The sequence below is a fragment of the Lissotriton vulgaris genome, chromosome 2_1, assembly GCF_964263255.1.
Source record: "Lissotriton vulgaris chromosome 2_1, aLisVul1.2, whole genome shotgun sequence".
In the NCBI taxonomy this organism is placed as follows: Eukaryota; Metazoa; Chordata; class Amphibia; order Caudata; family Salamandridae; genus Lissotriton; species Lissotriton vulgaris.
This window is the reverse complement of record NC_141687.1, coordinates 413,343,923-413,416,011: the sequence shown is the minus strand read 5'-3', so window position 1 is coordinate 413,416,011 and position 72,089 is coordinate 413,343,923.

Below are 72,089 nucleotides of genomic sequence, written 5' to 3'. Positions count from 1 at the left end.
CATCCATCTTTACAAGCTGTTATTTTACAGTAGCATTCAGTCTGGTTTCCTACAAGTAAACATTTTCATGATATATTGTTGCTTACTTTTCTGTCTTCTAAGGCTAGAACCATGTCAGAATTCTCCTCAAAACCCTAGAAATCTCCCTTCTTCACGGAAAGAAGAATCGTTTAAGAAAGTCTGTGTCATTGTCTTCCTGCCCAGATAGCACACTGTCGAATCTATTAAATTGGATAATCATATTACATACATTTTCAATTTGGAAATTTACCGAATCTCAGACTTCAGATAAACATCCACTAATACTAGACCCACTAAGACGGAAGTAGAAATGTATGACCCTGAATGTAGAACATTGACTCAGGAAACATGTTGTGAACTCACGAGACGCTAGGCTACTACTTTCATAGCTACTACTTTCATAGCCACATTAATTTATATTTTTGGTGAAACTCCAGTACTGACTAAGGATGTGCAAAATTGCAACATAGGATTTGAAGGAGAGAAATCAGAGCAACTGATCGCAAAATATTTTTTTGAAAGATACACAGTAACATTTCAATAGTGTTGTTGACCTTCGATGAGAGATTATCCTCAATGTTATATTTGTTTTATACATTCCAAAATTACCTGTGATAAGGATGCATGCTGCTTACTAAGCCTGGCTATAACAGTGTAATCATACAGCCAGTTCCTCTGATCATTTCAAAAAAATCTTGGGGCCTCATTTATGACTTTTTGCCGTAGGGAAGCGCAGCAGGCCTTCCTGTTGCGCTTCCCTACGGCAAAAGAAAAGGGCAGAAATGCGCCGTATCTATAAGATACGGCGCATTCCTGTCCTTTTCCCCTGCGCCGGCGCACGAGGGCTGCCTGCGCCAGCGCAGGCACCCTTGCACAATGGTGCAAGGGTGCCTGCGTTGCGGGGAAGATTATTTTTGTACAGGAAGGGAAACCTTTCTGTACAAAAATAATCACAAGAGGCTTTTCCTCTTTCTATGTGTGCTGTAGAATGCAGCACACATAGAAAAAGGAAATACGAGGAGAAATAAAGACATTTCTCCCTGTTGCGCCTCCCTTACGCCTCCCCTGGGGAGGCGTAAGCTTTTGGCACTGCTTCAGAGTTACGATTTCTCGTAAATCTGGGGCAGTGTCAAAAGGCCATGGATGTTGCTGGGAACGCCCCCAGAAACACCCATTGCACGCCCCTTTAATGCAGAACACTGCGTTAAAGGGACTGATATTTATCAGGCAGCAGTACGCCACAAAAACTGGCGTACTGCTGCCTGATAAATACCACGCAGGCTTCTGCGCCACGGAACTTCATGAAAAGTGAAGTTCCGATGGCGCAAGGGGCCTCATAAATGAGGCCCCAGGTTTAGGGTCAGATCTGTTTGACACCTTAGATTTTCACCATGCCAAAGGACCTGCTCTACCTTCTCTGCACAAGACTGAAAATTAATTATGAAGTCCAAGTGTGGTTAAGAAGAGCCATGTCAGAAGCTTGTGCCGGGCTGGGTCAAACAAGCTGAAGTGGGTTCCTTCCTAGGTTAAAATAAGCATTGACAAAGCCAATGGGTCTTGCTATAGCTAGCTTTGGCGATGTGTTTTTTGCAATGTTGTACACCTGTGTGCCTGCTGGTCAGCATGGCTAAAAGTGAATGGTGTGGAGTTTCCTAGTGTGGAGTGGATGGAGTTGTATGCTGTGCACTGGATTTGTTGGAGTAGTGTGCCGTGGAATGGAGTGGAGTGGGGGGATTGAGTGTCATAGAGTTGAGTAGGGGGGAGTAGAATACAATCAATCAGCAAAATTTGTATAGAGCGCTGCTCACCCGTAAGGGTCTCAAGGCGCTGAGGGGGGGGGGGTCGCTACTGCTTGAACAGCCAGGTCTTGAGTTGTTTCCTGAAGGAGAGATGGTCCAGGGTCAGCCATAGGTGAGTGGGGAGTGAGTTCCATGTCTTGGCTGCCAGGTAGGAGAAGGATCTTCCCCCGACGGTGGATTTGGGAATACGTGGGACGAGGGCGAGGCTGGTGGATCGGAGCTGGCGGGTGGGTGTGTAGAATGTGAGGCGGCTGTTGAGGTACTTTGGGCCCGTGTCCTGGAGAGCCTTGTGTGCGTGGGTGAGGAGTCTGAACGTGATCCTCTTGTTGACGGGGAGCCAGTGCAGGTCTTTCAGGTGGGCTGAGATGTTGTTGTGGCGAGGGATGTCCAGGAAGAGTCGTGCTGAGGCGTTCTGAATGAGCTGGAGTCTTTTCTGGAGTTTGGCTCTGGTTCCAGCGTAGAGGGTGTTCCCGTAATCCAGACGGCTGGTGACGAGGGCCTGGGTGACCGACTTCCTGGTTTCGGTGGGGATCCATCGGAAGATCTTTCGGAGCATGCGCAGGTTGTTGAAGCAGGATGACGAGACAGCGTTGACTTGCTTGGTCATCGTGAGGGAGGAGTCCAGGATGAAGCCCAGGTTGTGTGCGTCGTCCGTTGGCTTGGGGGCGGTGCCCAGGGCAGGGGGCCACCAGGAAACGTCCCAGGCAGAGGGAGATGGTCCGAGGATGAGGTCTTCCGTCTTGTCTGAGTTCAGTTTCAGACGGCTGATCTTCATCCATTCTGCAACGTCTTTCATTCCCTCCAGGAGGTTGGCTCTGGCGGTGGCGGGGTCGTTGGTGAGGGAGAGGATCAGCTGGGTGTCGTCGGCGTAGGAGATGATGTTGAGGTTGTGTTGGCGAGCGATGGCTGCGAGAGGGCTCATGTAGACGTTGAAGAGGGTGGGGCTGAGTGAGGATCCTTGTGGAACGCCGCAGATTACTTTGGTGGCCGCGGAATGGGGGGAGGCGGACTCTCTTGGTTCTTCCGGTGAGGAATGAGATGATCCACTCAAAGGCCGCTCCTTGGCTTCCGGTATTGCTGAGGTGCTGTATCAGGGTGTGGTGGCATACGGTGTCGAAGGCTGCCGAGAGGTCAAGGAGGATGAGGGCAGCCGTTTCCCCGTTGTCGAGCAGGGACCTAATGTCGTTGGTGGCTGCAATGGGGGCGGTCTCGGTGCAGTGGTTAGCTCGGAAACCGGATTGTGAGGGGTCGAGGGATCCGTTGGTCTCGAGGAAGGCGGAGAGTTGTCTGTTGACGGTCTTCTCGATGACTTTGGCTGGAAAGGGGAGGAGCGAGATGGGGCGGAAGTTCTTGAGGTCCGTGGGGTCCGCGGTGGGTTTCTTCAGGAGGCCGCTGAGCTTGGCATGTTTCCAGCTCTCCGAGAAGGCGGCGCATGCGCAGGAGCTGTTGATGATGTTCCGGAGTTGGGGTGCGATGATGGAGTCGGCTTTGTTGAAAATGGGATGTGGGCAGGGGTCGGTAGGGGAGCCGGAGTGGATGGTGTTCATCAGGCGGGTGGTGTCTTCGTTGCTGACAGGGGTCCAGGTGTAAAGGGTGGTGGTGGGAGGCTCTGGTTTGGTGGTTGTGTGCGTGGTCAGCGCGCCGAAGCTGTTGTGTATGTCGGCGATCTTGCGGTGGAAGAACTAGGCGAGTGAGTCGCAGAGGTCTTGCGAGGGTGTGATGTCGTTGTTGCAGGCGCTGGGGTTGGAGAGCTCTTTGACGATGCTGAAGAGTTCTTTGCTGTTGTGGGTGTTGTTGTCCAGTCGTTCTTCGAATGTTGTCTTCTTGGTGGTGCGGATCAGATGGTGGTGTTTGCGTGTGGCGTTCTTGAGGGCTGTCATGTTTTCTGCTGTCTGGTTGTGGCGCCAGGCTTTCTCGAGGGTGCGGCAGGTGTTCTTTGAGTTTTTGAGGTCATTGGTAAACCACGAGGCTTTGCTGTTGCCGGGTCTGCTGGGAGGAATCTTTAGTTGTGCGAGTTCGTCGGCACAGTTGGTGAGCCACTGTGTGAGGTTGCGGGCTGCTTCGTTGGGGTCCGTCATGTTGGTGGGCGGGTTTTGGCTGAGGGCGGTGGTGAGCTGGTCGGTGGTGATCTTGCTCCAGCTTCTGCGGGGAACCTGTTGCGGGTGGTGGTGGGTCGTGGTTCTCCTGAAGTTGAAGTGGACGCAGCTGTGATCTGTCCAGTGTAGTCCGGTGGAGTGGCTGAAGGAGATGTGCTTGCTGGAGGAGAAGATGGGGTCAAGCTTGTGTCCGGCGTAATGGGTGGGGGTGTTCACAGTTGCTTGAGTCCGAGGTTGGCGAGGTTATCCAGCAGGGCGGCGGTGTTGCAGTCCTTGTTGTTCTCCAGGTGGAAGTTGAGGTCCCCTAGGAGGATGTAGTCTGCGGAGATGAGGGCGTGCGGACTGACGAAGTCTGCGATGGCTTTGCTGAATTGTGTGCGTGGTCCCGGGGGTCTGTAGATGAGCGTGCCTCTGAGGGTGGTCTTGGGGTCGGTGTGAATCTGGAAGTGAAGGTGCTCGGCGGCGGTCAGGGTGTCGTCGGAGTCGGTATTGATGCGGATGGTGTTTCTGTGGACGATGGCGATGCCTCCTCCGGTTTGGCTAAAGCGGTCCCTCCGGGTGATCTTGTAGCCTTCCGGGATGGCTATGGTGATGTCGGGGGCTGAGGAGGCGTTCATCCATGTTTCTGTGAGGAAGGTGAAGTCTGGTGATGTTGTGTCGAGGAGGTTCCAGAGTTCGACGGCGTGCCTGTGGACGGAGCGGGTGTTGAACAGGATGCACTTGAGGTGGTTGTTGCTGGAGCTCGGCTTGGTGGGTGCGGTGCAGGTTCGGAGGCAGGTGTATTGGCAGGCTTGGCAGGTGAAGGGTCCTTGGGTGCGTTTCAGGGTGGCTCGGTAGCAGGCGGGGTTCTGGTCGGCGTTGAGTGCGTGGAGGGTGGCGGCGTCGTAAGTTCGTCGGGTGCGCTGCCATCCTCGAGGATCAGGGTTCCTGGCACTGGGCGCCGTCCAGGTGCGGACGGGCATAGACGGGCTTGCCTTTGGCATGCCTTCGGAGCGCAATCGGCACGTCCGCTGCGCTTCCGTGCGGCGACCTCCATAAATGGCGAAGTGGGAGGGAGGAGCAGCTTGGAGGCGGGAGCGGGGAGGCCAATGGGCGGGATACAGAAGAAAAAGGGGCGGGCCGCAGGGGAGCAGCGGCGGGGAGGGGGAGAAGCGGCGGGAAACAGACACCGGTACACGGGGACGGCAAAATTGCAGGGGCACGCTGCACAGCTAAGACAAGAAAACAAGAGACTGGCAAAAATACAGGGGCACAAGCTAAGGCAGTACAAAGAAACTGGCACAAGTCATTACGCAAACAATGCAGGCACTCAGCTGGAGCAGGCAGCAGCAGAGGGGTCAGGGGTCCTGCCACTCACGGGGGGCGGGAGCCACGCTGTGTGTGAAGCGACCGGCCCTGCAAGCAGGGACAAAGGTCACCTGAGTTCAGTGGCAGAGAGTGACATAGAGTGCAGTGTCATGGAGTGCAGCATCATGGAGTGGTGTACAGTGGAGTGGAGTGGGGTGGAATAGGGTACAGTGGGTTGGAGTGTGTGGAGGAAGTGCGGTGGATTGGATTGGAGTAGGTTGGGGTGGATTGGATTGAGGTAGAGTGGGTTGGATTGAGTGGGGTGGATTGGAGTGGGTGGACTTGATGAGTTGGCTTGATTGGAGTGTGGTGGATTGCAATGAGGTGAGGTGAATAAGATTGGGGAGGATTGGAGTGGGGTGGATTGCAATGAGGTGAGGTGGATAAGATTGGGGAGGATTGGAGTGGGGTGGATTAGATTGTTATGGTTTGGGTGGGGTGGATTGGATTAGAGTCGGGTGGTTTGGAGTGGGGTGAATTAGAGTTGAGTGGGGAGGATTTAATGGATTGGAGTGGGGGGATTGGAGTGGGTGGATTGGATTGGAATGGATTGAGGTGGATTGGAGTGGGCTGGATTACACTGTAGTGGGTTGGATGGATTGGAATGAGTGAGGTGGGCTGAACTGTGCTGGGGTAGGGTGGGTTGGATTTGGGTAGAGTAGGCTGGATTGGAGTAGAGTGGGGGTGGATTGGCCTGCTGTGGAGTGGGGTGAACTGGATAGGGTGGGTTATATTGGAGTGGGGTGTATTGAAATGGATTTGGGTGGACTGGAATGGATTGGATTGGGGTAAAGAGGACTGGAATGGGGTGGGTTGGATTGGTGTTGTGTAGAGTGGAGTGGATTGGATTGGGGTAGGGTAGATTTAATTTTAGTGGGATGGACTGGAGTGAGGTGAAATAAAGTGGGATGAATATGAGTGGGGTGAATTGGAATTGTGTGGTGTGGACTGGAGTGGATTTGATTGGATTGCATGCATAAAGGGATCGGTAGTGGTGTATCCAAAATTGGAAAAAACCTCACATACACTAATAATAGTATAATGGACAACAATGCTGGAAAAATCAACACAATCTTTTAGATGTTAAAGACGGAGTGCTCCATAGACCACTATCCCCCACTACCAAGAGGGATCAAAATGTCAAACCAAAGATTGACAAGTATACAACTAGACAAAAGAGGTCAAAGAGAGCACAATCCTAAAATACATGTACATATGAAACTAATAGGTTATATAGTCATAACAGTATTAGAACTGAGTATAACTTGTAGCTTGTAGTGTCAGGACAGAACAGATCAGTAGATAGGATTCATGTTTGTATCATCATTTTCTTTATTAGGAGATCCATAAAATGTTTCAGTTGATAAAAAGACAGCTGACACGTGTTTCGTCCGTACTAACAATAAGTACTCAGACTTTTTCAAGGCTAATGAAGATGAAATGTCACGGCGCATGTGCCATCAGGTCATACGATTGTGACCATAACCATAAGACTCCAAAGTGGATAACAAGGATCCAAAATATCCAATGGAATCAAGCGCAGTAAAATGATGTAGTAGGTGGCAAAGCAAAGTTTTCAGTTCGAACTCAGCACAGGCTAAACATATTTCTCATTTGAATAAAGAATTATCAATGAAAGTGCACAGTTCATGATCCCAGTAAGCAATGGCCAATAAAATTCCACAATCGTTATATCGGCCCAATCTTGAGTCGAGTGGTGTATAACAAGTGAGCTATTGCACTAGCGTACTATAGTGTGGCCTCGGTTGGTTGAGAGGCGATAAAGTTATGTCTGGCACCACCTGATACTGGCACCCTGCGAGAGAAACTGGATTGGGGTGGCGTGGATTGGATTTAGGTGCATTGGATTAGAGTACATTGGAGAGAGGTGAGATGGGGTGGAATGGAGTTGGGTACCTTGGATTTGACTGGAATAAATTGGTGTGGGGTGGATTGGATCGAAGTAGGGTGGATTGGAGTGAGGTGACGTGGATTGGATTGGGATGCAGTGGATTGGATTATAGTGGGCGGATTGGAGTGGAGCGGATTGTTTTGGATTGGAGAGGGCATATTGGAGTGGAACAGATTGTTTTTGGGTGGAGAAGGGCAGATTAGAGTCAGGCAGATTGTTTTGAATTGGAGTGGGGCGGATTGTTTGACATTGTGTTTTGAATTGAGTGGGGCAACGACCTTAAACTGGCTACACAATCCTTGGTTCTGTCCAGATTGGACTACGGGAACGCAACTCTCACAAGAACCGAAAATTTCACTTAGCTCTCCTCCGAATAACTCTAAATGCAGCTGCCAGGATGATCACTGGAGCAAAGAAATACAACCACATTTCTCTCTCTCTAAGAGAACTAAAATGGTTCCCAATGAAAATGCGTGGCAACTTCAGAACTGTCTGTCTCACACATGAAGCTCTTTACACCGGTAAACCGGCCTACCTGGCTTCCAAACTCAAAAAGTCAGGACAAACGAGGAACCTCAGGAGCATCAACACTCTTCTTCTCATTCCAGCAAAAACTCGCAAACAAAAAACCCTGTCTCACTCCTTCCCGGGAAATGCACCCAAAATTTGGAACTCCAAACCAGTCGACATCGGGACTAATCCCTCCTTCGTAAACTTCAAAAGCAAGCTCAAAGACTTCTTCCTCAACCACTCATCTGAAGTGAGAGATACCTCGCAATATGACAGAGACCCTCCACCAAAGGAATCCTGTCCAGCGCAGAACTTAGACACTTCAATAACAAGGCTTTCCATCGTCTGTTTTTTGTTTGACTCGTTCACAAGACAGCCGGAACAAGATTCGACACATGACAATGCTGCTTATTGTAATACTGTATAACTGATTGCATCACAATATATGTTGGAAAGCGCTCTGATACCTCGGGTCTGTCTAGAGCTATATAAAACTCTTAAATAAATAAATAAATTGTTTTGGAGTGGAGTGAATGGTGGTAGATTGGAGTGGGGTGGATTGGGGAGGGAGTGGGGTGGATTGAATTGTGGTGAAGTGAATTGGTTTGAAGTGGAGTAGATTGGATTGGGCTGGATTTGATTGTGTGATATGAATTGGATTGGAGTGAGGTGCATTGTGGTGGATTGGAGTGGGGTGAATTGGGAAGGAGTCGGTGTATTAGGGTGAGGTGGATTGGAGTTCGGCAAATTGAAGTGGGGTGGACAGGAGTGGGGCAGATTGGAGTGGTTTGGGTTAAGAGGATTGGAGTGTGCTGGATTGTTTTGGATTGGAGTGAGGCAGAGTGGAGTGGGCAGATTGTTTTGGATTGGAGTGGGGCAGATTGGAGTGAGGCAGATTGGTGTGGGGCGGCTTGTTTTAGATTTGCAGAGGCTGATTGTTTTGGATTGGAATGAGATGGATTTGATTAGGACAGATTGGAGTGGACAGACTGTTGTGGGTTGGAGTGGGTCAGATTAGTGTGGAGCAGATTAGAATGGGCAGATTGGAGTGGGCAGATTGTTTTGGGTTGGAGTGAGGCATATTGAGTGGAGTGAGGAGGGGCAGATTGGAGTGGGGTAGATTGTTTTGGATTGGAGTGGGCAGATTGTTTTAGATTGAAGTGGGGCAACTTGGATTGAGGCAGATTGCTTTGGAATGGAGTGGGGTAGATTGTTTTGGATTGAGTGGGGCAGATAGTTTTGGACTGAGTGGGGCAGATTGTTTTGGACTGAGTGGGGCAGATTGTTTTGGATTGGCTTGGGTGTAAAGTGGTGGATTGGATTGGGGTGGGTTGAATTGGGTAGAGAACGGGGTGGATTGAGTTGGGGTGAGGTAAATTGGAATGAAGTGGGGTAGATTTGATTCCGGTAGATTGGATTGGTGTGGGATGGTTTGGATTGGAGTAGGGTAGAGTGTGGTGGATTGGAGTGGGGAGAATTGGGAAGGGGTAGGCGGATTGGGGTGAGGTGGATTTGATTGGAGTGAGGTGAACTGAAGTGGGGCGAACAGTAGTGGGGTGGGTTGGAGTGGATCAGATTGTTTTGGATTGGTTGGAGTGGGGCGAACAGGAGTGAGGCAGATGGGAGTGGTTTGGGATGGGTGGGTTGAAGTGTGTTGGTTTGTTGTGGATTGAAGTGGGGCGGATTGGAGTGGGTGGATTGGAGTGGCAGAGTGGAGTGGGCAGAGTGTTTCCGACTGGAGTGGGGCTGATTGGAGTGGGGTGGATTAGAGTGAGACAGATTGTTTTGGATTGGAGTGGGATGGCTTAGAGTGGGGCAGGTAGGAGTAGGGCAGATTAGAGTGGGGCAGATTGAAGTGGGGTGGATTAGAGTGGGGCAGATTGTTTTGAATTGTAGTGGGATGGATTGTAATGGGGCAGATTGAGTGGACAGATTGTTATGGATTGTTTGGGGCAGATTGGAGAGGATTGGAGAGGGGCAGATTGGAGTGGGGTAGATTGTTTTGGATTGGAGTAGGGCAGATTGTTTTGGATTGAGTGAGGAAATTGTATTTGTATTGGAGTGGGGCAGATAGAGTCAAGTAGATTGTTTTGGATTGGAGTGAGGCAGATTGGAGTGGGGCAGATTGTACCGGGCAGACTGTTTTGGATTGTAGTGGGGCAGATTGCTTTAAATTGGAGTCGGACAGATTGTTTTGAATTGAAGTGGGGCAGATTGTTGTGAAGTGGGGCAGATTGTTTTGGATTGGAATGGGGCAGATTGTTTCGATTGGAGGGAGTCAGATTGTTTTGGATTGGAGCTGGGTGCATTGTTTTTAGGCATGGGCGGAAAATCCGTTCCGCTCGCGGATTTTGCGGATTTTCGGGAAATCCGCAATCCGCGAGATTTGCGAATTTCCTGCAAAATCCGCAAATCCGCGAGCAGCGGATTTTGCTCGCACTGCTCGCACTGTTTGCGTGAGTTCGCGCCCCGCGAATAAGTGCGAAATTGCAGAAATACGATTTAAGCAAAACTGAAAGTAACTACTTACCAGGTTCAAAAGTTCAGGCACATCATTAGTAGCCATTTCCTGTAGTGCTTCCTGAGGGGCCCCTCCAGAGTTCAGTTGCCAGTTGAAACTATTATGTGACCCTGCTCTGAACCTCAGAATAGTTACACATATGCCACAAAGGTCATGAATTACAGCTAAGGGAGACAAGCAGGAGCCAGGCTGGAAGTTAAAATCCATTAATCAGCCCCTAATTCATTATTGTCAGTTGGGGCAGGGCAGGTGTTGTAACTAATTTTGCAACAATGAAAGCACTTAGCAAGTGCAAAAGATCACTAATCAGGGCGCACTAAGGAAGCAGGTGCCAGCTAAAAAAATATTCTGTGACACATTAATCAGCCCCAAATTAATTCAGGTCACTTGAGGCAGGGAAGGTGTGCTTTGCTTTGCCGAAAATAATGTACACTGGACAACCAGAGGGTGTGGTGATGAAACAGAGGGTGGCATGGGTGGGCCAGAGGGTGGCATGAGTAGTCAGAGAGTGGCAGTGGTGACAGAGAGTGCAGCAGTGATGAAGAAGAGTGTCCCAAACAGGTTGGACACGTAGAAACAACAAGTTCGCAAAACTTGCGACCCGACAGGTAAGTTCGCAAATTGCGAAATTGTAAAAACCCTCGCGAACTGGCAGAAACACGGGCGAACACAAAAAAAAAAAAAAATCCGCAAATTCGCGGGAATTCGCGGATTTTGCGGATTGCGAGTTCGCAAATCCGCAAATTCGCGGATTGCCAATCCGCAAAATCCGCTCATGCTTAATTGTTTTAGTGTGGAGAGCAGCAGATTGTGGAATGGGGCAGATTGCTTTGGATTGAAAACGTGAGTGCAAAGTGAGAAAAGACTTGGCAAAATAAAAGAAAGTTAACTGAAGAAAATAAATCTTTGCAATTTTCTTTGTCCTGCTATGTACGTTTTTGCCAGTCACACACTTCTGGTTGCAGGGCACTAAAAGTAAAAAAAAAGAAATTGTACCTCAATCACGTCGGGAGCAGCCAACAGGCACTGATTAGGATGAACCAATCAGTGCTTGATCCCTGCTCCACAGAGAGAAACCAAAATGATATTAGGCCTGCCTTGACGAATTACGAGGCTATAAAAAAGAGGGTCAGGTAAGCCAGGAAATGGTAAGCAACGGGTGGGCTTCAAGTCCTCTTTGTTTAAAACAGTGTCTCACAACTGAGACACACGCGCTAGCAGAAGTCCCCCCAAACACCATTACTACGGCCCGCAACCTTGGGATTAGGTATGACGAGGCCTTGTCATTTAGGCAACAAGCAGGTGCTGTGGCAGGGTCCTGCTCTAGCATAATCAAAGGCCTCAGAAGATTCTTCGACCTTCTCCCGTTGACAGCCAGAAAGACGGTGGCGGTGGCTCTTATTACATCTCGTCTGGACTACTGCAACAGTCTATATGCAGGCTCTAGTAAAGCAGTACTGCATCGACTGCAGATGGTCCAGAATGCCACCGCACGCCTCGTACTGAGATGGCCCAGGAAGTCGTCTGCATCAGCAGCACTTAAGAGCTTGCACTGGCTGCCCATTCATAAAAGGGTGCTATTCAAAATCCTAGTAATCACCTTTAGGTCCTACCACCAGCTGGGTCCTACCAACCTGTCAAAAAGGTTCAGAAGATATGTGCCCTCCCGCTCACTCAGATCTTCCAACCTGAACCTGCTGGTGACTCCCAAATAAAGACTAGCCACGAAAGGAGGAAAGTCCCTTGGAGTGCTGGGTGCCAGGGCCTGGAATAAACTACCACTCCAATTGTGCCAGATCCCGTCGGAGAACCTTTTCCGAAAGGCTCTAAAGACATGGATTTTTAAACTCACAGACACAGCCTGTTTAGCCCTAGTCTAACCCCAATCCCTAGAGATACCAGATACTGTCTTACCGGTGCCTCACTAGCTCCCCGGCCAAACACCTTCTAGGCACGGGTGGTTAGCGCCAAGATGCTCCGTGGAGTGTAAGTCGCGCTTTACAAAAATAAAATTACATTACATTACATTACATGCTCTCGCTGACTTAACCCTAAAAATGCTCTATAGGATAAGTGGAGACACATCAAATCCAATATCTGGGACCATCTGTGAGAAGTTGGCCCGATATGCAGTGTTCACTATTCTAGTGACCACTATGTATCGTTCCAAACGACCCTTATGGTGATTGGTTGTAAGTCAACCTTAGACCAGCTATCCTAGTAGCGTGGATACGAGCAGTCTTCGGGCTAAACTCTAGAGGGCGTGTTAAGCCAGCTGTTATACCATCACATACCCCTTGAACACCAAGTGAAAGGACACCACACAAGTGTTATGAAAATAAACGGTATATTTATTAGAATCACAACAGACCTGTACTCTTTATGAGGACAGGGTACTAAGCACAGAACAAAACTCTTAGGAAAATACTTCAAGTGCACAATCAATACAAGTGCCCGAGGGCACGGAAAGTTTAGTGGTCTCGGGCGGACCCGATAAGGCAAGTTGGAAGCGAGGGACTCAGGACCCTTAAGTTATGAGGCTATGCGGGCACCGAAATGCCGGAGTTACCTAGCCACAAGGGCTGCGGCTGCACAAGTCTTACAGGCGTCGGGGGTCTTCGCTGATGAGCCAGGAGCCGGAAGGAAGGAGTTGCTGGCTGGCGACCAGTGTAAAATAGTTCGTAGAGATCCAAGCCTGGATCAGAGATCGATGATACCTGAAAGCAGAGGGGACCAAGTTCGTACTACTAGCCAGTAGTCAGAGGGTACCAGGAAGGCACCGGATGGCCGTCACCTCGTCTAGGTGAGTGGGCGACGCTAGGCTCTGCAGTCTCACGGACCAGGAGGCGTTGTCGGCGACCAGGATGGAGGTGCGAGCTGTCCCACGAAGGTTGATGCTGTCGGCGTCGCTGGGCCCAGGATTGGGGCAACAAGCCTTGGCAGATTTCAGGGCCACGTGGTGGGCCTAAAATGGCGTCTTGAGTGGACCAGGAGGGTCCGGGGTGCTCCTCTCGGAAAAGGGAGCAAGGGCCGGTCTGGAGCAACCAGACCAGCAGCGTTGGTTGTCGGATGTCGTCAAGGAGATCACAAGCCAGCGGCTAGTGATCGGACAACATGCTGAGCGGCGAGCAGAAGGGCCCCACGCAGATCGTGGAGATGCTGGGAGGCTGCACTTCGGTGCTGGAGCTGCTCAGGATCGGGGCTTCTCGGACCCCAGAGCACTCACCAGAGGATTCCTTCGGTGGTCGTGCTGGATTAAGAAAGCGTGCAGGTTTTGATGATGGCTGGTCCCTCGAGGTCTCGTCGCACCCACAGATCTCAGCTGAGCTGACGATGTGGGTAGAGGTCAGAGGTGCCAGGGAAGCCGGTTCTCGTCGAGCTGGGTCGTCGGATTCCTGAGGAAGGACTTGCAGCAAACCGCAGAGTTCTTAGATGGTGCCTGCGGATGCAGGGTGACTACTCCTTAGCCACAAGGGAGAAATCTTGAGAAGAGTCTCGAATGTCCTTTCGTAGAAAGTAGTTCTTGATTCAAAGATGATCTAATTTGGAAGGGTCCCCGCTCCGGCCTTTATCCTAAAGAAAGGGGTGGGTACATGACTAGGTCCTGCCCTAGGGGTGGGACCAGGAAAGGGGGTAGTTACACCCCTCTCCCCCTGCTGGACTTTCCCCAGGTCAGGGGCTGCGCGCCCCTGGAACTGGTTCTAGCCGGCAGATGCGTAGTGAGCACCGGGGTGCCACTCCGCAGTCACCTTCTTGCAAAGCCCTACCTACCCAGAATACACAAACCCTGTTTGGGACGGTGCGAACACCGCCCTTGACAGGAAACCCTTTGTCCGAGCTCTCCTCGCTGGAAGGACTCCCAGCAGCAGGAGGTCAGACTCGTGTCTGTGGTGGCAGCGTCCATTTTGTGGAGCTGAGGCTTCAGTTATCTTTAACCGGGGTTCACAGTTACATACATGTCGTGCCCCTCTAGAAGGGCGGAATGCTAACCTCGTCGCCAGAATTGGTGAGGGGGCAGCATCCCGATTCGTATGACACCTTACTCGACATGTCTTGATAACGCGATACCGAAGTTACCGATATGATACGCGTTATCATGGAACAGCCATTGGGTCTTGGTTCCGCAAGCTGCAACCGGGCTCGGCTCATGCCAGAGCCCAATTCACACGGTTCCATGCACTCTGCCTTCAGGATTGTCAAGGCCTGCCATAGGAGTGACTGATAGGAACTCGGGTGTCTATTTTAAGGTTAGGTACCTACTATACCTACAGCAACGGGCGAGTACGCCACGTTGCCACAGCTGTCGTGCAGCCAGTTGTGTCAGATTTAGATGGCCATCCAGGGGTGGCATAATACATGCTTCAGCTCCTGGTAGGCCCTGGGTACACCGATGCCCTGAGTTACAGGGTCTGACAGGGTGGCCCAGTTCCAATTGGGTAATGCACCTAGGGTACACACAGCAATTTAGTGAGAGAACAGCTAGGCTGTGGGTCTGATTGGCAGGCCCACAGCCCGAGAAAGTCGTAAACCAGTGAAACAAAAGCAAAAAGTCCGGGTGATCATAGGATTGCAGACCCTACTCTCCTACATGACCCCCCCCCCCCCAAACGTTGGGACAATAAGCTAACCTTGACCAGGTGAGTCTTCTTGTTCTAAGTGGAAATACCTGGAGAGCCCATCTGCATTGCCATGATCAGTGCCAGGTCTATGCTCCACTGTGAAGTCCATCCCCTGTAGGGAAATGGACCACCTAAGCAGTTTGGGGTTTTCACCCTTCATCTGATTTAGCCATAGGAGGGGCTTATGGTCGGTCTGAATCTTGAAATGAGTGCCAAACAAGTATGGCCTCAGTTTCTTCAGGGCCCACACCACAGCAAAGGCCTCCCTCTCTATAGCTGACCAATTTTTCTCTCTGGGGGTCAGCCGTCTGCTTATAAAAGCAATGGGCTGGTCATTACCATCAAAATTCAGTTGAGGTAGAACAGCTCCCACACCCAACTCAGAAGCATCTGTTTGGACAATGAATGGTTTGGAGTAGTCTGGACTCTTGAGGATAGGTGCCGTGCACATGGCCTGTTTTAGGTCATCGAATGCTTTTTGACAGCTCGCTGTCCACTGAACCTTTTTTGGCATTTTCTTACTCGTCAGTTCATTGAGCGGAGTCACAATCGATCCGTAATTCCTGACGAACTTCCGGTAGTAACCAGTCAGGCCCAAGAAAGCTCGAACCTGAGTCTGGGTGGTTGGAGGAGCCCAGTCCCTGATTGACTGTATCTTGCTCTCCAGTGGTTGAACTTGGCCTCCACCGACAAGGTGGCCCAAGTATACAACCTGTGTCTGCCCTATCTGGCACTTGGTAGCCTTGATAGTGAGACCTGCTGCTTGCAGAGCCTCTAACACTTTCCGCAGGTGGACCAGGTGATCCTCCCAGGTGGAGCTAAAGACAGCGATATCGTCAAGATACGCCGCACAGAAGTCATTCAGCCCAGTGAGAACGTGATTCACCAACCGTTGGAAGGTGGCAGGTGCATTTTTCAAACCAAAGGGCATCACCATGAACTGATAATGCCCACCAGGGGTAGAAAATGCGGTCTTAGGCTTGGCGTCCTCAGCTAACCTGATTTGCCAATACCCAGCTGTCAGGTCAAACGTACTTAAGTAGTTGGCCGAAGCCAATCTATCGATAAGCTCGTCTGCCCTTGGTATTGGGTGGGCATCAGTCTTAGTGACTGCATTGAGACCCCTGTAGTCTACGCAGAACCTCATCTCTTTCTTACCGCCCGGGGTGTGAGGTTTCGGCACTAGAACTACGGGACTAGCCCAAGGGCTATCCGAGGGTTCAATGACTCCCAGCTCCAACATTTTCTGCACTTCACTCTTGATGCAGTCTCTAACGTGATCGGGCTGCCTGTAGATTTTACTCTTGACGGGCAAGCTGTAACCAGTGTCAACCTCATGGGTGCACCAATTGGTCTGACTGGGTGTTAGAGAGAACATATGCCGGAAGGATTGAAGAACTTGTTTACAACCCTCTTGTTGATGTTCGGAGAGGCTGCCACAAAAGACAACACCGTCTACCGATCCATCGTCAGGATTCTGAGTGAGCAGGTCGGGGAGAGGGTCACTCTCCTCCTCCTGTCCCTCATCTATGGCCATGAGCAAACTCAAGTCCTTCCTGTCGACATATGCTTTGAGCCTGTTGACATGGAGCACCCTGTGGGGGCTCCGGGGAGTTCCAAGGTCTACCAGGTAGGTGACCTCTCCCTTTTTCTCCAGCATGGTGTAGGGCCCGGACCATTTGCCCATGAGTGCTGCTGGGGCCACTGGCTCCAACACCCACACCTTCTGTCCGGGCTGGTAAACAGTCAAGACAGCCTTTTGGTCATGCCAAGCTTTTTGGAGTTCTTGGCTGGCCTTAAGGTTTTCGGATGCCTTCTCCATGTATTCAGCCATCCGCGAGCGGAGGCCAAGCACATAGTCCACTATGCTGGTTACAGGCTTTTTGAGAGGTCTCTCCCATCCTTCCTTCACCAAACACAGGGGTCCTCTTACAGGATGCCCGTACAAAAGTTCAAAAGGGCTGTAGCCAACCCCCTTCTGTGGGACTTCTCTGTAAGCGAATAAAAGGCAGGGGATCAGGACGTCCCATCTACGCCGAAGCTTTTCAGGTAGTCCATGAATCATCCCTTTCAGGGTCCTGTTGAATCTCTCAACAAGCCCATTGCATTGTGGATGATAGGGTGTAGTGAACTTGTAGTTGACACCACATTCCTTCCACATAGCAGTTAAGTAGCTCGACATGAAGTTTGCACCTCTGTCGGAGACGACCTCCTTAGGGAAGCCCACTCTGGAGAATACTCCAACTAGGGCTCTTGCCACCACAGGGGCTGTAGTGGTCCTAAGGGGAATAGCTTCAGGATACCTGGTGGCATGATCCACTACCACCAGTATAAACTTGTGCCCTGATGCTGTTGGTGGTTCCATGGGACCGACGATGTCAATCCCCACCCGTTCAAAGGGCACCCCCACCACAGGCATTGGTATAAGGGGGGCCTTTGTCGTGCCACCTGACTTACCACTGGCTTGGCAAGTGACACAGGAGCGGCAAAACTCCTTGGTATCTTCGTTCATGTGAGGCCAGTGAAAGTGCGAGACAAGCCTGTCCCACGTCTTCGTCTGGCCTAAGTGTCCTGCTAAGGGAATCTCGTGGGCCAAGGTAAGGAGGAAACCACGCTGAGACAAGGGGATAACCAGCCTCCTGGTCATGCCAGGCTTGGGGTCTCTTGCCTCAGTGTACAGGAGTCCATCTTCCCAGTATACCTTGTGGGTACCTGTGGCGTTCCCAGCAGCCTCAGCAGCAGCCTGCTGTCTGAGGGGTTCAAGGGAAGGGCAGTCTAACTGGTCCTTCCCCAGGTCTTCTCGTGTGGGTCCCCCTGAGCCCAGAAACTCAACTTGATCCAGTTCGAGTTCTTTAGGTTCAGTTTCCCGCAATTCCTGGAGGTCAGCCTCCTCTGAGACTTGATCCTCGACCTGGGGCAAGGGGGAAGGCGAGGCCTTAACCCGACTGCTCTTCTTCTTGGGAGGTGTCTGGTCCGTTGTTCCAGGATCCAGCACCTGTTCAGTGGGGCATCGTCTGACCTGTGACCTGGTCACAGCAAACACGTGTGCTGGCAAGCCTAACATCTCCATGTGAGTCCGTTGCTCCACTTCTGACCATTGTGATGACTCCAAATCATTGCCCAACAAACAATCCACTGGGAGGTCTGAACTAACAACAACCTTTTTCTGGCCATTTACCCCTCCCTAGGAAAATGCAACAATCGCCATACTATGACTGGTAGTGACGTTGCTGGCATTGGTCACCAGGAAATCTGTACCTGGCATGATCTGTCCAGGGTCCACAAAGTTAGGCGTCACCATGGTGACGCTGGCACAAGTGTCCCTATAGGCCTGAGCCATTCTTCCATTTATTAAAGGCGTTGGTCGGTATTTGCCCAAAGTATTGGGACTGACATCAGGGGATATATCCACATCCCCTGTACAGACAAGGACAGCCTGAGTGAGTGTACCAACTAAGCTGTCACACCCCTCAGAACCCAAGGTTAACCCAACTAGTCCCTTGGGAGGCGCACTACTACTGCTGGCTGTACTAGGGGGCACAGGTGCCTTAGGGGCTGCAGTAGCAGGAGTCTGCCCTCCTTTCTTGGTGCACTCACTAAACCAGTGAGTTTTACTTTTACAGTATTGGCACCACCTTTTCGATTGGCCTTCTTGATTCTTCTTTTTCTGGGAAGCCTGACCCCCCCCTCTTTGGGTTGTTGGGGACCTGTCGAAGACTTCTGGTCATTTTGTTCCCCTTTTGAATCTTTACCCTTCTGGTCTGCTTTCTTCTGACCACCCTGGTTCTGGCCCTGGTTTTGCTTAACCCTTGTTCTGACCCATCTGTCTGCCTTCTTTCCCAATTCTTGGGGAGAGGTCAGATCCGAGTCGACAAGGTGCTGATGCAACAACTGGTTCTGACAATTGTTTAAAATCTCTTCTCGCATGATCAAATTATACAATCCTGTGTAATCAGTAACCTTACTGCCCAGCAACCAGCCCTCGAAAGCCTTAGTGGCACAATCAACGAAATCAGACCAGTCCTGAGACTGAGTTTTCTGGGTATCCCTGAACAGCAACCTGTACTGCTCAGTGGTTAGGCCGAACCCATCAATCAGTGTGTTCTCCAGGACCTGGTAATTGTTAGCGTCCTCTACTCTAGTAGTGAGGAGCTTATCTCTACCTTTACCTTCAAAGGAGAGCCACAAGATAGCTGCCCACTGACTCTGGGGGATGCACTGTACAGTGCAGGCCCGCTCCAAAGCAGTAATCCATTTGTGGATGTCGTCCCCTTGCTTAAAGGGGGGCACTATCTTATTCAGGTGCTTAGTGTCTAAACTCCTGGGTTCCCGTGGGGGAATGCTGCCACCAGTGGGAATTGTCCCACTCAATTCTTGCTCTCGAGCAAAGGCGAGTCTTTCTTTGGCTAGGGCAGGTTCTTCCCTCTCGATCCGCAGATTGACTTCCCGCTCCTTCGCTTCGTACACTCTCCTCTGAGGGGATGTCATCCCTCTTCGAGCAGAGCCTCGAGAGCCATTGGTTCGAACGGATCTATTAGAGCCTCTCGACAGAGACCTAACTCGTCCGTTCCCAATGTTAAGCTGGCCCGAGAGAGGCCCCAGGGGTCTCCTAGTACTATTCTTGTGCCGGCTTAAGTTGTCCTGGGTTAGCTGACTAACTATGACTGGACCTTTGTCTGCCTCGTCCCCAGATGTCTCTGGCTCCTCGTCCTCCTCTTCACCTTCTGCGGAGAGATGGATATGGTCAGGGTCACCTGTGGTTCCCTCGAGGGGGGGCATATCCACTTCTGGATGAGAAGGGTCGGTGTTACCCGCCCTCCTTGCATCATAAGTCTCCAAGAGACCAATCAGAAACGGGATGGTAGGGTTTGCACCCTGTTTTAACTTCCGAGATGTACAGATCTGTCGCATCTCTTGGAAGCTAAGTGCAGCATATCTGGAGGTGACCTGTGGAAGGTCGACTGACACAAGGGGAGACTCAGAGTTTCCTCCTTTGTCTGACATGCTGCTTCTAGTGTGGTGTAAGTGATGCACCTACCTACACTATATGTTTACCTACTGATCCCTTGCTAAGAGTTGTAGCCAAGGTGTGCTAAGCCTTGAGGAGCTACAACAGCTGGTTCAGTAGAACTCAGAGTATTCTAAGCTAAGTTATATGTACCTGGAGTACTTATGCGATCTTTCACAAGATATTCTTAGGATACGCGTGGTAAAAAACACAGCAAGCTCAAATCCCAACCGCTGCTCACCAATGTGAGAAGTTGGCCCGATATGCAGTGTTCACTATTCTAGTGACCACTATGTATCGTTCCAAACGACCCTTATGGTGATTGGTTGTAAGTCAACCTTAGACCAGCTATCCTAGTAGCGTGGATACGAGCAGTCTTCGGGCTAAACTCTAGAGGGCGTGTTAAGCCAGCTGTTATACCATCACATACCCCTTGAACACCAAGTGAAAGGACACCACACAAGTGTTATGAAAATAAACGGTATATTTTTAAGACTCACAACAGCCCTGTACTCTTTATGAGGACAGGGTACTAAGCACAGAACAAAACTCTTAGGAAAATACTTCAAGTGCACAATCAATACAAGTGCCCGAGGGCATGGAAAGTTTAGTGGTCTCGGGCGGACCCGATAAGGCAAGTCAGAAGCGAGGGACTCAGGACCCTTAAGTAAGGAGGCTATGCGGGCACCGAAATGCCGGAGTTACCTAGCCACAAGGGCTGCGGCTGCACAAGTCTTACAGGCGTCTGGGGTCTTCGCTGATGAGCCAGGAGCCGGAAGGAAGGAGTTGCTGGCCGGCGACCAGTGTAGAATAGTTCGTAGAGATCCAAGCCTGGATCAGAGATCGATGATACCTGAAAGCAGAGGGGACCAAGTTCGTACTACTAGCCAGTAGTCAGAGGGTACCAGGAAGGCACCGGATGGCCGTCACCTCATCTAGGTGAGTGGGCGACGCTAGGCTCTGCAGTCTCACGGCCAGGAGGCGTTGACGGCGACCAGGATGGAGGTGCGAGCTGTCCCACGAAGGTTGATGCTGTCGGCGTCGCTGGGCCCAGGATTGGGGCAACAAGCCTTGGCAGATTTCAGGGCCACGTGGTGGGCCTAAAACGGCGTCTTGAGTGGACCAGGAGGGTCCGGGGTGCTCCTCTCGGAAAAGGGAGCAAGGGCCGGTCTGGAGCAACCAGACCAGCAGCGTTGGTTGTCGGATGTCGTCAAGGAGATCACAAGCCAGCGGCTAGTGATCGGACAACGTGCTGAGCGGCGAGCAGAAGGGCCCCACGCAGATCGTGGAGATGCTGGGAGGCTGCACTTCGGTGCTGGAGCTGCTCAGGATCGGGGCTTCTCGGACCCCAGAGCACTCACCAGAGGATTCCTTCGGTGGTCATGCTGGATTAAGAAAGCGTGCAGGTTTTGATGATGGCCGGTCCCTCGAGGTCTCGTCGCACCCACAGATCTCAGCTGAGCTGACGATGTGGGTAGAGGTCAGAGGTGCCAGGGAAGCCGGTTCTCGTCGAGCTGGGTCATCGGATTCCTGAGGAAGGACTTGCAGCAAACCGCAGAGTTCTTAGATGGTGCCTGCGGATGCAGGGTGACTACTCCTTAGCCACAAGGGAGAAATCTTGAGAAGAGTCTCGAATGTCCTTTCGTAGAAAGTAGTTCTTGATTCAAAGATGATCTAATTTGGAAGGGTCCCCGCTCCGGCCTTTATCCTAAAGAAAGGGGTGGGTACATGACTAGGTCCTGCCCTAGGGGTGGGACCAGGAAGGGGGGTAGTTACACCCCTCTCCCCCTGCTGGACTTTCCCCAGGTCAGGGGCTGCGCGCCCCTGGAACTGGTTCTAGCCGGCAGATGCGTAGTGAGCACCGGGGTGCCACTCCGCAGTCACCTTCTTGCAAAGCCCTACCTACCCAGAATACACAAACCCTGTCTGGGACGGTGCGAACACCGCCCTTGACAGGAAACCCTTTGTCCGAGCTCTCCTCGCTGGAAGGACTCCCAGCAGCAGGAGGTCAGACTCGTGTCTGTGGTGGCAGCGTCCATTTTGTGGAGCTGAGGCTTCAGTTAACTTTAACCGGGGTTCACAGTTACGTACATGTCGTGTCCCTCTAGAAGGGCGGAATGCTAACCTCGTCGCCAGAATTGGTGAGGGGGCAGCATCCCGATTCGTATGACACCTAACTCGACATGTCTTGATAACGCGATACCGAAGTTACCGATATGATACGCGTTATCATGGAACAGCCATTGGGTCTTGGTTCCGCAAGCTGCAACCGGGCTCGGCTCATGCCAGAGCCCAATTCACACGGTTCCATGCACTCTGCCTTCAGGATTGTCAAGGCCTGCCATAGGAGTGACTGATAGGAACTCGGGTGTCCATTTTAAGGTTAGGTATAGGGATACTATACCTACAGCAACGTGCGAGTACGCCACGTTGCCCCAGCTGTCGTGCAGCCAGTTGTGTCAGAATTAGATGGCCATCCAGGGGTGGCATAATACATGCTTCAGCTCCTGGTAGGCCCTGGGTACACCGATGCCCTGAGTTACAGGGTCTGACAGGGTGGCCCAGTTCCAATTGGGTAATGCACCTAGGGTACACACAGCAATTTAGTGAGAGAACAGCTAGGCTGTGGGTCTGATTGGCAGGCCCACAGCCCGAGAAAGTCATAAACCAGTGAAACAAAAGCAAAAAGTCCGGGTGATCATAGGATTGCAGACCCTACTCTCCTACACCATCTAGTGATATTAGCCATGTTACCTGCCTCATCGTGAATACAGAGGACAGCTTTGCTCTAAAGTCTATAAATAAATGTTAGCCGCACAAGCACGAAGCCCTCAAACGTTGTGCGACATTGGGAATAATGACCCCTCTCCACCGCCATTCTGACGAGTTAGTTTGAGACGCAGAGCTGTACTGTGCAGCTGAACTAGTACATTGAGCTGTCCGGTCATATTTAAAAAAGCACCAATGCCACATTGTATCACTCTTACCTTCTCAAGTTTGCATGTTGAAGGTAATTAAGCAGCACACAGTAATACTTGAGAAAGGCTTTGGAGCAGTAAAGGAGCACTTGGGATATACGGACGCACCCTAACAGCTGCAATTTAAATGGTATTTTTTCTTTGGTATGGAAATTTTGATGAATGATCAACTTGCACTTGAATAGGTAAGGCCACTGAAAATGTGCAATAGTTAAAGCTGGTGTAATTTTTACTGATTTAGGAATTCTGATGGACACCACTCCAGATAAGCCTGGGAGTATATTTGCTTTGATATAATTATTGATCTAGTGTTTAATCGGTGTTTATATCATCGTCAATTAATTGTATGAGAAACAGCGATTACATTTGAAACAATTAACAATAATAATAATAAAGCCTGCAAAGGTACAAGGCATACAATATTATGAAAAGCACAAGCATGCTTTGCTGATAATAATGTTCACTGGCCCTGTGGAAGGACCTGAAGTTTCAGAATATTTCATGAGTTCCTTTTCAGAGCTGCCTGTAAAACTTAGTTGGTCAATTTGGGAAACTGTAATCGAAAATATATGGTTTGGTCCAATTTGTCTAGATTTTCAATCGTGGCAGCAGGCAATGCACTGTCCTAAAACCAATCAAAAGGATGAACTTTGCTAACGTGGTGGTTTTTGCCTGCTATAAAGAAGAAAAAAAAACTTCCATGGTTGTTTTTCGTTCTCTTCTGGCCTTGTTGCACCTGCCATCCCACTCCGATACATCGACTAATTAAGCTTGGTGTAAACTATGATTCACACAGTCTCTTCCTTCTGAAAGTAACCTTTGGAAGCACTGAGGTTAATTCAACTGTTAAATATATCTTTTTAAAGATTCCCTTGTTTGTGCAATGTTAACCATACAATACCAACACTGATGTAATGTAATGTAAAGGGGTACTTGTAAAGTGCGCGGCTACTCCACAAAGTTAATATCAAACGACGGGTTATTGGTTATGTTAGAAATAGAATATTCATTTTAGGGGAGCACCCCTACCAACTTAATCAATTCACTCTGGTTAGGTTAACCTCTTGGCTGCTAGGCGTTTTCCCCCTCCTCTGCTGGGAATTACCATTTTGCTGTTTCCATGACGAGCTCAGCTCGTCATCAGCACACGACACCCGTGGGTGATGACGAGCTGAGCTCGTCATCAGCATCGAAAGGGTTAAACCAGTTCTGGGAGAATCTTTGCTCAATCCCTAGTAGCTGAGGCACAAGCAGCAGCCAATTCTTAGAGTAGTGTGTGCTAAGTTCAAGTAGTACACATCATTTTAAAGTAAAGCATGTAGCACAATAAGATTCCCAAAACAATTTAGAAACTAGAGACAAATATAATGAACAAAAAGACTATGAGATCTTCACAATAGGAATTGTTAAAGTTTTAAGGCAAAAGTCAGCTAGAAAAAAAGTCAAGCACTATGAAAAAACAACAGTTCACCTGGACTGGGACCTGATGCAATTTCAAGCTGGGCGCAATGGACCAGAGATCAACTACACCGAATGGTTTGTCAGGGTTAAAGGTTATACTTTCAGACTTAGTCTCCGACTGCTGGGAAAGTTTCTTCTGGTCTGCGACCCTAGCTCTTCAGTGGAGGCTTCTGGGTACCAGGTCTCTCTGCAGCCAGGTGCATGCAGGTTCTAGAACTCTTTAGTCAGCAGAACCTTCTTGGAGTCAAGAGTCCTTCTGCAGTTTGTGTCCCTGAAGTAGGTAAGCAGGAGGCCACTTAACTGTTGGAGAGCACTTCTAGCCTCTGTATACCGACAGGATTCAGGAGTCTTTCTGTGAATCATCTTCATCCAGCAGGAGTCAGAAGTGAGGATTGTTTTTCCAGCAGGGCCTTCTTTTTCAGATGGATTAGTTCCAGGTCCAGGATATTTCTGAGGAAGTGGTGTTGGGGTGCTATATCTATCCCAAGCATTAGCCAGTGATTGGATACATTCTGCCATCTGATCATAACTAATGCAGTTCCTTCAACACCTTTTGCAACACTTCTTTTTGCCTTACTGTAAAATTATGCAGGAGACCCTTTTTCGAGGCGATGGGACCCAGCTGCCACCAGGAAGCCCTGTCTTCAGCTTCTTGGCCACTTCCTATCTGGCAGGGTTAAAAGTAGTTTTCTTTCCTACTGTGGCTGGGGGGCCTTCTTAACTAGAATGGTCCTGAGAAACCCTCCAAGGCATATCCAAGACAAAAGCTTCTTACTAACTGTTCATATTTGCTCTCACATAGCTAATCTCTGAAAGTCGTTAGCGGTTAAAACCCATTAGACTTTTCTTAGCTCAGAGGCAAGGCATTGTCCTCGGAACTACTGTTGCCATCTCTATCAGCTAAGGATGTATATTCCTGCTCTGTAGGTGTGACTACTGGCACCTTAAAGAAATGGCATTTATAATTCTATACATCATGTTGATAATACAGTTCCAAGTGTCCAGACTTTCGATATAAACATTGTCCTGAATTCTAATACTAGTCTTCAAATAATGCATTCTAGTCATTGAGAATAGGTGAGGCCTGGACTAATGCTTCACCAGCTACATCTAGAATGTCAAATATAACCTTATTTTGGACTTAACTTTCAGAGCAATGTAAGAGTTGCAGCTGTCATTGATTTAACCTCTCTAAATGTCCCTGAACATAAAATCAAGGTTGCAAGCTTTGAAAGTAAAAGACATCACATACTCCTTGTCAGGCTGATTATACTTTTAAGCAGGGATTTTTACCCCATGTGTCTGTCATGCTCCTGAAAGTGGACATCATCCAACCAGGCGAGCCTGCCATGCCTCAAGCTCTAGTTAAACTTGTAGCATGCATGTGCCAGAATGAAATTAAAAACTATTGTGTTGGACCCGGCCCTTTAGGCAGGTTCACCCAGAGACTTTTTGCTTTTTCCTAGCCTGTTTCTGGAACCTGGTGGTGGTGATTTTAGGCCTCTGCGCACTTTTTCACTGTGGTACAGTGTAAAGTGCTTGAGCTCTCTGTGTATGTGTGGTGAGTGACCTGCCCTCCCATAGGAATGAATGGGGAATATGTATGCCCATATTAGTTCCTGATGTGTGGGGAGTGCAGGGTCGAGTTTGATATGTACGAACTCGTGAGATTGAATGCTGCGAAATGGTATATGCGGCCTGACTGTGTCTAGTCTAGAAGTGCCACTTTTAGAGGATGGCATATTTGTGTAATTTGTTGCTGGCGTGTGATTGGCTGGTGAGCCTGGCCCAGAGTGCCTGGGCCTGCTGGAGGATAGACTGTCTGGTTTGAGGATGACAGGGGCTGCAGATCCCCCAGGAGGTTGCCTGAGTCAGCCCGTGGATGATAGGCAGCATCTGCTGCCAGGGAAGTGGGGGGAGATAGCACCTGATAGTGAAGGGCTGTGCCTGCCAGACCACCATGCTGGCTCCACCTCCCGCTGGGCGACTGTCACCTCTGACCCTGATACTGAAAGAAGAAGGAAGCCAGGACACCCCCAGAGCCCCACCAACACCCAGAACTGGTTTGGACCGGGTTCAGGGCCCCCTTTGCACAAAGACTTCAAAAGACTTCAAAGGACTGCAAAGACTTTTTTCTGTATAAGAAGGGGCTGTGTCCTCTTCCAATTTGTTCTTGTTTCTGACTTGAATCTACCAGGGGCGGGTGCTGCCCAGCCCCTGGATGCCTGGAGGACTTCTGGGGGACCCCTCTGCCTTGCCTGTGCTGATGGGGGACTTTGCTTTGCCCTAGGATCTCTTTTGGACCTTCTCCCTATCCCCTGGAGGACTTTACTTGTCAATAGCGCTTAGGAGCGCTTTATTTGCCTTTCCTAGCGCTTTGGAGCGCTCTGCCTATTTTCTAGCGCTTTGGAGCACTTTATTGCCCCCAAGCGCTGGAGAGCGCTTTATTTGTACTTATAGCGCTACTTGGCCCGAAGCGCTTAATAGCGCTTTTATTTTTATTGTTTTTTTTTATTGAGGGTGCCACCCCTTGGATTGTGATTCCCCGTTTTTATTGGATTATTTAAGGCCGGTGCCCACCCGGCATTGCCCCGTGTTCTCACCTCCGCGGCCGGGGTCCTGATGTGGACCAGAAGCTGCCCCCCCACTCCGCAAAGCCGTGGAGAAAGGAACGAAGGGGCCGCAACCTGATTGGTCGAGCATCGAAAGGAGCCGCGCTCTGATTGGCCTTTGCCGTAGGCCTGCCCCAGAGAGCCACGCTCCGATTGGCTGAATGGCCGAAGAGGCTGCACGTCAGTGGGAGGCTCGTCCCGAAGGCCGTGCTGGGATTGGCCCAGCGCTCGTGGACGCCTGGAGGAGAAGAGGGTGAGAGCGGTAATGGCCGCCCGGGGCTCCTGTGATCTGGAGGGAGCCCCGGGAAGGAGAGGAGGACGTCGTTTCCGCCTCCCCCTGCCGGGGGGAAGCCATGGTGTGCCCGTCCGGTCTCCCGTGAGGAGAGGGAGACCGGAGCTGCTGCGCCGCGAGAGGAAGGTACCCGGGAAATGGCTGCCAGTGCCGCCGGTGCGGGGCTTCCATTGCTGAGGGAGAGCCCCGCAGGCAGCAGCCAACAGTACGGAGAAGGCGGCGCGGGGCACATTGCCGGTGCCCGCTCCCGCCGCCAGTGAAGGAGCGCTGGAACAGTCCCCGAAGCCGGTGAGTCGAAGCCAGCTGGTAGGGGGAGAGGGGTAGTGAGGAGGCACATTGCCGGTGCCTTCACCCTGAGCGGCTCCACTTGATAGCGGGCCGCTCCAACATGGCCAGAGTTGTGCAGGAAGAGCCCTGAGAGGCTCCATGCCTGTAATATTGTTTAGAGCCCTGAGAAGGCTCCCGGAGGGGCATGTTGTCTGGAGCCCCGAGAGGCTCCCTGAGGGAAGGTGTGTGTCCCGAGCCCAGATGGCTCCAACAACGGGGCATTCCTTTTGGTCATGAGTCCCCAGAGGGGGTACTCCAACGGTTGGGGGCATATGTTGTCCCAGTGCCTGTGTGGCTCCAACCGGCGCAAAGGTCAGAGCCTGTGTAGGCTCCAACAGTGGGCGCAGTTTTGCTTCCTGAGGGCTAGTGAGAGCCCTGCCGCAGTTTTGAAATTCTCCAGCTGCCCAGCAATTAGTGGGCAGCTGCACCGTTTAGGTGCAATTTCAGGAGAGAGTCCCTGTGTGGGACAGAGAGGGCACAGTGGTGCCAGGCCTTCACAGCTGCGCAGCACTTAGTGCCAGCTGCTACGTTTAGGGTTTTGTTTCTTGAGACTGGCGCTGCATGGCAGCGCACCCTGACATTGAGACTCAGGGCGTCTTAGCCCCAACAAGGCCAGTTGGCCTAGGGACTGCCACAGGTGGTGGCTTATGTAAGTTTTGCGCAATTGTATGGTTATTGCACCTCTGAATGTGTTTTCTTGCATCATGTGTTATTCCTGCCCCTTGAATGTTTTTAGGCATCATGTGATTTTTATGCTATTGTATTGTTCTGGCACCTCTGAATGTTTTTAGGCATCATGTGTCTTCCTTTTTCCTGCTCTGCACCTCTGAATGTTTTAGGCGTTATGTGTCTCCTAGCACTGCACCTCTGAATGTGTTTGTGATGAATCATGTGCCTTATTCTTAACACCGCTGAATGTGTAGGCTTATGCGTCATGTGTTTCCCTTTACTACTCCTCTGAATGTATATTTATGCATCATGGGTAATGTGTTCTTTCCTAGACCCCTAAATGCTGTGTGATACTTAGGTGGGGTTTCTTTTTAGTACAGGTGGTCCTAGTGAGGTCCTGGTTCCCTGCGTGACATGCTCCTAAGATGTTGAGGGTTGCGTAGGTGGTACTTACCTGTTACCAGTAGATACTGGTTGTGATTTATAACTGTTACTTTGTGCTACAGTGATTTTATACTCTTTTATTCTAATTTCTGACAGTATTTCTATTTCTAAAAGTGTTGATTCTGACAGTGGCTCATGTGGCCCTGGCTTGTAAATAATCCCTTGTGAATATTGCCCGTGCCAGTTAGCACAATGTACATGTGTGATACTATCTGATGTGTTTTTACAATACAAAAGTTATTTTATAAATAACCTTGTGTGGAGTTCCTTTTGTGGTGTGCCTAGGATGTTGTTGCTGTTGTGTGCTGGCGCAAATGCTTTACACATTGCCTCCGAGTTTAGCCTTACTGCTCGTGCCAAGCTACCAAGGGGGTGAGCAGGGGTTATCTTGGCGTGTGACTTCCTTGCCCTGACTAGAATGGTGGTTTCTGCCTGGCTTTGGCGTCAGCCTTAGCCTACCAGAAATAGCCAGTTCTAACATTGGTGGCAGCGGGGGGATTTGGACTTGTGTTTGCGCAGTGCCACAGCGACAACTGGCTACATTACAAAACTCAGCATTTTTTTTAGATAGTCACATGTTTGGGATTATTGTTTTTGATTTTAGTTTTTCCTCAAGAGTGTCATTTTCAAATGTGTTTCTGCGCTTTATGTTTAGTGGCAGATGAGAGAAATTGACAAGGTGGGACGCCAGTAGAGGGGGAGGTTCCCATAGATTAGGAATCCCTTGCTGGGTCCTGTGCCCAATCCCTGTTCCTGTTCCTGTGTGGATAGATGGAAGAGAGGGAGTGTGGAGGAGAAATGGCTAGCTCAGGAGGGTGGTTATCGCCTGAGTGTAGTGTGTGTGTCTGGATTCCACAGTATGGTAGGATCCAGTGGTGGCAGCTTAAATGTGTCCAGTGTGCGTGAAGTCCCATTCCCAGTTCCCAGAGTATGGTGCCTGGTGCTCAGTAAGAGGGGTACAGGTTGTGAGTCAGAGGCAGTGAGGAACTGTCTCACCAGTCTGGAGGGGGAGTGTGTGGATGAGTGGTGTCTTGAACTGGAGGAGTTGGTGTGAGTTTTTTTTAAGGAGCTTGCACGTGAGTTGTACCTCTGGTGGTATGCAGGAGGTCCTGCAGAGGCACTGGACAGGAAGGTGGATGTCTGGTGGTGTGCTAGATGTCTTGCAGAGGCATTAGGAAGTGATTCAAAAAGGAGTAGCTTGTGTATCTGATGATCCTGTGAAGGGGAAGAGGTTCATGTGTAACCCAGCTAGGTCCCAGTAGGATGGTAGGGGTGTAGGGGCTCACGCCCTGTCTCAGTGGAGGCAGAGTGAGTGTGGGAAGGTGTGTCCCACGTTGGCCCGAAACCCTATCTCAGGGCCTGGAGGGTTCCCTAAGAGAGCACCAGGTCAAGGGCCTAAGCTGTACATAGGTCATTTGAGGAGGATCTTCCTGTGTCTAGAGGACGGGGAGTATCTGTAACCAGAACTCCGGCGGTCCTAGTGTTGGGCAGTACCGCTCCTAAGTGGAGAGTGCAGAAGTCCTGACTCACTGAGCATTTGACCGTCTTGAGTGCTTGACCATTTGTGGGGCCTCTGGAGGTCATTCCCCGAGGAGGGGGGAAAGCCAGGTTGGGGTTGTAGCCTGACCTGGGAGGAGTACTGGAGGAAAGTGTGTCACTGATACGCCGCTGGCGTGTGCTCTGTCTAGCCTGGGACATACTGAGAATTACCCTGTGATAGGGAGTACTGGAGGAGAGTGTGTCGCTGATACGCCGCTGGCGTGTGCTCTGTCTAGCCTGAGACATACTGGGCCTGTAGTCATGGAACTGGAAGGGGGTGCAGAGGGATGGTGTCCTTACTTCTGACCCCGGTGCAACCTGAGGGTTTAGATCTTAGGTTGGGAGATTAGGAAACTTCTAGGTCAAGAGGAATCTCTGCCAAAGTGGATCAGCTGAAGAGACTGAGGGGGCTGCCCTTGCTGAGTGATCTGGGGCTCACCTGCAGTTTGTTGTTCCCACTAAAGTAGAGGAAAGGGGACTTTGCTGTGTGCTGTGCCCCGCACCTGCTTGAAGAGGAACTGTTCTGTGTGCTTTGTACCTCAGAAGTAAAATAGTTTCCAGGTGGTAGACCAGTGATGGAGTGAGGTCCTGATCTGGTAGGAGAATTGTGTTCTGGTGAGTGCTTCCATGTGAGGGTGCGGAAACCCAGAAGTAGAGGTAGGGTGGGGCATTCTTGCCCGTGACCTCTAGTCAGCCTGGGGGTGTGGACCCTAGGTTGTTGGATCAGTGGTAGTTGTAGCTACACTGAGGAAGAGTGGAGAATGGCTATTGTGTGCCAGGGGTTATTGCCCCCCGCTCTGTGGATTGGTTAGGACCTGTGATATTTGGATGGCCTATGGCCTGGTCTTGGCCGTGGATGACTAGGGAGTACCAGTGGGGTATCCTAGTTGTGTCAGAGAGTTATTGTTTAGAGGAAACCATGTGGGTTCAGAGTGGCGTAGAACCGGAAGGTGTCCCTGCTGTGCGGGTCCGTGTCCGTGTTTTGTCGCCCGAAGCAGTGAAGCCCATCAGTGGAGTGATTGGTCTACCCTGCGTTTTGGCTGGAAGGGGATTGTGTTGGACCCGGCCCTTTAGGCAGGTTCACCCCGAGACTTTTTGTTTTTTCCTAGACTGTTTCTGGAACCTGGTGGTGGTGATTTTAGGCCTCTGCGCACTTTTTCACTGTGGTACAGTGTAAAGTGCTTGAGCTCTCTGTGTATGTGTGGTGAGTGACCTGCCCTCCCATAGGAATGAATGGGGAATATGTATGCCCATGGTAGTTCCTGATGTGTGGGGAGTGCAGGGTCGAGTTTGATATGTACGAACTCGTGAGATTGAATGCTGCGAAATGGTATATGCGGCATGACTGTGTCTAGTCTAGAAGTGCCACTTTTAGAGGTTGGCATATTTGTGTAATTTGTTGCTGGTATGTGATTGGCTGGTGAGCCTGGCCCAGAATGCCTGGGCCTGCTGGTGGATGGACTGTTTGGTTTGAGGATGACAGGGGCTGCAGATCCCCCAGGAGGTTACCTGAGTCAGCCCGTCGATGAAAGGCAGCATCTGCTGCCAGGGAAGTGGGGGGAGATAGCACCTGATAGGAAAGGACTGTGCCTGCCAGACCACCATGCTGGCTCCACCTCCCGCTGGGCGACTGTCACCTCTGACCCTGATACTGAAAGAAGAAGGAAGCCAGGACACCCCCAGAGCCCCAGCAACACCCAGAACTGGTTTGGACCGGGCTCAGGGCCCCCTTTGCACAAAAACTTCAAAAGACTTCAAAGGACTTCAAAGACTTTTTTCTGTATAAGAAGGGGCTGTGTCCCCTTCCAATTTGTTCTTGTTTCTGACTTGAATCTACCAGGGGCGGGCGCTGCCCAGCCCCTGGATAACTGGAGGACTTCTGGGGGACCCCTCTGCCTTGCCTGGGCTGATGGGGGACTTTGCTTTGCCCTAGGATCCCTTTTGGACCTTCTCCCTATCCCCTGGAGGACTTTGCTTGTCAATAGCGCTTTATTTGCCTTTCCTAGCGCTTGGGAGCACTCTGCCTATTTTCTAGCGCTTTGGAGCGCTTTATTGCCCCCAAGCGCTGGAGAGCGCTTTATTTGTACTTATAGCGCTACTTGGCACCAAGCGCTTAATAGCACTTTTATTTTTATTGTTTTTTTTATAGAGGGTGCCACCCCTTGGATTGTGATTCCCCGTTTTTATTGGATTATTTAAGGCCGGTGCCCACCCGGCATTGCCCCGTGTTCTCACCACCGCGGCCGGGGGCCTGACATGGACTAGAAGCTGCCCCCCCGCTCCGCAAGTCGTGGAGAAAGGAACGAAGGGGCCGTGACCTGATTGGTCGAGGATCAAAAGGAGCCGCGCTCTGATTGGCCTTTGCCGTAGGCCTGCCCCCGAGAGCCGCACTCCGATTTGCTGAATGGCCGAAGAGGCTGCATGTCAGCGGGAGGCTCGTCCCGAAGGCCGCGCTGGGATTGGCCCAGTGCTCGTGGACGCCTGGAGGAGAAGAGGGTGAGAGCGGTAATGGCCGCCCGGGGCTCCTGTGATCTGGAGGGAGCCACGGGAAAGAGAGGAGGACGTCGTTTCCGCCTCCCCCTGCCGGGTGGAAGCCATGGTGTGCCCGTCCGGTCTCCCGTGAGGAGAGGGAGACCGGAGCTGCTGCGCCGAGAGAGGAAGGCGCCCGGGAAATAGCGGCCGGTGCCGCCGGTGCGGGGCTCCCATTGCTGAGGGAGAGCCCTGCAGGCACCAGCCAACAGTACGGAGAAGGCGGAGGGGGGTGCAGGGCACATTGCCGGTGCCCGCCCCCGCCACCAGTGAAGGAGCGCCGGAACAGTCCCCGAAGCCGGTGAGTCGAAGCCGGCTGGGAGGGGGAGAGGGGGAGTGAGGAGGCACATTGCCGGTGCCTTCACCCTTAGTGGCCCCACTTGATAGCGGGCCGCTCCAACATGGCGAGAGTTGTGCAGGAACAGCCCTGAGAGGCTCCATGCCCGTAATATTGTTTTAGAGCCCTGAGAAGGCTCCCGGAGGGGCATGTTGTCTGGAGCCACGAGAGGCTTCCTGAGGGAAGGTGTGTGTCCCGAGCCCAGATGGCTCCAACAACGGGGCATTCCTTTTGGTCACGAGTCCCCAGAGGGGGGACTCCAACGGTTGGGGGCATATGTTGTCCCAGAGCCTGTGTGGCTCCAATGTGCGCAAAGATCAGAGCCTGTGTTGGCTCCCACAGTGGGCGCAGTTTTGTTTCCTGAGGGCTAGTGAGAGCCCTGCCGCAGTTTTGAAATTCTCCAGCTGCCTATCAATTAGTGGGCAGCTACACCGTTTAGGTGCAATTTCAGGAGAGAGTCCCTGTGTGGGACAGAGAGGGCACAGTGGTGCCAGGCCTTCACAGCTGCGCAGCACTTAGTGCCAGCTGCTACGTTTAGGCTTTTGTTTCTTGAGACTGGCACTGCATGGCAGCGCACCCTGACATTGAGACTCAGGGCGTCTTAGCCCCAACAAGGCCAGTTGGCCTAGGGACTGCCACAGGTGGTGGCTTATGTAAGTTTTGCGCAATTGTATGGTTATTGCACCTCTGAATGTGTTTTCTTGCATCATGTGTTATTCCTGCACCTCTGAATGTTTTTAGGCATCATGTGATTTTTGCGCTATTGAATTCTTCTGGCACCTCTGAATGTTTTTAGGCATCATGTGTCTTCCTTTTTCCTGCGCTGCACCTCTGAATGTTTTAGGCGTCATGTGTCTCCTAGCGCTGCACCTCTTAACACCGCTGAATGTGTAGGCTTATGCGTCATGTGTTTCCCTTTACTACTCCTCTGAATGTATATTTATGCATCATGGGTAATGTGTTCTTTCCTAGACCCCTAAATGCTGTGTGATACTTAGGTGGTTGTTCTTTTTAGTACAGGTGGTCCTAGTGAGGTCCTGGTTCCCTGCGTGACATGCTTCTAAGATGTTTAGGGTTGCGTAGGTGGTACTTACCTGTTACCAGTAGATACTGGTTGTGATTTATAACTGTTACTTTGTGCTACAGTGATTTTATACTCTTTCATTCTAATTTCTGACAGTATTTCTATTTCTAAAAGTGTTGATTCTGACAGTGGCCCATGTGGCCCTGTCTTATAAATAATCCCTTGTGAATATTGCCCGTGCCAGTTGGCACAATGTACATGTGTGATACTATCTGATGTGTTTTACAATACAAAAGTTATTTTATAAATAACCTTGTGTGGAGTTCCTTTTGTGGTGTGCCTAGGATGTTGTTGCTGTTGTGTGCTGGCGCAAATGCTTTACACATTGCCTCCGAGTTTAGCCTTACTGCTCGTGCCAAGCTACCAAGGGGGTGAGCAGGGGTTATCTTGGCGTGTGACTTCCTTGCCCTGACTAGAATGGTGGTTTCTGCCTGGCTTTGGCGTCAGCCTTAGCCTACCAGAAATAGCCAGTTCTAGTGGCATATCCAAGACAAAAGCTTCTTACTAACTGTTCATATTCGCTCTCACATAGCTAATCTCTGAAAGTCGTTAGCGGTTAAAACCCATTAGACTTTTCTTAGCTCAGAGGCAAGCCATTGTCCTCGGAACTACTGTTGCCATCTCTATCAGCTAAGGATGTATATTCCTGCTCTGTAGGTGTGACAACTGGCACCTTAAAGAAATGGCATTTATAATTCTATACATCATGTTGATAATACAGCTCCAAGTGTCCAGACTTTCGATATAAACATTGTCCTGAATTCTAATACTAGTCTTCAAATAATGCATTCTAGTCATTGAGAATAAGTGTGGCCTGGACTAATGCTTCACCAGCTACATCTAGAATGTCAAATATAACCTTATTTTGGACTTAACTTTCAGAGCAATGTAAGAGTTGCAGCTGTCATTGATTTGAACCCCTCTAAATGTCCCTGAACATCAAATCAAGGTTGCAAGCTTTGAAAGTAAAAGACATCACATACTCCTTGTCAGGCTGATTATACTTTTAAGCAGGGATTTTTACCCCATGTGTCTGTCATGCTCCTGAAAGTGGACATCATCCAACCAGGCGAGCCTGCCATGCCTCAAGCTCTAGTTACACATGTAGCATGCATGTGCCAGAATGAAATTAAAAACTATTGACATTGGTTCTGTGGTGCCATCCAACACTGATTAGAGCTTATAATCCCCCCAACCACACTTTTAATTCTAAATGTGTTTAAGATCCCAGACACCCTTGATGTGCAATTTGCAAAATGTTCCCAGATATTTCCAATATAAGCTGTTGTATGAAATGATGGTGGAGGAAAATATCCAAAATCATTTTAACACATGTAAACAATGTTGTGGGGCTGAGACTTGACCTGCTTCAATTGCTCTCACCAGGACTTATAGGGCCTGGATTTAGTAGAAGACTAATTTTTCTATTTCATTTGCATTCTGTAAGCTTTGAACTGTAAGTTTTGGAAAAATGTGCCCTAAATAGGGTTTTAAGTTGGGTGAAAAAGTGAGGGTCTCTGAAAGGGGCATGGCTTTTGTAATTAAGAGTGTGGCTTAAACACGTACACTACATTTTTGTGATTCCCATAGTGTGCCACTCAACTGGAATTTCGGGTCCCGACCAAGTCTTCTATAATTGCATCGAGCTATATACCAAGAACTGACATGCACCTAGAACCATCCAGGACTGTTGGCTTTGTCAGCTGTTTAAGATAAGTGAGTAACAATTATTTTGTTGTAAATAATATTGAAAATGTTTCAATTCTGAAATTGTGTGACTATAAATTAAGCATAACTGAGGTCTGTGGAAGTAGCAGTGGTCTTCAATGAGTCTCGATAACTTCTGTTATGTTCACGCTATGTTAGACATGTACTCCCTTTTTCACGTCATATCTTGTCTATTTGAATATCTTACAACTCATCTCTTTCCTCTTCAGCACCCTCATTTAACTCCATCTCCTGACTGAACGTCCTCGCATCGCCTTTACTTCACCACTCCCAAAAGCACAACACACCCCCTCACCTGTAAGAACTGCATTTTCTTTTACTTTTGCATTTCAATATTTTGACAACTGTGTACCTCCTTTTCACACATTTGCTAAGAATCACAATTCAATTAGAATATGTGACCATTGCTTTGTTGCGACCTGAAAAGAGGTCAAGGATTGGATGACCAAATATTCTGGACACCTTTTTGACCCACTGACAGGTAGAATGAAAAACACACACTAACTTCAGCCCAATTCCAGAGCTCTCTATTGTAGCCCATTATAAAGGCCTGGGGAGACTCAGTTCAAAGTATGCACTACACAAAAGTAACATAAAGTATGTAAAAAAAACAGCAACACAACACCCTGGAAATAGTTAACACTCTTATGGATTGCAAAATTAAGTAAAAAATGTAAAGGTGTAATATAAACAGGAACTAAATTGCTGACATAGATTACCTTAATATTATTAATAGCAATTGTTCAGAAATCGATCAGTGTTTTGCAATTAGAGTTAAGAACATGAATATAGGGCCTTGTTTTATTTCAATGGCTGTTTTTATTTACTAATGGGTCTTAGACCCAGGGGTCCCGGTCCACCTAAAGCCCTGGCACTATAGTCGAGTAGGTGACATTTTCGCCAGCAGCCTCCAACGCCGACATAGCATCCTAGCCCCCCCCTGTCCCAGCCCTTTCTTGACCCTCCTCTCACCCCACCAGAGGCCTTTGATCCAAACATCAGTAGCCGAATGTGTCATTTCCTTTCATAAATTAGCAAAGGTTTGAGACTGGGTTGCTGTTTTTAAAATTGATACTAAAAACAGAGAAAAATCTGCATATCAATACAATGCCTGATTGTGAACTTTTAAACTCGATCAGTTTTGTGGCCCGTGTTATTGTTTTATTGTAGCATCTGCTCTCTTGCCAGCCATTCAATCACATGTGTGTTACAATGGGCAGCTGTGAGCATGCTGAGCCAGCCCTATGAATCACGGTGAAGGATTGGGGGAGGGGTGTATTATGAGTTGGGGGTCTTGGTCGAAGCTGTCTTTTTAGCAGAACCATTGTTCAAAGCTGGCTCCATGCCTCACACAGGGCAATTTTTTATGAAATGTAGAAGTGAAAAAACATGCTACGCACCTTGTGAAAAATAGCGAAGTATTGCTTACAGTTCATATTGAAGGGAGTCGCAAATCCCTCAAATACCTCTGAAATTCCATAAAGTCGCCGAATTCCGCCCACAAGAACAAATTAGCTCAAATATGGCAAATGTGTTCTGCCGGTGAATTTCTCTGTGAGAAGATTCTGCCTGGTTCACGTTTCACCAGAATAATGCACCCGGTACTATATGTCACTACAGAATACTTGGATGCTCTGGACAGCTTGCAAATTCCGCTTCGAAAGGCAACTTGCAACATTTCTGATACCCAACATGTTATTCTCTGTCTCGCCAGCTGTTGAAACAAGGGAGTATATTGACAACATAAAATCACAAAATTGCACAACTCATATTTCCTGAATTCAGAAAGAGGACCAATGCCCTTGCAACTGGATAAATGCCTCGGATGTGTGAGGTGTGGGCGAATACTCATTGATACTAAGTGCCAGGGTCACTCTAGGCACTTTAGTGTCAGAGCTTATATACAGCCACGCGCCGGCTATTGTGGCTGTTCGTCAGTGCCAGGCTCAGAATGCAGACGTGATGTGCATGTTCTCTGGTGGTTGTGCGCCCTCATACAGAGACAGGGTGTCCCCTTCCGATGTCCCCGTCTCTCTTCCCATTTTTCTGGAGTATTCAGCTTTACCTGCAAACTTTTACACACACCTAGCTAAAGCTGAATCGTTAATCCTACCATTTTTCCTGCGCTGATTCAGTACGACATTTTTATTGAGAATTGTGCTTTTCCACAAATTGAAATTAATTGCTGCCTTGCTGAAGCTATCTGTCTTCGTTGCAGAGTTTAATTTCATGTAACTATTGGAAGAAAAATGCCAAGGTGCTTTTACCGCATTATTCATGAAAAAAAAAAAATATCTCCATCCCATAATACACCAGAAATTAGACTCTGGACTGGAAAATAATACTCAAAACTTAGGCATACCCGTGGCAGAACTCATGCTATGCAAACTCCATGCTATGACATGACGCATCAGAACATGACTAGTTTTGGCAGAATGCCTATCTGTAATTTGAGCACTGAGAGAAACCTTTGGCACACCCCAATGTTTTAGTGCTAATTCTGGCATCCGCCTTTGTACTCTCCAGGAGTGACAGGGTTTCTTCCAAGATGTCCTTCCAAGTCACACAACCTCTTCCTGCTAGTTCTAGGAACCCTATCTCTCTGGACTCCCAGTATATCCCTTCCCTTTTGTTAGTGAACGTTAGTGTCTTTCATCTGATAACCAGGCCATATCTGATGCTTCCATGGTTAATCTGCTCTTATCCTTCCTTTTGGTGCCATAGACAGCTGCCTAGAATTGCCTTAGGTAGTATCAGACTACAGGAGGTAGCCCATAAACCCTAAAGAGAATCGGGCGATCATCTGTAACATTCGGACCACTGACAAAATATAGAATACAAAAATATAGAATACCCAAAATATCGATGACAAACAATAGAATGACAAAATATCGAAGTCGAAGCAACAGTAGAGAAAGCGTTGGATAGCGTAGGGGTAAAAATTACTATTCCCCTTTCCAGAGAGTGCAACTGTAGAGAAAGCGATGGATACTGTAGGGGTAAAAATTACTATTCCCACTCCAGAGAGTGCAACAGTAGGGTAAGCACTGGATAGCGTAGGGGTAAAAATTACTATTCCCACTCCAGAGAGTGCAACAGTAGGGAAAGCGTTGGATAGCGTAGGTGTAAAAATTACTATTCACACTCCAGAGAGTGCAACAGAGGGGAAAGCGTACAATAGCGTTGAGGTAAAAATGACTATTCCCACTCCAGAGAGTGCAACAGTAGGGAAAGTGTTGGATAGCATAGGGGTAAAAATTACTATTCCCACTCCAGAGAGTGCAACAGTAGGGAAAGCGTAGGATAGCGTAGGGGTAAAAATTGCTATTCCCACTCTAGTTCAGTTTAACAGTCGGGAAAGTAAAGATTTAATATATTAATAAAAATAAATTAAATATCAATACCAATAAAAAAATTATTACAATAAATTACCAATTTAATGTTATGCAATAATTAATCAATTAAAATACCAAATAAATATTAGTAATTAAAATTAATTTCCTATTAATACAAATTCATCACCAATTAACAATTAATTACCAATAAACTAAAAATCAATACCAATAAATAAATAAAAATGATTTACTTAATTACAATTAAATTACTTCCCACCCTATTCCCCTATAAACCAACAACCCGCTGCGGAAAATAAATAATAAAATTAACATAATCATCAATTAATAAAAATTAATTACCAATTAAAAATAATTATTTACCAATAATAATTAATTAACAATTAATTCAAAATGAATACCAATAAATAAATTAACATATGTAATTAATTACTTCCCTCCCTATTCCCCCATAAACCCACAACCCACTATGGAAAATAACTTAATTGAATTAACATAATTATCAATTAATCAATTAATAAAAATTAATTACCAATAAAAAATGATCAAATTACCAATTAAAAATTAATTAACAATTAATTCAAAATGAATACCAATAAATAAAGTAACATATTTAATTAATTACAATCAAATTACTTCCCACCCTATTCCTCTATAAACCCACAACCAGCTACGAAAAAATAAATTAATAAACTTAACATAATTATCAATTAATAAAAATTAATCACCAATTAAAAATGAATTACCAATTAAAATCCCACCCTATTCTCCTATATACCCACAACCCTTCTACAGAATTAAATCACACAAAAAGTAAATAGCATTAAAAAGCACTTAAAAAAATTCGATATTATTAAAAATTCGATATATTTTAATACCTATATTATATACTTCGATATTTTAACTTTCTATGTTTCAAAAGTCGATATCACATTACTTACCTTCAATTCGATATTTTTCACCACTATATTCTGTCAATTCGATATTTTGTCCATTCTCTATTTTGACTTCGATATTAGTGCTATTTTAAATTTTTGATTCAATATTATGTCTGTATACCGTAACATACAACAATGTCTCATAGGGTATTAATTAAAGGTCTGTTTCAGGCAGCACAATTAACTGCTGAGAGTGGAAGGAGAAAAGTATAAAACCAGGGAGACAAAATGTTTTGGTAACATAAATTGTACTTTAGTAAATGCATATATTTTTCATATTTAGCTTCATATATTCAAACATATGGAAGGGGGATGCTGGTTACATTGAATGGCAAATGTACCATTTATGTTACCAAAAGATTTTGTCTTCCTGCTTTTCTCCTTCCACTCTCAGCAATTAATTGTGCTGCCTGCAACTGACCTTTAATTGGAATTGCCTTAGAACTGACATCTGTGCAGGAAAGGAACATCTATTCCATGCATTCGTCTGCTGCTGCCACATACAATGGCATCAGTGTGCTTTTCAGTGACCCACGTGTACAATCCTGTGATTACATTTTTTATCACCAAAGTCTTGACCAGTCTTAATCAATGCTCATGTATTGAAGCATGCCCTAAGTCAAACAAGAGCCTCTCTCCTCATCCCGCTGTGGTTTTGGCCTGTCCACACCATCCCCACTGCTGTACACTGGCTTATACCAACTGAGCTCGGCCCTTGAACCTGCTGTACACAAACACTTTCTCTCTTACTCACTGCCTGTGCCCTCTACTAGGAACTGCCTGCCCTAGAATCAAAATCTTGACTCTAACCCTTTCAATACTTTCAGTAATCTGATGCCAAACACAGTGGGTGGTGGCCTCATTGGCTACTCTAGAAGTCTACGGTTAACTTGGTGCTAATGAGCAGGTGAGCAGTTAACCACAGAAGCGCCGCATGCCCAGTCCACACTGGTCCATGTGTCGCAATGGTTGTGAATGCATGTTGCGCTCCAGTGCAAGTGTGAAAATGATATGAAACTGGGGAGCGCAGACTCTACCTTCAAAAACATACCTGGCTAAAGCTGTGCCGCGCTGGGATCCTGAGCTGTCCAAGGAGGTACCAACGTATCATTTGCAGTTAATTATCTCATCTCTGTATGTGGAACAGATTCATAGAATATGTCCGATGTGTTTGGCATGAAACTAATTTAAATTCATGTTTTTAATAGCGCAATACTGACGCTCTACACCTATTACTTAGTCCGACAGTATAGAGGAAATAACCTCCCTTAACCTGGGAGTTCCATCATTGGTTAATACATTTAGAATCACTATATGCCACCCAAAAAATGGAACCGTAGCAACACAGAAGATTTTATCATACAGTCAGGGATACTACGAAAAGAATCTAACCCAGTGGGCAGTACCCCAACAGCGTTGTCAAGTATACGTTCAAAAGAGCTGTGAACAGACCTCTGGAACGCAATGAGGAAGTAGAGGAAAGCACCTTTTGATCCATTACCAAATCATATTGAGAACATTATTTGCTTCCAGGTGATACTTTTGTCCCCTAGCTTCACCTTCAAAATACCAGACATCTATGAAAAATGCTGGTCCAAGAATTACAACAGACGGACTCCCACTCTGTGGTCACTGTTGGAAATAGTCATCTTTTGTGTGATATTCCTCCAGATTTTGCCTTCTTTTGCTGAACTCATCTTTGCTGGCCATAGGAGTCTTTACACTTTACTGCTACTAACCAGAGGTAAAGTGCCTGTGCCCTCTCTTTCAAACATGTTTAAATTGGCATATAGTTAATTGGGGCATCTAATTTACAGCAGCCTGTTTTTGCATTTTTGAAACTGCTGTGCCGACCTGTCAAAACAAACCTTTTGCCAGGCCCAAACCTTCCCTTCCGTTTTAATGCTTACTAGTTACCACTAAGGTAGGCCCTAAGGGCCTTATTTACAATATTTTGACTTCCTAGCAGCGCAGCAGGCCTTCCTGCTGCACTCCCATGCCTCAAAATAAAAGGGCAGGCATGCACCGTATCTACAAGATACTGCACATTCCTGTCCTTCTCCCCTGTGCCAATGCACAAACTGCAGCCATGTGCCAGCACAGACACCCTTGCATCATTTTGCAAGGGTACCTGGCTTAGGAGATGATTGTTTTTGTGCAGGAAAGGACACCTTCCTGCACAAAAACAATAATTAAAGGCATTTTCCTCTTTCTATGCATGCTTGTGCGCCTCCTTACACCTCCCCTGGGGAGGCATAGGATTCTGAAGCATTCCCAGGTTTACAAAATGTTGTAAATCTGGGAATGCATCAAGTTCCATGGATGTTGCGTAGGAACACCCACAACAGCACCCATGGAACGCCCCTTTCATGCAGAACTATGTGTGAAAGGGGAACATATTTAACCCGTTTAGAGCGTCGAACGTTCAGCGCCCAGTGCTGAACGTTCGAATAACGGGTGGGGCCGCGTCGGCCAACGGACGTGCGCAGCACTACCAAGGTAGTGCACGCGACGACCGCTGGCGGACGGCAGCGCTAAAGGGGTTATAGGTCATGAAAAGTCATGCAGGGTGACTTTACATGTCCTTGTAAATATGGGGAAGCCCATTGTGCTGCCTCAGTAAAAGTGAGGCACAGACGGTAATGGGCTTATAAGTGTCCCCCTAAATATCCATATGGCAGGTTATTGAAAAAATAGGGTGTGTATTTAATATTTTATATGCCCTGACAGTGAAATCCTCTAAAGTTCTTTTTCACTGCAGGAAGGCTTGATGTCCCATTGGAAACCCTTGGTTACACTATAACATCAATATTGCTTACTTTCAGTTTGGGAGCTGTTAGAAAAATTGTTCTAGAACTTATTTTAATTGTAATTTTAGATCCAACGTAATGTTTGAGGTGGATTTTATATAACTATTTTGAAAATTATATTTTTAGAAAGTTTTGATTGTTCTGCCCAAGCCAAAAGGAGCCTTTCTGTCAGTGTCTAGTGTAACCTGACACCTGTAGGCTCCCCATGGTCAGGTGTGGACTGCTCCCACACTGTGGAGAAAGGGCTTGGGTGTGGAGAGTTGTTTTTCTTCCTTGCCCAGGCCACTCTTGAGCTTCAAAGGATGCCTCCCCTGACAGATGAAGCTCACACCTAGGCCTACATCCCATTTGTCTTGCTAGTCAGCTTCGCTCCTCCCACCCAGTGTAAGGATGGAGCTGCAACCGAACTAGTTTGGAGTGCCTACAAGCGACGGTTTGCCCATTATCACAGCCAAACCTCTGGGTGGGCACAGGCGGGCCTAACCAAGAGAAGAACGTATGAGCCATGTTGGATTTAGGTAGAGAGGTACACTGCAGAATAGTTTACAGTAAAACACACAGAAAGTGCTGCAAAAGAGGTACAGTCTCACATGGGAACATCTACCCCAATGTCTAGTGAGTGGCAAGGAGTTTCCAAAGCCACATGCTGGAACTGGGCATAAATGTAGCATCCCTAGTGCCCCTAGTATCCCTAGAATCTTCCTAGGCCTGCGACAAATCAGAAGAAGGTCTGTCCTGCTGTCTGAAGAACCTGAAGGAAGACTGAACGTGCTTGCCTTGAACCCAGACCCCAGCAATGACTCCAAGGGACAGTTGGATGACCTCCTGTTTGAGCTACAGGGACACAACAAGCTTCCAGAGGCCTTTCTCTGCAAAGGCCCAGCTGACCAGTACCAACGGGGCGTGCTCAAGATCCTGTTGCTGGCCTCTACTGGAATGAGCGCTAACCTCTAAGTAACGCCCCTTACGTTCCTGGACCCTTGCCTGGTGTTAGAGTATACTCCTCCTGTCCTCACACTGCAAGATCTGGGTATTATGAATGTTTTGTGAACTTTCTGCTTGCAGAACCGTTGAAGACTGGGACCTGTTGAAGCCTCAGCCATCGAAGTCAAATCACTGGTCAGCCTCAGCTTGCTGGTTTGTTGCACTGAAGGAGATCTGACTTCCAGAAAAGTTTCTAAGTCCAAATGTAAAGGGCTTCACCAGGACCGGCACCAAGCTACAAACTGTTGAAGTCGAGGCCTCACTGGACACAGACTTCAGACTTTGTACACTCAGAGCCTTCTCACCTTTATCGACAACCGCACCAGGACCCCACTCTTCAGCAACCACTGTTCTTGAGACCCACTTTGGATCAAGCTTGCAGCTTGCCCCCCAATAACTTATCGATAACGACTTTTTCACTATGAAGTTTTAAAGTAGTAGGTAAACTTTCCACCGGGACAAACTGGATCCCTGTGTCTGGCCCAGGCTCCATCGTGGGCGGCCTTAACTTTTTACTTTGGCCCAGATATCTGCGGTTGGTGCTTTGTGCTTTTTGGTGCTATTTTAATCCAGTATCTAAAAATTCAAAGCTCGGGTTCCACTTATAAGATTTTTGTTATTTTGGTCTCATTTTTTCACTAAAATGTACTCTATTTTTCAAAATGGACTTTGGAGTTTTCTTGTGTTGTGTTTTCACTTTATTATTTTTGATTATTACATAAATAATGTACACATTGCCTCTAAAGTAAGCGTAACTACTGTGTACCAAGCTCCCAGTGGGTTAAGCAAAGGTTGATTTAGTGACTTTATTGGATCATCCTGACAAGGATTGTCAATATTTTTTGAGATGGGTTCTCACCCCCTCAACTAATACTCCAACTTCTTAAAAGTATCATAACGAGTCACCTGACATTTTCTATGTGGCAGGTGCAATATGCTTGCACTCGCGGACTCTAATACGACTGTAGCTTTACAGAATGGAGAGATTTGGGAACAAAAGAAAAATACAAACTGCAAGTCAATCAATGTAATTTACCTGACTTTCACTATTCAATCATAAATACTAGACCGACTAGCTGCATGAGAATGCAAGAACACACGAGCATTATACACCAACAGATACTAAATTAGTTACTCATTTTAAATATCATCATTAAATCACTCATTTCCAGAGAACTATTTTGGAATAGGCCGCCGGCCTGAAAGAGGAGGTTGAATGTATACTTCTCAGTAAAGACAGGTCACTGGCCCAAAAGGGACGGTTGAATGTATACCCCCTCAGTAAAGAGCTTATTCAAACCTGGAGGAATTGAATGAAAATTAAATCTGTTAGCCATCTACTTAACAGTGAGAATCTTCTCTTTCCAACAGGGTCTTTATTTCAGGTTTTAATGTCTTTATTTCGATAATTGAAATCATAAAAGACAACTTAGCAAAACATTTACATATATGTAAAATCAACAATATACATCAAACTTGAGTCCAAAGTTAAAAAGTTATTAAACCATCAACGACAATAATCAAGACAGTAAATATTCCAAATATAATATCATTTCATAATAGTTAAAAAGCTCTAAAATGGGTTTAACAGGTTTTAGTGGTGGGTACTATACAGCTTACACCCTGTCAAGTAGCAGTAAGATTCCTTCTTGATCTGATTACCCAGGCCCATCCTAGGTATTTAGCCAAGCATATCACAATAAAATCAGTTGTGTTTGTTTTTAAAACCCATATTGCATCTAAAGATTTATTGCAGTTTATACGTTTAAAAATGGGTTTTAGCCACTTTGAACGGGGTTCACTATATCGCGGGCAAACAAACAAAAAGTGTCCCTCTGATTCCTTACACCCAGAGCAATGGCTACATAGATTACTAGTTTTATTATTCCATGTTGCTGTGAAGGAATTGAGGGGTAAAGTGCCCACCCGAAATTGGTGATACAATTTTTTTCCTAGGGGCTTAGAAATAAGATCCCAATATGGCTCCCGAACCGGATCCAATTTAAATCTTAAAAAACGCCCTGTCAGATCTTCAGAACCGGATACCTGGACCAGGGAATGGCGGATAGAAGCCCAGAATAGGCTCTTAAAATCCTTTTTTGAGGGAAAATTACTAATATCTGGCGAAAACCACAGGTGGCTAAGGCCCATGTCAACCAGGGTCTTTTTCACCATCTGCAGCCATGGGATTCTCTCTGAGCCCCCTATCGCCTTTACCTCGGATACCTCCTTTGCAAAGAGTGACAACTCCTCCGTGGTCCACAGACGCCTCCAGGTGGACACTACCCTATAACGTGCCATATCTGTTATTGGACGGCAACCCATGTCATGGCAAAGAGGGATCAATGGTGTTGATTGGGGGAGACCCACCAAACTACGAAGGAACCTGCACTGGATTTTGTACAAACTTGAAAGATCCATAAAACCCCATAACTCTGCCCCGTACAATGTCGCAGCGTTGATTTTAACATCGTAAATTTGTAAAGCCGGGGCAACCCTTTTGGTGATCGATTTCTTTTGCTCCCGCAAAAGGCAACCAGTGAGTTGGGACAATTTTAGATGCTGGGTCTCGATTTGTGGTTTCCAGGACAATCGGCAATCCAGGGTGACCCCCAGATACGTCATCGTGTCAACTTGTTCTAGGTTTACCCCATTAAGTTGTACACTACTACGTATAGGTTTTTTTCTGGAAAAAACCATAAATTTTGTTTTCCCCACATTTATCTGAAGGTCATTGCGATTACAATATTCCTCAAAGTGATTCAATGCCTTCTGCAGACCCCCCCTCGTTTTAGATAAGAGGAGGGTGTCGTCCGCAAAGATCAGCAGTGGGAATTTTGTCCCCGCCAGAGACGGAGCATCGGTGTTAATTGACTCAAAAAATTTCACTACCTGATCTATAAATAGTAGGAATAGAGTGGGTGCGAGGACGCACCCCTGGCGGACTCCTCGGGAGACTGGAAAAGAGTCCGTAAATTGGCCTTGTGCCCCCCATCTGACCCTGGCGAAATTGTCTTCATGTAGTCTGATGATGATGTCCACTAGTTCCCCCGGCATTCCTAGATCCCTTAAAACCTGCCACAGTTTTCCTCTCGGTACCAAATCAAATGCTGATTTTAAATCTATAAATGCAGCAAAGATGGTACCGCCGCCAAGTATAACAAATTTCCAAAAAATCATACAGAACCTCAGGACCTGGTCTATAGTACTTGTGCCGGGTCTAAAACCTGCCTGTAAAGGGGATAGTATTCCTTCCATATCCATCCAACCATGGACCCTCACCAAAATCATACGAGAAAAAACCTTTTGAAAACAATCAATTAGGCTGATCGGGCGATAGTTCCCTGGGTTTGTTCTATCACCCTTTTTGTGTATGGGGAGAATCTCTGCCCCTTTCCAGGTCTTGGGGATGTGGGCACCTCGCGCAATGTTGTTAGCTATGTAAGTTAGGTAAGGTACCCACAGACCCGTATTCGCTTTAAAGAGGTCAGCCGGGATTTGGTCCAACCCAGGTGCCTTCCCCCTCTTTGTTAGCCCCAATGCATATTCTGTTTCAGCTTCAGTGAAGGACAGGGTCAAGTTGCCTGGTGTTATTACCGGCAGCATAGACATTCTGGACGGGGAATCATGGGCCGCTGTACAGAATTGGGTAGAGTAATGTTTGATCCAGTCTTCCGGGCAGACATGGTTGGATGGGGTACGAAACTCGCCATCTTTACCACTTTTGACGATGTCCCAGAATTTGACATGATCATTTGATTTACTGGCTTCCAGAAGATCTGCCCAAAACTCGTCTTCCCATTCCTTTTTTGCCACCCATTGTACTTTTTTATACGTCTTCCTAGCCTCTCTAACAGCACAGATATCTCTAATTTTAACTTTTTCTATGAGGTGGGTATGTGCATCTCTACATTCTCTATTGTACCATTTACTTCTTGGGGGGTTCAGATGTCTGGTATTATAGTTACATGGCTTTGATAGAATAAATTTAAGTTCAGAAAAGCAGTTATCATGAATACCCATCAATTTATGTAAAGCATCCTGACCCTTTTCAACAGCAATAGACTTCATGTTAATTAGAGCACATGTCACTACCTTTTCAATGTTGGTCTGAATCATTACATCGTTTGAAATTAGTGACCACTTCACTCTCCTCCGGTCATTTGATACCGTTATCACCCCTTGCCCCCTAGGATCGGGTTCCCTTGTTTTTATCTGATCACACATTAAGAATTTCAAGGACAGGGGGTTATGGTCACTCTCAGGTCGTGTTATGATTTCCATGTCATCGATTACATTCCAATGTTCCATTTTTATAAAGATGTAATCTTTACGACTCTTCCTTACACCATTGTCAAAGGTAGGGTTTGCTCCAAAATACGATTTTGTGCGACCGTTCACAGCCCTTAAACCCCAAGTGAGGCAGAACGAAGTCCAGTTCAAGGCGGCCTCCGTTGCTTTGACTAAGGTTTTGTTTGAAAGTTCAGGAATTTCCCACGTAACATCTTCTTCGTACCCCCAATTATCCTCTGGCTGGTACAAAGGCTCAATCGTGCAATTAATGTCACCTGCTAACATGATGAAGGAGGCTTTATCCCAGCCCGTTAACAGTGTATCCAATTCGCCGATCAATTTGGGGCTTCTGCCGCCAGGGAGACCTCTGGAATATATGTTAATGATGAGCAAGTCCTGCCCCCCTGTTTTGCTCAACCTTACAACTAGTATGTCAGGGTTGTCCACATACATTTCAGAAGCTGTAAAACCCCAGGCCTGTTTGACCCATGTGGTTAAGCCCCCAGACGCCCGCCCCTTTACACCTTTTACTGCTGGTTTAAAGAAGTTAATATAGCCAGCCATGTAAAACGGAGCTGTAGCCCATGTTTCCTGTAGTAGCACAACCTCGTAGCTACCTATAAACTCCGACCAGTCATCAGATACCAGCCGTGATTTGACTCCAGCAACGTTCCAGGACACCAAATGTGAACATAACAAGTCTATCTCTGTGAAGTTGTTACTAACAGAGAGCGGGGATTGTGGACTCGATAGATGGGTGTTTGTTAGTCCTACTTCTTCTACATTGAGGGTAGTGCCTTTAACCCCAAAAAAACCCTTTACTGGCCCGCTACTATCGGGCGTTGGCTGGCACTCCTCTACCAGTTCTAGGGTGGGGATAGATGAGGTATGGACTCCCTCATCTTCCACCAGTGCTAGTTTGGGTGACTGGTTAGGTGCACATAGTCAGTCAACCCATTCTAGATCAGACAGTGCCTCAAAATGATTGTAGAGGGGGGGGTAATATGGGTGGTGATGTATTACAGGCTCTATGGGTCTTCCCCCTTTAACTTTCCATGTGTTATATCCCGTGTGGCTTCTTTGATTTATATAGGGATAAAAGTAGCCAAGATGTAATGTCTGGACATCTCCCAAACGGGCAAATCTAGCTTTCCGTTGGATTCTATCCACTACCCACGGGTCTCTAAAAGAAATTAGAATGCAGTCCCCTTCTAGATCTTTTTCTTCTTTTCCAACCCAATCTACTCTCCTTACATATAAGATTTCGGTGGGGGACGACGGGGGGAGTGGGCGATGTTTATTCAACCAGAACGTAACCTTGTTCCTCAAATCCACCTGGGATTCTCTAATGCCCTCTTTAAGTGGAGCCACTCCTGTTAACACAATAGTGTACTGAGCCGCTTCTGGGGGTAGGTTGACTCTCTGGGATTTATGTGAGTTTCTATTATCTAACCTCTTGTTCTTATCTAGGTATGGTGTTTTATTATCCCTATTTGACACAGGGGCGCGTGCTGGGGTGTTTATTGGTTGCTTTGGAGCAGTATTAGGTTTATGTTTTGCCCCATGAGCGTTGTTGGCCACCGCTGTGGGTTTAACCTTCGGAGTGTTTTTATTGGTGGCTCTAGATATAGGTGTTGTTTTTGGCCCTGTTAGGGATTTCTTGTTAGTATTAGTGGATGGTATCACTGCAGGTTTTGTTATGGTTGTCCCGGTACTTTGGGTAGGGCCCCCTTTAGAGACTTGGCCTCTTGGCTTAGTGCCAGATATATTTTGTAAGAGGTCCATATTAATATTAGTTGCCGCTTCTAGAACATCTATTTTAGCGGACAATATCCTTATATTTTCTACCACCGGAAGCAATACGTTTTTAACTATTGTTTCCATTTTTGCCAGCAGGATGTCATCGCTACTAAAACAGGTTGGGCAAGGGTTAGAGGATCCTGAGTGGGCCAATGATGGACAGTACGCTATCTGTGGTATTTGGATGGACTGGGAGTGGGAGGGACTATTCTCGGAATCTATTTTAGGTTGTTTCTGTGTCTTTCCTCCCTCAGGGCTGGATACATGTTTTCTTTTCCGTGGTGCCTGTTTGGTGGTTTCTATTGGTGGGACAGGAGTGCAAGGTAATGTAGTGGCATTTATTTGAGAGGTTTCAAGCACAGAAGGTTGGCTATTTTCTTCTATGCTAGTCACATTACTATTGGAGGTCACGTCCATGTTTTCGTGTAGCCTAGATGTAGGGGCTTCAATCCCTTCTTCGTGGGCAATTATGTCGGTATCTGATGTTGAGATACAATTAAATGCTGCATTGGTTAAAGGACTTTTGACACGAGCCAAATCACCTATTGAGGAACGTTTCCCAGTAACTAAGTCCAGGGACAATCTATGCTCAACCAGTTCAATTTCTTTTTCCAGTATACCGGTTGCTCTAGTAATAAAGGCATCTAGAGGGCCTGAGACTACCCCCTTCGAAGTTTGGATGTGCACTAGACGCTGCTTTCCAGATCTAAGGGCCATTTTATAAGGGCAGGTATTTGAGCCACTGGATGCGTGTTCACGAGAATATTGAACAGATATTCAAGGGATCTAGGCCCAACCCAACCTCGTTGTCCCCCCCTACTCGACCTTGTTCCTGGGCGATTCAAAGGGTGCTTGTGAAGGCCCCACTGACCCCCGTCTGGCAACAAGGAGGGGAATGGAGGGATGCTATAAGTTGGGGATTAAGCAACAGTGCACAATGGCACTGAATATCGAAGTTCTTACAATTATGTCTTTTAGTCAATAACAGTACCTTGGCTATGCCGTAGCGTAGAATGTGGGATGTTAGAGGGTTGGCCCGGCCCGGCCTCCTCTGGCCCCGGACGGCCACAGACGGTCCCGCCCTTGTCCCGGGCTTCTCCCGGCGCCCTCCCGCGCGCTCCCGCGCGGCGGGACGGTCACTTTGTTTTTATAGCTGGGAGAGGGAGGGGTGGGGGTGGAGCCGGCAGGGAGAGCAGCCCAGGTGGTGACGGGCGCGCGGGGGCTCCTGGTCCTTGGAGTCCCCCGCTGGTAGCTCGCAGCCCTGCCGGACACGGAAAACGCCCAAACCTTTACTCGCTGAAGAGTTGTTCAACAGGGCTGTCACCCGCGCAGCGGGACCCGCGAAGCGGGTCCGGCCAGTCGTTGAGGTGACAGCAGGAAAACCAGCGGCAGCTTCAGACAGGGAGCCGAGTTCAGACGCTGAATCCAAGAGGTGAGGCTTGTTAGGTGAGGAATCCACTGGTCCAATGTCCGGTCACCCGTTAAAACAGGAGAGGGGGCGGAGCCGGCAGGGAGAGCAGCCCAGGTGGTGACGGGCGCGCGGGGGCTCCTGGTCCTTGGAGTCCCCCGCTGGTAGCTCGCAGCCCTGCCGGACACGGAAAACGCCCAAACCTTTACTCGCTGAAGAGTTGTTCAACAGGGCTGTCACCCGCGCAGCGGGACCCGCGAAGCGGGTCCGGCCAGTCGTTGAGGTGACAGCAGGAAAACCAGCGGCAGCTTCAGACAGGGAGCCGAGTTCAGACGCTGAATCCAAGAGGTGAGGCTTGTTAGGTGAGGAATCCACTGGTCCAATGTCCGGTCACCCGTTAAAACAGGAGAGGGGGCGGAGCCGGCAGGGAGAGCAGCCCAGGTGGTGACGGGCGCGCGGGGGCTCCTGGTCCTTGGAGTCCCCCGCTGGTAGCTCGCAGCCCTGCCGGACACGGAAAACGCCCAAACCTTTACTCGCTGAAGAGATGTTCAACAGGGCTGTCACCCGCGCAGCGGGACCCGCGAAGCGGGTCCGGCCAGTCGTTGAGGTGACAGCAGGAAAACCAGCGGCAGCTTCAGACAGGGAGCCGAGTTCAGACGCTGAATCCAAGAGGTGAGGCTTGTTAGGTGAGGAATCCACTGGTCCAATGTCCGGTCACCCGTTAAAACAGGAGAGGGGGCGGAGCCGGCAGGGAGAGCAGCCCAGGTGGTGACGGGCGCGCGGGGGCTCCTGGTCCTTGGAGTCCCCCGCTGGTAGCTCGCAGCCCTGCCGGACACGGAAAACGCCCAAACCTTTACTCGCTGAAGAGTTGTTCAACAGGGCTGTCACCCGCGCAGCGGGACCCGCGAAGCGGGTCCGGCCAGTCGTTGAGGTGACAGCAGGAAAACCAGCGGCAGCTTCAGACAGGGAGCCGAGTTCAGACGCTGAATCCAAGAGGTGAGGCTTGTTAGGTGAGGGTCTTTATTTATGATGTCCTGTAGGCTATTGGATCTACAATAGAACTTTCCAATTTGAAACAGCTTCTAATTGACCTTAAGTGTTTTGATATTTGTTATAGGCAATTGTAAAGCATATTTGGTTCTGTAATAAATACATGTAATATATAGAACTATGAAAATCGTTCTCTTTGTATTTAAACTTGAGGTGTGACAGCAACAAGTGTGATTATAATGTGCTATCTCTATAAATCCCTCACATAAATCAATGCATTAGGTCGCCCACCATACAAACTTATGGAGACGAGTATAAAAAACCTCTTTCTGGTAATTTGTCTGCCATAGTCAAGTCAAGTCAAGTTTATTGTATAAAATTATTAAAAATCATTACAAAATGCATCTAGATCATCATGGGACATAAAACACTTTTTAAAATATTGGCAAATAAAACTGTTTGTAAGTGGCAAGTAAGTGTCAAATATTTCAGGTTGGTGGTATATTTCCAAGGTCAGCTTGCTGTAAGAGAGATTGGGCTTTCATCATATATTTGACCCCCCTGCAGGCCAGCATAGGACATGATCCATCTAGCCATTGGATTACGGCTTGCCTACAAGTCCGAATGTTCAATTTGTTAAAAATGTTCTTTAAAAGCCGTCTCCTCAAGGCCTTAAGTGCCGGGCACACACATAGTAAGTGCATTAGTGTTTCATTTCGATATCCACATAGACGACAATGGGGGTCGGTGTGGCAGTTTTTCCAGGCTGGAAGCAAGTCCTTTGAGAACTGTAGACCTAATCGATGTTTTATATATCTTTGTTTTAACAAATTGTTAAAGTGGCTTTCTAGGTAGGTCTGTGGTTTTATCCCGGAATATGAATTTATCACGGTCCACCCGTGTCGTCTTTTTGCGGTATTTATCTTGTCTTCCAGGTAGGATTCCCATTTGACCGCATTATTTACAATTTTATCAAAAGTGAATCTGTCTGGATTCATGTCCCAGGATTCTTCAATTCCTATGCAGATTAGGGATTGAGACAGGTAGCCTCCCCAACTGTTTGGAACTTGCTGTTTCTGTTGAGTTTCGATTTCTTTCCAGCACAGGTTGTCCAATGTATTGGCTTCCGACATGCGTATTTTATGGCAGAGTTTCACAAAGGTTCCCATACTGCGAAACTTTTGATTTAGAAGGCCAAATTCTAGGCGAACCTGCGCCGGAGCTGACGATTTTGGAAGGTTTAAGACTGCCTTGTATACTTTTGTTTGTAGGCTGTTTAACAGCCCTGCTTCTTTGCCACACCAGGTGGCCAGTGCGTATGACAAGGATGGTAGGGTTTGAGCTTTGATCACTTTCAGCAGGTGTGTATAATTTGGACAACTTAGTTTATTTTGTAATTGCCGGTATGCATAAATCAGAGACTGTGTTTTTGCTTTTAGCTCGGTTTTATGTTCTTTGTTCGTCGGCCCTCGCCCCAATTTCAAACCTAAGTATTTGTATGAAGTTTCCTCCTTTATTGGGGAGCTATTTGCATACCATTTGAATATTTGCTTTTTAGGATCCACAATGCGGACAACCTTAGTTTTATCTTTATTCAGTTCCAAGCATTCGTGCTCCAAATATGTTGTCAAATTGTTGATCGTTCTTTGCAACCCTATTGGTGTTTGGCTCAGAACAACAATATCATCTGCATACTGCAGGAAAGGGATTGGGATTTTTGACATGTGGGGTGGGTGGCATTCCCCGATCTCCATGTGGTTGACAATATCTGCCATGTACAGGTTGAATAAACTTGGGGCCAGTACACAGCCTAGTTTTAGGCCCTGTTGTGTTCTTATTTCGGCCGTTACGCTGCTACCGTCTCCCAGTTTTACTCGAGCCCAGGTGTTGCTGTGCAGGACTATAATGGCCTCCAATAACTTCTTCGGGATACCCCATGATCTTAGTTTTTCCCATAGCCGGTATCTGTTCACTTTATCAAAGGCTGCTCGCAGGTCTATAAAGCAAGCATACAGTCTCGTCCCCCTTTTTGCAGCTTTTTCCTTCAAGAGCGCCAGGGTTATCAAGTTTGTCAGTGTACCCGTCCTTGGCCGGAAACCAGTTTGGAACATTGGTATTATGTTCGTATCTTCCATCCAGTCCTGAAGGAGTGATAATAGGCATGATCCATATAGTTTTGCCTCGACATCCATTAGCGATATCAGCCTGTAATTCCCCGGCTCGTTGTGGTCACCTTGTTTAAAAATGGGGTAGATTATGCTCCCATTCCAGGATCTTGGTGGTTTGTTCTGGTTGTAGATTGCATTAAAGAGTGGAGTTAAGTATACTGCCCAAAATTCAGGCGAATATTTAAAAATAGCATTTGGGAGCCCGTTTGGACCCGCTGCACCCTCTTTTTTCAGGCGATTTATTTTGTCTTTAAGCTGGTCTGTTGTTACTAGGGTGTCGGTCACGGCATTCACTATTTTTTCTGATTTGCTAAACTGTGAGTTTTCAGGTTTATTCTCGTTTCCACTACCCAACGATTGCTTCAGCTTGTCTCCTGGTGCATTAACTCCTTTTCCTAGCAAATTTTCTGCATGTTCACAGTTTCTAGTGCATACTTTGCACTCCGGTTTACAGTGCCTTTTTTCACCTCCCGTCCTGTCGCTGAACATGTTTTCAACATGCTGGGTCCATATACTTTCTCCGATACCTGCCTCCTGTTTTAGGGTATTCCCCCTTGTCAGTTTATTGATAATACCCCAAAATGTACTGGCATTTTTGTGTTTACTAGCTATTAGTAAGTTAGTCCACATTTCCTCTTGGTACAGTGTTTTTGCGCTCCTTAGCATGATCTTATATTTTTTTCGCATAACTTTCAATTCCAATTTATTTGATTTTTTTCCACTTTTTATCAATAATGCCTGCTTGCGGACTTCACGTGCAATTTTTCTTTTTTCTTCCCTCAGGGTAGTAGTGTACCAAGGCTTTTTGCCAGTATTGAATCTTATTGAGTTTTGATTTGTACGTGGGGGATTACTTGTTACTGCTTCGCATAGGTGTTCCCATGTTTTTACCAGATTTTCTTTTTCTTCCGGTGTTAAACTAAGCAGTTCGTTTTTGATTTTATCCATTGTTGGTTTTATATCCTTTCCTCTCCATTTTAGTTTACGTAGATTAAATTTTTCAGTATACTGGATGACGGTATTTTGTTTTTCCGTCTTGGTAACCAACATTATCATTTTAGTAATTAGAGGGAAATGGTCACTTTCCACACGTTGCTCCACTGAAAAAGCACTCACCGTTGGTAACAGGCTGTTGCTCAGTATTGTGAAGTCTATTGTTGACTTTCGGTTACCGCTTAGAAAGGTTATAGGTATACCACTATCCCCGCTGACTTTCTTAATTAGAATAAAAAGGCCCAGTTCTTCAAGAGCTTGCGTTATCTTGTCATCTTTTGTTAGGTTGCTATTAAAATCACCTGATATAATCATGGAGTACGTCTCATGAGTGATTTGCAAGGCCCTGATCAAGGTGAGTAGAGTAATCAGTTTTTCATTTTTTTCCTTCTTTTCCGGATGAACATAAACGTTGAGCAATAGTAGATTACAAGAGCCTGAACCGGCGACCAAAATCTCCGTGAGTTTTATTACTTGTATCCAGTTAACCGTAGTGTCTACTTCTTCCGTATGCCATCTGTGTTGTTGGGCGATATACGTTGATAAGCCTCCTCTAGGGTGTCCAAAGTTAGAGGATTTTTCGTCGAGGACGTGAAATTCGATATATCCCGGGATGGAGATTTGGTGCAGGTTCCAGGTTTCTTGTAGCAGTATTAAGTCGTGTTGATCCAAGAAGTTTGCAGTTTCGTGGTCATGGCACAAGCTGTTGAAACCATGTACGTTCCAGGAACAGAGGCTGATCGTGTGCGGATTTGCAGCAATGGATTCCTCTTGATTATCAGCTGTTAATCGTGGGTGTAACATGGTATCTTTTTCTAAATGACTCGTCATGTTAGGAGCATTTTTTGCTCAAAGCCGAAGCCACCCAGGTCCAATCTGTTGCCTGTTCACAGGCGCCTCTTTGAGCCACTGCATTTTCGTGTCTATTTTGTGGTGTATTTTTTTGCGGAGATACCACACACGCTCCTTTTAAACATGATTTTTGGCTGTTCCCCTCAGCCTTTGTCTTTTTACATATGGTTAAAGTTTTTAAAAGTGGAAATGGATATTTTTTCCGATCGTCTCGCCTCAGTGTAATGCCCCAGGCTTCAAATGACAAACTCCTTTCGAGTATTCTATCAACTATTTCTTTAGTTGACCAGGTGGTTAAGGACTCTTCCACCTCTGACATATTTTTGGTGCACCTAAATTCTACTGACAAGAGATCTTGAGATTCTATGTCGTTCAATTCTGGAATTTCTCTTAATAGCCTCATTATGTTACCTCTATTCAGAAAATCTTGGGGTCCTGATGTCTGGTATTCCGGTATAAATGTCAGTTTATTATTTGTTTCTGCTTGTAATTGTGAGCTCGTTTTAGCTTGTGTGTCTTCTTCTGGGTTTGTATTTTCTGTTGTTTCCCCTTTTGTGATTATTCTTCTCCCTTGGCTTAGTGTTTTTATTATTAGATCTTCGTATGGACCATCTATTCTTCTCAGATAGGTGGTTGGTTCATTAATCCTGTCCATATTTTTATCGATGTTCGAGTTTTGTGGTATGTGTATGCACTTTGTTTGTTTGTTTGATTGGTGAATACTGCAGGTTCGTCCATCTTCGTTTAAATTTATTTTTATTGGTGTTCTTTTGTTTACCTTTTCATCTGCTCTTTTTATGGATTGACTATGCTTATATTTATCTGTTATATTTTGTTCGGTATCCACGAAGATTGGGCCGTTTTGGTGCCTTAATACCTGGTTTGTTGATTTGACCTGGAGTGATTGCGTTTCATCTGTCTGGTGGATCATTACTGTGTGATTTACACTGACTTCATTAGTTAAGACCCTTTCATCAGACTCATCTTTCGTCTTATCTTTATCCTGAGTTCCTAGGGGGTTTTCTTGTTTCTTTATCTGACTTTTCGGTTGTGTAATCCCTTGTATCTGGTTTGGTTTTGAGGAGGTTTGTAGGGGTGAGGATTCTATACTCAGGCTGGTCCCGTTCACAGCATTTGACTGGTTTGGTTGGACCGGGGGCGTGTTGATATGTTTTGAGGCAATTACTTCAGGTGCTGGTTTCTGTTTCCTATTAGCGGTGTGATGAAAGATGGGATAGGTATGAATATCTGTTGAAGGTTGGAATTTAGGTTGAACCCTCCCTTTCCTTGCGCGCTTCCTTTGTCTTTTTGTTAGCTTAACTTTAGTCTGGGTTATTGCGTGTTGTGCTTCCTCTTTTTGACCTGGATCGTTGTCAGGTTTTTCTTTACACTGCTTGCTTATTTCTTCCTCTACATAGCTGTTTTGGGTGGAATCTCTTACTATGAGTTGGCTTCCAATTGCCACATCTGATTTTATTGACTCAGTGTTGCTCATAGTTTTGGTGTTATGTTTTATATCCATTGATGACTGGACCGCCCTTAGTATGTCATTTAATATTAATGGTAAATTTGACATATTATCCACTAATTTGCCACAAACACAGCTTGGCTGGATAATCTCTGTACAAAGTCCCTTGTCAGCCCTCCCTTGAAGCAGGGTTGCCATGTGGTCCAGCCTGATGTTTATTCCAGAGATATGGCTCGCTATGAGATTTATTAAGTCGATTTGAACGTCCATTTTATCCGACTGGAAGTTCAGAGCTTTGATTGCCTGCTCTAAGGTATTTAATAGTGGTTTACTCCATGGGGTCTTGTCTTCTTCTTTGGGCGATGTTTCCTGGACATTTAAATCTTCGTCTGTCCTGCTCATTGAAGATATCGTAACTGGAGATTCCTGGTTTAAAATGTTGTTGCTCCATCCTATATTTTTATTTCGGTCTTTGTCCCGTTCGTGGGGGTTGACATTTGGGTGTAAAGGTGTAGATTCCAGTCTTCCGTTACACCCTGGTCCGTTTTTCACATGATCTTGTGATCTGTAGGTGTCATGTGGACCTTGGCTGGGTTTTAGATGTACTTGTAACTGGGGTTGGTTGATTTTTTCCATTCCTGTTTGTATGTCCAAGCTTATGTCGTCAGGTAGGGAGAAGGAAGTTGGCCATGAGTCTTCCTGTGCGGCAATTAGACCCGCCACCGATTTATTCCTTGGTATTACTTCTTCCACTTTGCCCTGGTCCATGACTTTATTTCCTTATCACTTTCATGAGATTGGGAAGCGTTCTTATTTATTTGGGCTATTGCCACAATGAGATTGCCGCAGCCAATGTTGCTTTTTTGCTTGTCTGGAGACTGAGAGATTTGTTTCTTGTCAGATGAATTGTTAATTGGACAACTCTCACTGTGAGTGTCCTGTGAATCCTTGTTCTTCTCCTTTGTACTATTTGGTTGGCGTTGCACATTCTCCTTTACACATGGTGCCGGTGTGATTGGGCTTGATTGGAGGGCTTGTTCCTGCGTTTGCCCATAAATTGACGTCATGAGGTCCTTAGGAGAAATGAATTTTTGAATCCCTATGTTACGTTGTTTTGAGCTAGGGGTTGATAGCTCAGGTGCCGACACTAGTCTCTCTCTTTGTTGTGCCATCCTCTTCCTTTTTTTACTTGACTTATTTGAGTCCTGGATCCGGTCTTCTTCGTCTTTTCTTGGTCTTGCACTTATATTGAGACGCAGTTTTCCAGATCTCATTCTTTAGATCTATTAGACAGAAAACCTGGCAGACTGGTACCTTGGTGACTTGGTATCCTGGTGTCCGTTGTGCCACCTCTACCACTGCACCTCCAATCCCACTCCACCTGCACTCCCCCACCTCCCAAGCCTATCTACCCCTCTAATAGGAATAGCTGCCGTCAGGGAGGATAGCGAGGTGCTGTTACGATTTCGCGGAGACTAGCAAGGTGTATCGTGCAAGATGTGGTAACTGCTGGCTTTGAAAGACACTTTTGAAAGACAGTTTTACCAGGTATTTGGTAAGGTCAAGTAGAGCCCTGGGTCTGGAGTTAGTTTTCCGATGTTGTGTCAGGACTCAGTAGTGATACCGGGTTAATACCGGATTAATACCCGATTTTCACTTTCATTAAAATAGCCCGCTCCCAGCCACTCACAACCCTCTCTCCCCACCGCTCCTTGCTGCTTGCTGCTTGCGGTGAGGAGACGTGATCCTGACGTTCTCCTGCCTAAGTTTACCACCGCCGTGCTGTGCAGAGTGACACAGAATGTCACAAGAAATCCACAGGGCTTACCGCTGCTGCTGAAGAAGGTAGCCCAGCCCCTGGCTCACCGGCTCACCGGGTTGCGGTCGATGTGCAGCGGTTTCGGACAGGCTACTGCAGGCGGGCTTCAATCGACAGCTACAACAGCTTTCTGCAGCTCAGCTCCAGTCTGCTCCAGTAAAACACGGACTGGATCGGGCTCTCTTGCTCAATGAGACCGCCGGCTTTTGCAGCTCTTACTTCAGTGGAGCCGCGGTGCTCCGACATGCAGATCGCACCGCGGCTTGAAGGCTTGAAGGCTTGAACATCAAAGAGGTCCGGCTTCTACTTCTGCTACAGCCGCGGTGCTCCGAGATGCTGTTCGCACCGCGGCTTGGAGGCGGCTTGAAGGCGGCTCGTGGGCAGCTTGCACTCAGCTTCAGCCACGGTTCTCGGCAAAGGAACGCCGCCTCTCACCTCCCGCCGCTCACCGCCTCTCGCCTGCTCCTCTGCGGAAACACTCTCTCTCGCGCTGCTCTCGTGCAGACAGGTGAGACCGGAAGCCCAAACAGTACCCAGGCCCTTATTTATAAGGCCTTGCGTCAGTTTTGCGCCGCCGGTGCGTCACTTTTTGTGACGCACCAGCGGCGTAAAAAATGCGCCTTGTTGTGCCATATTTAAAAAGTGACGCATCTAGGTAGATGCGTCACTTTTTAAACCCCTGCGCCACATTATACCTGCATCAGGTTTAATGTATGCAGAGGGGGCGTTCCCCCGCAAAAAGCCTCGTAATAGTGACGCAGTGAAATCTATGAGATTTCACTGCGTCACTTTTAGGATGCTGTTGCGTCAAAATCTTGCGCCTGCCTCACAGCAGGCGTAGACTGACGCAGGCCCTTTCACATGGGGTTTTCCCCATGTGACAGGACGCATTGCTGGAGTTGCGTCACTTTTGTGACACTCTCCAGCAATGAGTCACTTTTGCGCTTACAGATGCGTCAGAAATACTGACGTATCTGTAACTCCTTGCCACATGATGCGTCATACATTAAATATGACGCATCATTGGTGTCGCAAGGAGTGCGCAGTGAAAAGTGACGCATCGCTGTTTTAACGCAGCGATGCGTCACTTTTCATAAATGAGGCCCCCAGTTTTTTGTCTGCCATAAAACCGCCCTGTCAGATGGCAGTGCACTGTGGCTCTTCTCGGCGTGTACAAATGTCCCTTTACACTTTTGAGTTACATGAGAAATACATAATCTACAAGGAGGCAAAATAGGGCGCAGTATATTGCAATTTGTGTTTTATTTTTCTTACTCGCTGTAATTTTGTAGTTTGATGGGGCTCTTTCTGTTTGCAGTACTTGTAAAGATGTGTTAGCTTCTTCTAACCATGTGCAATGAAAGTTCTAGTTTATGAAGACAATGAAATCTGTAAAACAACTCTCATTAAGACTTTGGGGCAGATTTACAATAAGTGGCGCATCCCTGCATATCAGCAGGGATGCGCCACTTATTGTGCGCCATGCCTCCGCCACCATTGATGTGCCGCATTTACAATGCGGCACACCAATGGGCAAACACGGCAAAGATGCGTCACGCATCTATGCCGTAAAAGCGGCGCATGGCTGGAGTTGTGTCGGAAGCGCGACGCAGCTCCAGCAAGGCACTGGGGGGGCCCTATCTTGTTAAGGCTGCGTCAATCCTTGCGCCTGCTTCAAGTAGGCGCAGGGTTTTGACGCAGCATGGGCCCCAAAGTGACTGAGTGAAATCTTGTAGATTTCACTCAGCCACTTTTAGGAGGCGTTCCTGCACCGGAACGACCCCCCCGCCCCCTGCGCAGGAACGTCTCCTTCTGGCGCAGGGCTTTACAACGTGACGCATCTCCCAGATGCGTCACATTGTAAGTACCCCGCACCATGGCTCTTCTTTTGCGCCGCCGCTGCGTCACAAAAGTGACGCAACAGCGGCGTAAAAGGCACGCAAGGGGCTTGTAAATCTGCCCCTTAATGTTTGTTGCCTAAGAGGAACTATTATGTGAGCCAACATGATGGCTGGCATACCTCTGTAATATTTTCAGAAACAAATGTGAGTGTAGTTTCGAAAAGGTATGTTTTTGGGGTAGGTTGCTGTTGATTTTATCCATTTGCAAGTTGTAAGATACATCTTTTCACACTTGATGATGAATTTAATGAGCACATTTGGTATTATGCATGAAAAAAGTGTCACTTTGGAATCCTAAAGGATACTATAGAGTTGGTTGGATAACAATCAGAATGTAATATGCAGTTTACAGGGTTACAAGAATGCATTAAAACCTAAAGAAGCTGGTCTTCCATGTGAAAGTATGCACACCAATACTAGCACTGGTTATCCTGAGGAATACACAAATGATATGCGGGGAAACATGATGACATTGTAATAATGTGATCTTTGTTTTACATTGGGTAACATCGAGATACCTTTAAGTGCAAACGCAGTAAAAATAAAGCCAACACATGTATTGGTCTGACCAGTGCTTATTTTGAGCCGGTGGTTCCTGGTGAGGATCGCTGGCACAAATTTTTGAGGACTGGCACTTACTATTCCGGATTGGAAATTTTCTGAGAGCAAGGGAGAAAAAAACAAGCAAAGGGAAAAAAAGAAGCTTTGAAGAGAAAGATGGAAAAGGCAGGAACCTGCAATACTTAAATAAAGAGGCAGGGAGTGTCTGTAGTAGATAAAAGGGGCATGAGGATTCAAGGCTACAAAGCCTTGGTATTCAGTGCTCTGACTTTTATTAGCGCAGGATGCAGGCTTCTGAGAAAGGCTTTGGGCACGGGCACTTATTCTTTAAAAAATTAAGCACTGCTGTCACCCTTTTAATGGTCTAAAGGGCATGCTTTTAGAATAGTGGTACCTAGACAAGGGATGAGGACAGAGTAGGGCTCATAGGTTAAGATGGTAATTCCATCCGGCACTGGATAGTCAGGAACAGAGCCACAAGGTAGGACTGATGTAGTTCCGTAGTTTGAGGGTCTGTGGTTTGGTGGTTCCAAACCCGTTCAATTAAGGTCGTCGGAAATAGACGATTGTGGTGTCAGCGGACCGCAAATCACGAGTGCGGTGTGTACAAGTGTTTTCGCATTAATCGATCAATGAGAACACTACGTATCCAGGGATTTCGTTTGAACCCTCGGGTTCCATTTTGTGGACGGCAGCCATTTTGTGTGGTTGCCCTCACCTAGGCCGATGATTACGGCTGAGCGAGTCTTTGGGACACGTACACCTTAGCTGACTTCTGAATGACCTGGCCGAACTGACTCCCTTGCCCGAGGCTGACCTCGCTGAGCCAGCTCCTTGTTAAACAGCTGATCAGATAAAGATCAAAGAGCAGGACAGGCCGAATTTACAGTACACTGCACCCACCTTTCTATCTTGCTTCCAATCTGTTTCTGCTCCTTCCTTTACGACATAATCACTGATTTGGGTTGAGGTTTTATGATGGGTTTGGCCGGCTTGATCGAACAGGAAAGTTGGAATTTGCTTGATCATTTCTGGTGGGCTGGACAACGGAAAATGGGATTGTCGTCATGCGCTACTTTTGAAATGTCACAATGTGATTGGCCAGTTTGTATGTAACCGATGCTACTTTGGAATGTGATTTTTGGCATAAAAGACCATGCTTCGCTCATTGAAATTGTGTAGTTTCTAGCGAACCACCAGTGTTGTGCTTCGTAGATCTCTGTTCCTGGTTGCAGCCAATAAACTTTGGTCTTTGACGTCATCAAGAAGTGTCCCGTGTCTCTGTTTGCCAAGGCAGGGGAACTCGAAGACATCGGATATTTTCGCTGGCGCCGATGGGTTCTAAAACCCGGTTCTTCACTGAGGACCAGATCAATGACACTATAGATCAGTCAGGAACTTTAAATAGTTATTATATCCTGCCCCTCATCTCCTCTCTACTTTTGTGGACATCCATGATGAGAAACACGGATGGTCACTCTAAAATGGGGGGGCTCAGAGCAGGGGTAGGACGATAGCTTGTTGCTACCCCACCCTTTTGACCGAGCAACGAAGTGCTCTGTTATCTTGACTCCGTCTGCACTGTTGCTACAAGATCTGGGTCTGTAAAGCTCAGGCTATATGCCCTGACTCCAGGCAGCACCGCTGGTTACACAATGATGTACTGCACCAGTGCTGCGGTAGTGTAAGAGTCAAGAGTACCTTCTCTTTCACTTTTAATACACCGGTCCTGGCGAATGGCCGCTTGACCCGTTAGGGGCTGTAAGGCAAGAAACATGTTGACCATTTACACTAGAAAGACCCTGTAGGATCATTACTTCCAGGCAGGGCTCACTCAATTTCAGTTAGGGTAGTACACCCTCAGAATAAAAACCATTACCTAGGACAGTACTTGACCTATTTTAATTCACACCACTCTACCTTTTCCACACACCCTCACGCACCCATCGGCTTCATCAAAATATCTCCGACAAAGAGCCCCTTCGCTGGTGCCCGTTGGGCATTGCAGCGCCGGCCTGACGAGGAGCAAAACACCCTATGATGAAGCATGACATCCTCCTGGGTGTGTGAGGGCAATCCGTAAGAAACCTGAACTCTCCTCCACTCTCCTTCACTTTAGGAACTGCACAGTCATTCATTTTCTGTATTCCAAATTATTGACATTATTGACAGAGATTTGTCTGGTGTTGCTCCTATTCAAATGTATTAGTCCGTTTTCTTTCTGTTGCCAAATGTAAATGTATACGAGTCGGATAATTAGGATTCTACATGAGTACTGGTGCTCCATCCTGGCTTTATTAATGTACATTTAGGCATTCAGAAGGTCAGCCCAGAAAGATATCAAAAATTCCCTCAAACTTCTTTTTTTTACGAGTACTGATTCGTGGAACCGGGATGAATGCTCGGTCTGCAGTTTGTTACTGGCTCGTGACCCGTTTTCAGATGTTTCTGAAGGAAGAGGCTCCATTACCGCGAGATTAAAATCCTGCTGCCATACTCACGTGACGAGAAAATCCTCTCATTGCGGCTAACAACTTTCGGATTTGGTCTGTGCGGGCATTTCTGGTGTGCTCGAGGCAGCTTTCTAAACTCTCCTTCTGCACAGAGCTTTAGTCGGCCGGCAGGCCCCTTCTACTTTTTGCTAGCTACGTTTAGCACGAAAGAGTTAACACTTACACTGCGCTATGAACAAATTGGCTTCTTTAGAAGAGAAAGAAAAATAACTTCTCCCTTAAAATTGGATGTCAGTGGATTATCCCAGCTCAGATCCGTGGATTAGAGTGCCTGGAAAAGGCATCCAAGTGGAAAAATGCAATATCATTGCACACGTGGGCCGAGACCCTCCTTCACACTCACTCAATTACTGGGCGCTGTTATCACAGGTGCGATACGAGTTTCATGCCATACGGCCACCGGGATAAGCCTTTTACTGTATTTTTATTAGGCGCCGCCGAGGCCTTTAGTAACCCTGCGGTACAGCTTTCCCCATACTTCGAACTTGTCATTTCTTTCTCTGCCGAAATTGTATGACATCTGGTCAAGGAACCACAAGATGTCGGTTATTATCTAAGCTGACTCAATGTTCTTCTGTTACTGATATGATGATACAGTAGTGGAAACGCACCGAGGGGCCCTGTTGAGGGCTCTACTACATATTACACTTCCTTGCCCAAATGTAATTTAATCGGACAGCTGCCCAGCTGACCTGCTAATTCACACCTCCAGAGCCAGCCCCCAGTGTGCTGTAGCACCTCTCACACACTCGTCCATGCAAACAAATTGTTTTTCTGGACTATACTTTTTTTGGATAAAGAGGCTCATTTGTGTTCACACTGACAGTGCAGTGGTCTTGTAGCATGGGGTGCAGTCTCAGACTGCCTGGGCGTTGATGACATCACAGTCAGTCCAGCTGCTGCCCAAAGCCAAACGCGTAAGAACGACAAGTCAAGTCAAGTCAAGTCAAAGAATTTATATAGCACGCTACATACCCGGAGGGTCTCAAGGCGCTTGAAGAAGGGTGGGGAGTTACTTGTCGAATATCCAAGTTTTAAGTTGCTTTCTGAATGCTAGGTGGTTCTGAGTGAGACGAAGGTGAGTGGGGAGTGAGTTCCAGGTTTTAGCTGCGAGGTAGGAGAAGGATCTACCTCCCATGGTGGTTTTATTGATGCGAGGTACGGTAGCAAAGGCTTGGTTGGAGGATTGTAGCTGGCGGCAGGGGGTGTAGAAGGAAAGTCGTGTGTTGAGGCATTCGGGTCCAAGTTCGTAGAGTGCTTTGTGTGCGTGGGTTAGGAGGCGGAAAGTAATCCTCCTATTGACGGGGAGCCAGTGGAGGTTTTTCAGGTGACTAGAGATGTGGTCTTTACGCGGGATGTCTAGTATGAGTCTAGCTGATGCGTTCTGGATGCGTTGGAGTTTTTTCTGGAGTTTTGCGGTGATACCGGCGTATAGGGTGTTTCCGTAGTCCAGGCGGCTGGTAACCAGAGCATGGGTGACCATTTTTCTGGTGTCGGTGGGGATCCAGCGAAATGTTTTTTTGAGCATGTGAAGAATGTTGAAGCAAGATGATGAAACGGTGTTGACTTGTCTGTTCATAAAGAGTGAGGAGTCCAGGATGACGCCCAGGTTCCGTGCGTGGTCCGTCGGGATGGGTGCTTTTCCAAGGGCCTCTGGCCACCAAGAGTCGTCCCATGCGGAGGGGGAGGTACCTAAGATAAGGACTTCTGTTTTGTCTGAGTTCAGTTTCAGACGGCTGTGCTTCATCCACTCGGCTACTTCTTTTATTCCATCATGTAGGTTGGTTTTGGCGGTGTTAGGGTCTTTGGTGAGTGATAGGATCAGTTGAGTGTCATCCGCGTAGGAGATGATGTTGAGGTTGTGTTGGCGAGCGATGGCCGCGAGGGGGCTCATGTATACGTTGAAGAGGGTGGGACTGAGTGAGGACCCTTGGGGTACGCCGCAGATGACTTCAGTGGCTTCTGAGTTGAATGGTGGGAGGCGGACTCTCTGGGTTCTTCCGGTGAGGAACGAGGTGATCCATTCCAGTGCTTTTCCTTGGATTCCGATGTTACTGAGGCGCTGTAGAAGGGTGCTATGGCAGACTGTGTCGAAGGCCGCGGAGAGGTCGAGGAGGATGAGGGCGACTGTGTCTCCATTGTCCAGTAGAGTTCGAATGTCATCTGTTGCAGCGATGAGGGCGGTTTCGGTGCTGTGTTTGGCTCGGAAGCCGGACTGTGAGGAGTCGAGGGATTTGTTGTTTTCGAGGAAGGCGGCGAGCTGGTTGTTGACGGCTTTCTCGATGACTTCGGCCGGGAATGGAAGGAGTGAGATGGGGCGGTAGTTTTTGAGTTCGGTGGGGTCAGCTGTGGGTTTTTTCAGAAGGGCGCTGAGTTCGGCGTGTTTCCAGCTATCCGGGAAGGTGGCGGAGTTGAGGGAGCAGTTGATGACGTCTCGGAGGTGTGGTGCTATGATGGAGTCTGCTTTGTTGAAGATGTGGTGAGGGCATGGGTCTGTGGGGGATCCTGAGTGGATAGAGTTCATCAGGTGGATGGTGTCCTCAGTGGAGATTGGGTTCCAGTCATTAAGGATGTTCAAGGGGGGTGAAGGTCCTGCAGAAGGTTGGGTGGGTTGGTCTCTGGGTCGGTTGTCGAAGCTGTTGTGGATGTCTGCGATTTTGTTGTGGAAGAACGAAGCTAGGGAGTCGCAGAGGGCTTGAGAGGGGGTGATGTTGTTGGAGTTGGCTGAGGGGTTGGTAAATTCTTTGACGATGTTGAATAATTCCTTGCTGTTGTGGGCGTTGTTGTCTAGTCGGTCTTTGAATGCGGTTTTCTTGGCAGATCGGATTAGTTGGTGGTGTATGCGGGTGGCATTTTTGAAGTCGTCCCTAGTGCTGGTGTTTGGGTCTTTTTTCCAGGCCTTCTCGAGGGAGCGGCAGAGTTTCTTCGATTTCTTAAGATCATCGTTGAACCAGGAGGCGTTTTTGCTGCCTAGTTTGATTTGACGTTTTTTCAGTGGTGCTAGGATGTTGGCGCTGTTGGATAGCCATTGGGTGAGGTTAATGGCTGCTTGGTCGGGGTTTGAGGAGTGGGTAGGGGGGTTTTGAAGAAGCGATGAGGAGATCTGGTCGATAGTGATTTTGTTCCAGTTTCTTCGCAGAGTAGGTTGAGGATGGTTGTGAGTTGTGGTCCTGTTGTAGAAAAAGTGTACGCAGCTGTGGTCCGTCCAGTGGAGAGTAGTGGTGTGACTGAAGGAAACATGTTTGATGGAGGTGAAGATAGGGTCGAGTGTGTGACCTGCGGTGTGGGTGGGCGTAGAGACAAGTTGTTTGAGTCCGAGGTTGGCGAGATTGTCCAAGAGAGAGGTGGCGTTGCTGTCATTGCTCTTTTCCAGGTGAAAGTTGAGGTCTCCCAGCAAAATGTATTCCTCGGAGGGGAGGGCGTGTGGGGTGATAAAGTCCGTGATAGCGTCGTTGAATTGTGCGCGGGGTCCTGGAGGTCGGTAGAGGAGTGTGCCTCTGAGTGTGGTCTTGGGGTCGGTGTGGATCTGGAAGTGAAGGTGTTCGGCGCTGGTAAGGTTGACGTCTGAGCTGGTTGAGATGCGGATGGAGTTCTTATGGACGATGGCGATGCCTCCTCCTGTTTGGTCGATGCGGTCCTTACGGATGATCTTGTATCCTTCCGGGATGGCAATGGTGATGTCTGGGGCTGATGAGGCGTTCATCCATGTTTCTGTTAGGAAGGCGACGTCGGGAGAGATGATGTCTAGTAGATTCCAGAGGTCGATGGCGTGCCTGTGGACCGATCGAGTGTGTTGAGCAGGATGCATTTAAGGTGGTTAGTGTCAGAGCTATGTTTGGTGTTCGTGGATGAGGAGTTGGTCTTGTTGCCGTCGAACTTGCAGGAATTGCAAGAGAAGGGTCCATGGGTTTGGCCAGGGGCGGCTTGGGCGCAGTTGGAGAGTCGGCCGGGGTTAAGGGCTAGGAGGGTGGTGGCATCGTAAGTAATGTGGGGTGGGTGGGAGGGTAGGGGGCCAGGGGGTCTGGCGCTGGGCGCGGTCCAGGCGCGGACGGGCGTAGACGGGCTTACCTTTGGCGCACCTTCGGCGCGACTGGGGCGCGATCGCTTTGCGTGAACGCTGCACGTGCGGACATCTGACATAAATGGAGAGAGGAGGGGGCGGAGCGTGGGAGGGGCAGCAGCTGGGAGGCGGTAGCGGGGAGGAGGGGCGGGCCAGGGAACACGTAAACAAGATGGAGGGTCAAAGGGAGAGTAAGGCAGGGGCAGCAGATGCACCACGGCACCGGGGGCACAAACCAGTTCCCAGGGAGAAAATAGAGCCTCGGTGAGTGTTGCGCTGCAGAGTACAGCAGAGCAAGCAACCAATGCACAGCCAAATGAGCGCTACACGAGCGTGATGTTAAATAAATAAATAAATAACAGCGCGAGGCAAATTGCACAGCCAAATGAGCGCTACACGAGCGTGATGTTAATTAAATAAATAAATAACAGCGCAAGGCAAATTGCACAGCCAAATGAGCGCTACACGAGCGCGAGGCAAATTTAAATAAATAAATAACAGCGCGAGGCAAATTGCACAGCCAAATGAGCGCTACACGAGCGCGAGGCAAATTTAAATAAATAAATAATAACGCGAGGCAGATTAAAGAAATAAATAACAGCGCAAAGCAAATTAAATAAATTAAAGCGGTAACAAAACTGCAGTCTCGATACGGTACCACCAGCAAGCCAGAACGCGAACCGGAGCTGGGATCAGGGAGCGTGGAGGGAGCGACCGTGCTGGATCAGGTCCAGGTGATCACAGCGCATCAGAGGAGGTAGGGAGCCCTCTATTCGTGGGTGGGAGGGGCAGCAGCTGGGAGGCGGTAGCGGGGAGGAGGGGCGGGCCAGGGAACACGTAAACAAGATGGAGGGTCAAAGGGAGAGTAAGGCAGGGGCAGCAGATGCACCACGGCACCGGGGGCACAAACCAGTTCCCAGGGAGAAAATAGAGCCTCGGTGAGTGTCGCGCTGCAGAGTACAGCAGAGCAAGCAACCAATGCACAGCCAAATGAGCGCTACACGAGCGTGATGTTAATTAAATAAATAAATAACAGCGCGAGGCAAATTGCACAGCCAAATGAGCGCTACACGAGCGCGAGGCAAATTTAAATAAATAAATAACAGCGCGAGGCAAATTGCACAGCCAAATGAGCACTACACGAGTGCGAGGCAAAATTAAATAAATAAATAACAGCGCGAGGCAGATTAAAGAAATAAATAACAGCGCAAAGCAAATTAAATAAATTAAAGCGGTAACAAAACTGCAGTCTCGATACGGTACCACCAGCAAGCCAGAACGCGAACCGGAGCTGGGATCAGGGAGCGCGTTATTTATTTGCAGATGGAACAAAACTCCACATTATCGATGTACGATGAACTCGAAGCACAGGAGGGTCTCCTAGTGTGGCATCGGATGAGGATGATCATGTGGACCCATAAGTAGAGAGTCGACAGACAGAGCTGACAATGAAGGATGGTGCAAATGTGGCACCAGCTAGAGCTGTGGAAGCCCTGTCAGACCGCAGAAGCGTCTGCTAGGCATCTGTACTCCAGCAAAAAATGGAAGGGATAATTTAGCAGAGCTGAATATCACTCTGGTAAACAAACGTCTGTGTGAATGGTGTTACAGCTAGTACCGGAGTGTGGCACTCAAGTTGCGGACAATGACACCATCTTAGACTCTCGTCCGCCAGCCATATTTCCTTCATCATTGCAAAGAGTTAGCTGACCTTTTCTCTTTTCCATCGTGTATTGCCTACGCTGAGCAGGATTGGAAAAAAGAAAGAAAAGCCACATCCAGCCTCAGTGTGATGATGTATATACATGCATGTGTCACTATGTATGACCCAGTGGATATTTTGTCTTTTGCTGCTAACACGATCATGGATGTGTGCATGCATCAGAACATATGTGCATGTATATGCCATGATGCTGTGGTTATTTTGTCTTTTTTTTTTAAATAAACAGTTGCAAGATTGTGGACACTTATCTTGGAGCAATACATAAAAAAAAGAAAGGTGAGTGAAAGAGCATTTAGTGACATGAGCGTCACCTTAGCAAATTGCTGACTGAGGCCCTCCTACAAAGTACAAAAAAAATGGAACAAAAGAAAATGCTGGACAGATGCTAAGTGCGTTGACCACAGTGATATAGATGTTCACTGAGTGTTTGCTCTTTCTACTCCTACGTCCTAGGAATTGCTATACCAAACTCCTGTGTGAGATTAGCTATGTTTTTCCCCTGTACCGACAACTATACTATGGTTTGCTGTTGCAATTAAAAAAAGAATAAAAACTTGTTTTTAAAAAAAATGCGAGAGGGAGGGTGGAAGAGCAACTGAGGATTGGTTGGCAATCCAGAAGCAAATCAACAAGATTATAAAAAATGCTTACAAGGAGGTATGGGGAAGCAATGGACGAACAGTTGGTCTGTCAGCACTACGGAGCACTCGGTTGTGAGCGAGGATGTGACGGGAAGCAGCCTATAGGGAGAGAGGCAGAGAGAGCAAGAAAATACCTTCACTCTCATGGAGTGCTAAAAGAGGAAGAAAAAAGTTCCCTGAATGTAAGCAGTAGAAGGATACAAATCACCCAGTCAAAGGAGGAATGATATGCTTCATGGTAGGACGAACACAAGTAGACAAAAGAAAGCCATCAAATAAAAAGCAAGTAAATGAGCTTAACAAGAAATCCATCCAATGAAAAATGATGACCTGAACTAATACTGCTTTAAGTATCGGTATCATACACAATAGGTCTTTCAACAACAGCAGCTGTCTGTAGGCAAGACCTAAAAACAAACTTTGGTCAATTCCTTTCTGGACTTCTATTGATCAGTACTCATTTGTCCCTCTCCTATAGACATGAAAATATGATTGAGCACATTTTGATCGCAAACATAATATTTTACTCTTGTTTCACCCTCTTTCTGAACTAGTTATCAAAACCACCATTGCTGGAATGAATTAAAAGTCCAACTCTATCTGATCTTACTTCATTGAGGTTCATACCAGTCTAGCGGCACCTCTTAACTTCACTTCCAGTCAATCTTTTAATGACAATCTCCAGTTAGCAGTTGATTCTCACTACCCAATCGCCTTCCATCCTCCACCCTGTATCAGTCTTCTTATTCATATCACCATGACCAAAATATGTTCCATCTATACCACTGAACACCTTACCACGTGGAAGCTTACATTTTCCGAGCTTCCATCAGCACTAAACTTCATAAACTTACAATTTTTCCAAGATTTAATCACTGTCCAATGATTGGGACTATCACCAGCTCAAATCATACTCTACCCACCCTTCTCTCTCACCCAGACATTACACGCTCATTATATCACCTCACTCTATTCAATCAC